At 36.4% G+C, this 72089-nt stretch overlaps 2 long non-coding RNA genes across 2 annotated transcripts; both read right to left on the bottom strand.

Annotated features, from left to right (window-relative positions):
- Positions 1–48279: 48279 nt before the first annotated feature.
- Positions 48280–56406, bottom strand: LOC147823569 (uncharacterized). The gene is made up of 3 exons (XR_015443525.1): positions 54519–56406; positions 53614–54353; positions 48280–50174 (listed from the first exon to the last, which is right to left on the bottom strand). It is a non-coding gene; the product is annotated as an uncharacterized LOC147823569 (long non-coding RNA).
- A 5462-nt stretch (positions 56407–61868) lies between these two features.
- On the bottom strand, positions 61869–66025 carry LOC147823568 (uncharacterized). The gene is made up of 3 exons (XR_015443524.1): positions 65731–66025; positions 64082–64214; positions 61869–62380 (listed from the first exon to the last, which is right to left on the bottom strand). It is a non-coding gene; the product is annotated as an uncharacterized LOC147823568 (long non-coding RNA).
- Positions 66026–72089: the final 6064 nt, after the last annotated feature.

Below are 72089 nucleotides of genomic sequence, written 5' to 3'. Positions count from 1 at the left end.
TGTTAGGCACTGCTGACTATTTTTAGCCTAACACAAAAACACTAGGTGTGGAAGCGCGGGTAGACTGGAGAATGAAAGTCACTATAGTAAAAGCAAACAGTTGAATGCGTTTTGGATGTCACGGAATGTTTGACATTTTCTCTTAAATTCTTCGTACGCTGTTACCGCTGTTACATTAGCATGTGTTTTTTGTAAATAGAAAAACTTAGAGGTGCGTCTCCGAGTTCTGAATTAGTAAAGGAGGCAGGAAGTCTAAGAAATAGTATTCTCTTTTTATCCCAAAGCAGAGCGTGATATGTGTAGTCATTTCGCAAACACAAGTAAGTGCCAGTTGTCATATAGAGAATATTATGGTGCTTTTCCCAGGGGATTTTAGTAGATTTTTCATCTTGAGTTAATAGAAAATTGCAATGGTTTGATCACCATGAATTATAGCCATAAACTCATCTTTCCCTCTTGCCCTTTAAATATGAATATAATTGTACAACGTGTATAAGCATGATATGTAGCAATTAAAATCATAAATATTTCATGTGCTTTATGCGTTGAGAAGAAGCATGTTTTTGGAGTATGTTCTTTCATTTAAGCTATTACTCAGCAGGCACAAGAAGTATTTTTCCCAAATGCAGTTCAAGTGAAAGGGCATTAAAACACACAATTTATTAATTATCCAATATTTCCAGGAAATTAAAGTTGCCAAATGGGAAAAAAAAAGGAAAAACAGACCTGAAATTTTTTTTATCCTCAACAATCTAAAGGGGGGGGGGAGTAAAAGTTAACCTGAACCAAAATTTTATAACTCAAAGCAATTTTATTGGCTGGAAGGGAGAGCTTTTCCTGAGAAGAAAAAAAAAAAAAATCTATGTCTAGATTTTAAAAATAACTTTAAATTGTAGGTTTTACCAATATATGTTATTTAAGCTTGGGACTACAAACTGTTTTGTTATTGTTTGTTAATTTTAAGAAAAATTCCTGTTTTGTTTTTGTTACAAGCCGGGGAGGTGTTTACAGGAAATTCCGATGATGGACATGCTGCAAAAGCTGGGAAACTTCAAGAAGAAACTGTCCAAGAGCCCATCCTGAGACTGCAAAAGTGGTTTGCTGTGGCTTCTGTGAGCAACACTGATGGAGAACACCAAGGAATTTAGGAAAAGTTCTTCCAGAGTGGGAGGAACAAAAAGAAGTTTGGGGAGGACATGTTCCTGCCTTAAGCAATCCAGAATGCAGTACTGTATTTAGGAGAAATGTCCCCTGAGATTCCTTTGAACAACTGAAACAAAACACTTGGGGGAAGAGCTATCTTTTTCTGGCCAACATCAATTTGTTGTATAGTGGGACAGATTTTAAGCAGTTATGTAATAGCTCCCAGGAGTTTAACTAGGGTTAGCTAGAAAACCAGCTGCTAACTATGTAATAGTAAATTTTTTAAAAAAATCTGATAAATCGTGACCCTTCATGATTCTTGTTTGTTCCAGAATAGCAGAAGAAATTAATCCATTGCTCATTGCCATTTTCCTATTGAAGACCAACATTTTATTTTCTCACTTGACTATGCCAAGTGCTTTTGCTCCTCCTGACTGAGCAATTCTGATTAAAAAATAAATAGACAATAATAATAGAATTGTAGAATCTGTTTCAGGTACTCTCTATAAAGTCCTTGAAGGCAAACATCAATAAAGGGATCCACTACTCCTTTTGTCTCTTAACCTCTCTACCTAGCACTTGCTTAATCTTGAACCACCATAGCACACAATGTGTTTCTGAGGGAGCTGGGACTCTTTTGGGAGGAGAAACATGAAAAAAGTGTGTTTGGCTGCATCTCCAGAAAAGAGGAAAAGTGCTCACAGGTCCCTGACAGATAAAGACTCTAAGTGACCACAAACACGAACATTTACATTGATTTATTCTCTTAAAAATTTACCTACAAACTATCTTGTTCCCTGCTATAGTAGTTAGGAAAAACAACATGTTTACTAGTTAATAGATAATTGTTATAATTGAGAAATAGTGAAATGGCTGGAATAACTGGACATCAGCACTCATACCTACAAATGCTTAGAGCCAGTGAATCAAACAAAATCATAACACGTCAAATTATAGTTTGCTCTTGATGAAGTAGATATTTTCCTAGAAGTCACAGCTTCCTGTGTGGTTGGCAGAACTATGGAGGAAGGCAGTCCTGTAATGAACACAGCAGGGGGCACCTGCTCTTTCACCTCAGGGGCGCCACGTTTCCTGTTTGGTTTCAGTGTTCCCTCTCACCTCAGGCCAAGCGCTCCCGTCTTCACAAATTGTACTTAGGAGTATATTTATGGGACCTTCTTTCTTTCTTTAAATTGAAAACATGGTAGCTTTTCTTTTTAAATTATTTATTCTCTCTCAGAGGTGGGTGCGTGTGTGTGCGCGTGCACATGTGTGTTGTGTGTGTGTGTCTTACTGTAACTTAGAACATACTTATTTCAGAGTGCCTTAACATGCCACAGAATACAGCCATTGTGTTCGTGGGTTGTATCTTTTCAATCTGATTAATTTGTGGTCCCATAGAAAAATTCCTATGTGTACTATATTATCTTTGTTGAGTCCATTGTACAAAAAGGCAGACAGTGTAAATATTCCTCCATGCTTAGCAGTTTCAAAAGCTTCATAACTGCATATCTCTTGTCCCTTGGTGTGCTTTTATCTCATGAATGGTTCACTGTGGGGCAGCCCATTTGTGCAATATAAATATGCAAACCTTAAAACATAGAAGAAAATTAGAATCGTGCATAATTTACTGGATTAAATGAATAAAAAATGTATGTTTCTAAAGTTCTTAGAAGGCATTGTAGAAAATAAAAATCTTTAATGAAGTGGGCATATCATAAATTGATATAAGGGGAAGAAATTTGAAGAAGTTTTAAGTTATAAAGTGACTTTGTGCAATATCAGTCATTACTGATATTGGTGAGTTGTAATATATAGAACACAATGAAACCTACAAATTGAAAAAACAATTTTTAAAAAAAAATCTAAGTTACATTTTATCTAAGATAGGGTAAATATTTTGAGAAATAAAGATTCTATTTTGACAAGAAATTAAAGACCAAGTAGAAGTCTGCAATTTTTATAATTATGAAACAAATTTAAAAATAGTTAATCATAAAAGCAAAGGGAATAGGCAGATTAAACTACTGACAATGAGTGTCATCATTATGTATTTCAAACACGTACAGTAGTAATAAAAAAGAATATGTAATTGGAAGTTATATTGCCTTAATTCTTCTGGACTTTATAAATAGATAAAAACAATATTATGTGCTTCTAACAGCTACTCTGTAATATATGTATTTCCCAAATGAGAAAATAATGGTGCTTATGTTATATGGTAAGGTTGTACTCAGTGACGTTTTTGAGAGTAAATACTAAAATTTGTAATAATAGGGTTCGAAGAGTAGAACAAAATTCAAATATTTCTTGTATTTTTAATAAAACACCAGAACTGGGCTGGGGGTTTAGCTCCGTGGTTTCGCCACCTCCTACGCAAATGCAAGGATCCGAGTTCAATCCCCAGAACCAAAAAAATAAAAAAATAAAACACCAGAACTTATTATTGGGGCTTTTACATTAAGAAAAAATACTAAAACAATACATGTAAAGCAGATGAGGAAAAGTGAGTGGCGCAAAAACTCATACCATTTTAAAACTAGTTACATAAACATTATTTTAGCAAATTGTTAGAATCTTTAATGATAGCTAAACATTCTCACTCACTGGCATTCAAAATGATTAATCAGACCGAGGTCCTGAGTCACAGAGAAGACGACTTATCAGCCCACTGCAGACAGGCAGGTCTGTGCACACCCTACCAAGGTCCTGAGTCACGCTGAAGATGCCAAATCACCCCACTGCAGACAGGCAGGTCTGTCCATGCCCTACCGAGGTCCTGAGTTGCACAGAACACACTGAATCAGCCCGCTGCACACAGGAAGGTCTGTGCATGCCCTACGGAGGTCCTGAGACACATGGTAGACACCGAATCACCCCGCTGCAGACAGGCAGCCATCTGGTTCCACACTACAAAGACGCAGAGGACACCAGACCACCAGACCAAGGTACTGAGTCCCGCTGCTCCCAGCCCAGAGGAAAGGGCTTTTGGGCCACTGTCTGTCCCACTGCTCCTGGCCCAGAGGAAGGGGCTTCCGGGACACCATCCCTCCCACCACTCCCGGCCCAGAGGGAGGGGCTTCTGAGTCACCATCCCACTGCTCCTGGTCCAGAGGAAGGGGTTTCCAGGCCACCATCCCTCTGGCTGCTCCCAGCCCACAGGAAAGGGTTTTTGGGTCACCATTCCTACCGGTGCTCACGGCCCCTGGCCCACCTCACCCAGCTCAGAGGAGATAATCCATGCAGGCTCTAACAGCCCCCTGGCCCAGTCGAAATGAGAAAACACATAAATAAGCCTCAAAACCAGGCTTCCAGATCACCTACAGCAACCCCAAAGGGAAATGAGATGGAACAGTCTGATACTGAACCACCTGGATCCACTGAACTGGCAACAAAAGGGGATCTGGAAAAAATGAAATCAGAAATAATTTCTCAGATAACAGGAGAAGTTGTGCCCCTAGTGCAAGACATGATTAATAAATCTAGAGAGGAGCTCAGGAACATGATGGAATCCCAACAAAAGAAACAAATGGAATCCATAAAACAGATGCAAATAGATATCCAAGACATGAAAAACTCCAATGAAAGTCTACACAGCAGAATGAGCCAATGTGAGGACAGAATTTCAGATACAGAAGATAAGATTGCAATTAGTGACCAGGAAAAGAAAAATTGCTTCAAAATTATAAGGGAACATGAGAAATCAATCCAGCAGCTGCTAGATGATGCAAAGAAGAATAACATAAGACTGATTGGGCTCAATGAAGAAACAGGAGAGAATGGAGATGACATAAAAAATCTCTTCACAGAAATAATGGCAGAAAACTTCCCAAGCAGGGGAAAAGAGCTTGACATACAGATAAGTGAGGCATATAGGACTCCAAATAGCCTTGATCAAAAAAAAATCTACACATAGGCATATAATTGTTAAGATTCCAGAAACTCAACACAAGAACAAAGTTCTCCAAGCAGTCAGAGAAGAGAAACAAATCACATACAAAGGAAAGCCCATCAGAATCACAGCAGACTTCTCAACACAAACCATCAAGGCAAAAAGAGCTTGCAGTGACATATTCCAAGCCCTAAAAGAAAACAGCCTCCAACCCAGATTGATGTACCCTGCAAAACTATCTTTCAACATTGATGGAGAAATAAGATACTTTCATGACAAAGAGCACCTTAGGAACTTCGTGAATACCAAACCAGCACTCCAAAGAATTTTACACAATATCCTAGGAACAGACATTGAGGATCACAACCCCAGGAAGCAAAGCAGAATGAACCCATCTGGCATGACAAGAAATTAAATGTCAAGGGGGAGAACGCAACAAAAAGAAAAAGACATGGCAATGACAAGTCAATACGTTTCAGTTATAACCATCAAAGTTAATGGTCTCAATTCACCAATCAAAAGAAATAGACTGGTAGAATGGGTCAAGAAGCAAAATCCAACAATATGTTGCATACAAGAAACACACTTAATTCAAAAGGAAGCTCATAGACTGAAAGTTAAAGGGTGGAAAACAATACTCCATGAGACAGGAATCTGAAAAAAAAGCAGGAGTAGCTATCCTCTTTGCAGATCAAGTAGATTTCAAACCAACACTGATTAAGAGAGATGAAGAAGGACAATACATCTTGTAAAGGCAAGAAGCCAAGAGGAAGAGATGACAATCATAAATATCTATGCACCAAACACTAAGTGCACCCAACTACATAAAACAAATACTAACGGACATGAAAAGTCATATATGCACTAATACAATTGTAGTGGGGGACCTCAACACCCCACTGTCACAAAGAGATAGATCAACTAGACTAAAAATAAGTAATGAAATACTAGAACTCAATTGAACTCTTGAACAAATGAACTTAACAGATGTTTACAGAGTCTTCCACCCCACAAAATCAGAATACACATTCTTCTGTGCTGCACATGGGTCATTCTCCAAAAGAGACCACATACTCACACATAGAACATGTTTATTAAAGGAATTGAAGTTATCCCCTGTATATTATCAGACCATAGCATGATGAAATTGGAGATCCATAGCAAAAGAAACTCAAAAAATTTCATAAACATGTGGAAATTGAACAACACATTTCTGAATAACCAATGGGTCACAGAAGAAACTAAAGAAGAAATCAGACAGTTCCTTCAATTAAATGACAATGACAATACAACATATCAGAATCTATGGGACACAATGAAAGCAGTCTTATGAGGGAAATACATAGCAGTGAATATGGATATTAGGAAAACAGAACGACCCCAATTAAACAACCTCATGCTGAACCTCAAGCTTCTAGAAAAAGAAGAGCAGGACAACCCCAGAGCTCATACAAGGGAGGAAATTATACAGATCAGAGGAGAAATCAATGCAATGGAGACTAAGAGAACGATACAAAAAAATCAATGAAGCCAAGAGTTGGTTCTTCTAAAGAATCAACAAAATTGACAAACCTTTAGCCAACCTTGTCAGAAAAAGGAAAGAAAAGGCCCAAATCCATGCAATTAGGAATGAAAAGGGTGAAATTACAACAGACCCAGCAGAAATCTAGAGGATCATCAATACCTACTTCCAGAACCTATACACCAATAAGATGGACAACACAGAAGAAATGGACAGATTCCTGGATACATATGAATTATTAAAGTTGAACGAAGAAGACCTAAAAATTCTCAACAACCCAATATCAACCAATGAAATTGAAGACATAATTAAAAACTTATCAACTAAGAAAAGCCCAGGCCCTGATGGCTTCACTGCTGAATTCTACAAGACATTTAGAGAGGAACTGCTGTCACTACTGTTTAAACTCTTCAATGAAATTGAAAGGGAAGCAATACTCCCAAATTCATTCCTGGAAGCAAGCATCACCTTGATCCCCAAAGCCGAGAAAGACCCAACCAAAAAAGAGAACTATAGGCCAATCTCACTAATGAACATAGGTTCAAAAATCCTTAATAAGATAATGGCAAACAGAATGCAGAAGATCATCAAGAAGATCATACACCCTGATCAAGTTTGATTCATCCCAGGGATGCAGGGATGCTTCAATATATGCAAATCAATCAATGTAATACACTATATCAATAGAGCCAAGGACAAAACCCATATGATTATCTCCATAGATGCAGAAAAAGCATTTGGCAAAATCCAACATGCATTTATGATAAAAACCCTACAAAAAATTGGAATAGATGGTCTCTACCTCAAACTGATAGAAGCCATCTATGAAAAACCAACAGCCAATATCATACTAAATGGTCAAAAACTGAAATCCTTCACACTGACATCAGGAACAAGACAAGGATGTCCACTATCACCACTCTTGTTCAATATAGTTCTGGAAACATTAGCCATGGCAGTTAGTCAAGAGAAAGAAATAAAAGGAATAGAGATAGGAAATGAAGAAGTCAAATTGTCATTATTTGCAGATGACATGATACTCTATATAGAAGACCCAAGAACTCCACCAAAAGTCTTCTAGAGTTAATAACCAAATTCAGTCAAGTAGCTGGTTACAAGGTCAACACAAAAAAATCAATAGCTTTCCTCTACACCAATGACAGACTCACTGATAGAGAAATAGGGCAAATAATTCCTTTCACAATAGCATCCAAAAAACTGAAATACCTAGGAATCATCCTAACGAAAGAAATCAAAGACCTCTTCTCTGAAAACTATGGCACTCTGAAAAGAGATTGAAGATGATATCAGCAAATGGACAGACATCCCCTGGTCCTGGGTAGGAAGGATTAATATAGTGAAAATGGCCATACTTCTAAAACTGCTATATAGATTTAATGCAATTTCAATTGAGATCCCAGCAGCATACTTCATAGACCTTGAGAAAACAATCCAAAAATTCATTTGGAGCAAGCGGAGACCCAGAATAGCAAAAGCAATTCTAGGTAACAGAGACATGGCAGGGGGTATCACAATCCCCAACCTGCAACTATACTACAAAGCTACTGTGAAGAAAACAGCATGGTACTGGCAAAGAAACAGACCTGAGGACCAGTGGAACAGATTAGAAGATGCAGAAACAACGCCAGACACACTCAGCCATCTCATCTTCCATAAAGGAGCCAAACACCCTCACTGGAAGAAAGATAGCCTCTTTAAGAAATGGTGCTGGAAAAATTGGGCTTCAACTTGCCAAAGATTAAAACTACACCTATATCTCTCACCATGCACTAAACTAAAATCAAAATGGATTAAAGATCTAAATATTAAAATAGAAACTCTGAACCAGTTGGAACAGAGGTTAGGTAGAACCCTTGAAGACATTGGTGTAGGAAAAGATTTTATGAACAAAACCTCAGTTGCCCGTGAACTAGCACAACAATCAACAAATGGGATCTCTTCTTATTAAAAAGCTTCTACACAGCAAGAGAAATCACCAGCAGTGTGAAGGGATAACCCACAATGTGGGAAAAAAATCTTCACCTGCTCTTCCTCAGACAAAGGTGTACTATCTTGAATCTATAAAGAACTTAAAAAGATCAGACCTCCCAAATTTAAAGACCCAATCCAAAAATGGGCATGTGAAATGAACAGACATTTCTCAGACAAAGAACTAGAAATAGCAAATAAATACATGAAAAAATGTTTCAGCATCACTGGTCATTTGAGAGATGCAAATGAAAACAATGCTGAGATTCCACTTCACTCCAGAAAGAATGGCTGCTATCATTAAATTGACCAATAACCAATGCTGGTGGGGCTGTGGGGAAAGAGGAACCCTGCTCCACTGCTGGTGGGAGTGTAGACTGGTGCAAGCACTGTGGAAATCAGTATGGAGATACCTCAAAGAACTAGGACTGGAAGTTCCATTTGACCCCGCTATTCCACTGCTGGGGATCTTCCCCAAAGAATTAAAAGAATCATAGCACAGTGATATATGTGCACCCATGTTCATAGCAGCGCAGTTTGTGATAGCTAAAACTTGGAAACAGCCCAAATGCCCATCAACTGGAGACTGGAAAAAGAACATGTGATTTTTTTATAAAATGGAGTACTACTCAGCCATAAAAAATGAGAAATTAGAGACATTTATAGCTAAGTGGATGCACATTGAGGCAATACTCTTAAGTGAAATAAATAGGACACACATGTGTAAATACCAAATAGTTTCTCTGATGTGAGAAACTGAAAGTGTAAATAAGGACTAAAATGTATAATAGGTAATGTGAAATAGGAAGAAAAGGGGCAAAGGGGAAGGAAGTGGGAGGGCTAGGGGAAAGGAAAGAAGGGAATGGGATTAATATGAGAAAATGGAAAAATAGGAACAAAATCTTTGTAAATAGGGAGGAATGGAGGGGTTGAAGGGAGGGCTGGGCAAGGGTGAAAAATAAGAACCAAGAGAGATTATGTAAAGGTGCAAATTTCCAATGATGAATGTCATTATATTGTATCCCTAAAATGTACCAATGATTAGAATGAATAATCGATAATGTAAAATAGGAAGGGAAGGTCCAAAGAGGTAGGGGTAGTGGGAGGCACAGGGGAAAGGAAAGAAGGGAAAGGACAAATGATGAGAAATGGAAAAAATGGAAATAAAGTCTTTTTAAATAGGGAAGGGTGGAGGGCGTGAAGGGAGGGCTAGGAATGGGGAAAAAATAAGAACCAAGATGCATTATGTAAAGGTACAATTCCCAATGAGAAATGTAATTGTGTTGTATACCTACAATGTACCAATGAAAGAATTTAATACAAAAAAAAATGATTAATCACGTAATAAGTCATCGTATAACTAAATGTCTAACAATTTAGAAGGGGATGACGCTGCATGTCAGTCACATAACTATGAATTTTTGAAACACAAAAGATTCTAGAGCTCTTCACTAATGTGCGCGTTATAAGGGAACAGAAAGCAACAGCGCGAAATGGCACTGTTAATAGGCCTCATCCTAGCACCTGCCTAAGGGGGCTCATTTATAGCTGACCCTTCCAATGGAAAACCCTTCTCCTCTCTTGCATCTTGAAAGCCTCTGTAATTCTGAAGTGTGGATGATTTGTTGGTCACTACTGACAGAACTACAAAAGAATGCTTTTAAACATCCATTTGAAACACAAGATAGAAAAATGCAGTGAAAAATCCCTTAACCTTTTTTGGGAGGAGGTGGGGGTTTTTGGGGTGGGCAGCTGGATCACCTCTAGGCTTGCGTGGTGTCTTTAAAAGTAGAGCAACTACCGCGCATCTGGACACAGAATGACATAGGTTTGCTTTGGAAAGGACCTTTGTTAATCACTCTCTTCTGCAGTTGGCTGTGAGTACTCATGCCCCTGGGAGGGTCAAGCTTTGTTCTTTCTTTACACACTGAAATGTCAGTGCTATGCCTCCTTTAATTAAAATAATAAAGTCAGTGATTGAATATTTTATGGGACTCATCAGCCGATGACCACAGCTTGTAGTGCCACTGTGCATCCGTCAGAAGAGCATATGTGCTGTTCAGCACATTGTCCCTGGAAAGAGGCATCTGGCAGGCTGCTCTAAAACCTCACAGCTGTGGTGCCCAGATGTTGGCTGACATGTGCTGCCAGGGTCAGCGTGGGAAAACGAGTCATGATGCTTTGTGGAGGACTCCATATTAAATGTCATGTCACTAGCAAAGTGCAGCCCAAATTGATGATGGATGCAGTGGCCTGAAAGCTGCAGTATTACTTTGTCACCATTGAAAAGCACTACTCTCCACACAATGGACAACCTCATTAACCTCTGGGACTACATCTCCATAAAATTCATCCCTGACTTTCTACACACTTTGCTGTAATTGTAGTCATTGGTATCAAAAGGCAACATGACAACATGGAAACTGGACATAGAAGCATCTTCTGACAGAAAATACATGCAAAGCCTGGACATTCTAAATGTTAAAGGCTGAGGTGTGTAAGCCATTTGTGTTGATGTCCAGTCTTTCACCCTGTGTTGGAATTTTTTAGAACAAAAACAGAGATAAGAGTTCTGGAAGATAAGCAAAATAACACCACCACCGATCCATTGTATTGTAGAATGGCCCTCTTCCCCTTCTGCTATCTGGATGTAGTACTATTTCCCAGAATTATCATGAATATACAGCATTTCACAAATCAGATTTCAATTCAGGACTCACACTCCCACTGTCCAGTATATTCACACTGAGAAATCCACTCATCCTGAAGACCAAAAGGAGCCTGCTCAGAGAAGTAATCAGCAACACTTGGACTTTTTTTTTCTTTTGATTACTGGTAAGAAGAATAAAAGGTGGGATCCACTAGTGCACTAGAAAGGGTGTATCTTTTTGCATAAGAGATGTGAGTATGCAGACATTTCTAAATAAAGTGCTGTGGTATTTGTGTTGTTCTGTCTTGGTTTAGGCACCTGGACTGAAAGGCAGATTTAGAAAACACTCAGAATTGAATAATTAAAAAAAAACTATTTCCGACTTAGCTGAGGTCATTGTAGGCATATTCGTATAGTCATTTACTCATTTAACATTGAGATATCATGTACGTATAAAAAGGTTTGCTATCCTGGAGAGTTACTTATGGTGAAAATAGAGACTAATGCAGTGGTGTTTACAAAAGGAGGCAAATGCTTTATTGAACATATATTTTTTGTATAATAGGAGTGCTAGGGAAGGATAGCTGAGTCAGAGAAGACATTATTAAGCTTAAAGCTAAGACCTTAGTGGTAAGTAAACATCTAACAAGGGAAGAATAAGTTTGAGTGGGGTTGGAGAAGAAAGAATGAGTGTCAAGGCACAGAAGAGAAATATCAGGCAAAATAATTAATTATAGTCAACGACAGGGAGTGGAAATAGCATAAAATAAAACTAGTTAGTAAGATGGGACTAGGTCACCCAAAGCCTCCGATGTGATGCTATAAATAAGTGGTCATATTATAGTTTGAAGAGAGTACTTTTGAGAGAGATCGAGATCTTTTTAATTATTACCCTGACAAAGGTGTGAGCTAGGAATGCCTTGTCAAACTGAGACATACTGTTGCCCTAGTAACAGGCAAAGGGTAGCACTGAAGAATTTTGAAAGGTGGTGATACAATATGTTAATGTTAGGCATCATTTTTCACCTTGATGGTAGCATGAAGGCTAGTTTTTCAGACACTAGGAACCAGAGTTTGAAAAGAGTTTTTCATTACTGACAACTTCAGAGCCCAGATTTTCCTGGATGGTGGAAAATAAACTCAGTTGGGTCAGCAAACCTTTGACAAGGTGTTTTTAATCCTGTCATATTTCCTTTGAAGGTGCTATCATAAATATATCACAAATGGAGTAGGTTATGAATAACAGAAATTTACATCTTCCAATTCTGGAAGCTGGATAGTCCAATATCAAGATACTGATGGATGTGGTGTTTGGTGGGGTTCTCCTTCCTGGCTCATGAATGGCTGTTTTCCTGTCTTTACAAAGTAGAGGGGATAAGGGTTGTTTCTGGGATCTCATGCCTGAGGGAATAAATCCCATCCATGAGTGGTCCATTATTTTGCACCTTGGAGGTGAAGATTTCAATGTATGAATTTGTGGACAACCTGTGATGAATTCTTCAATGCTCAGGAGAGATGATATTTTGCTCTTTGGAGTTGGAAACAAGGTATTGGTGAGCTAGCTAGTAAAACAGGGCTTGCTACACAATTGTCTTGCCATTTCATGAAAGTCAAAGAGAAATACTGAAAAAAAGGACTAAGGAGCTTGTGAGTCACGATCTCTCCATCTCTCTCTCCCCATCTCTCTCTCTCCCCCCTCCCTTCACTGGTCCCAATGCACTAATATTTGTGTAATTGCAGCTGAGTAAGTGATGTGCAACCTCAGGGATGGGTTGAAGGGATCATGAGATACAGGTTGAGAAGGACACTTGGCAGCTTCGGGGCACATTAAAGCATCAGGAAAATCATTCTTGTAAAGCAACCAAGCCTGAAGGGAGTACAGCTATTTCTGCCCTTGCACAACATTTCAACCTCATTGCCACAGCATTTTTCAGTTTTATTTCTTCTGTCTTCTTAACTCTGGTTTGTGATTTCAAGTTTTAATAGAAGAAATAACAGGTCTTGGAGGCTCCTCTATTTTATATTTGCTTTTCAGCAGCTCCCTTCTGTGTTCATTAGATAATAACCAGTTTTCCTAATATCTCATTTTCACATCTTATTATACATTCTCTTTTACAGCTATACATTTTAGGACAGTTCTCTGAGGCAAAATAACCCTAGCCAAAGTTTGTATAAAATGGTTTTGGGAATATATATATATATATATATATATCGAATCAGTATAAACAACATTATGGTTTTAGACACTTACCCCTTTCTAAATGAGTACAGACTCTTTTGTTTATGTATTTCAAATTAGCCTTGGTACAACAAAATCTTTGAAAGCATACTCTCATTCTAAAACTATATGCTTTCTGTGTAAATAGGTTCCATCTTTGTTCATTCATATATCACATGATTATGTTACATGATTATTTGTGGAATCTCTATCATGTTCCTGGCACTGTACAAAATGCTAGGTGCACATTGACTGAAAGGTGAAATCCTTGCTCTTAAAGAGTTTGCAATATATTGGTGGCAAGCTAGGGGAGGTTAATAGACGTAGATAGACTATCAATAGAGATGGTTCTCAAAGGGTGATCCTAGCACATGGAGTTTGCAGGGGAATTTGTTAACAATGAAAATTCTTGAGCCCACCTCAAATCCATTGAGGCAGAAACTCTGGAATTTGACCCAGCCTTGTTTTGTTTAACTAGCCCTCTGCTTGCCCCTCTTGTCTGTTCATGTTTTAGAACCACCGAACTGCAATACAATGGGGAAATTCATGTTGAGGAGTAGTAGTGGAGGATTTATGAAAAGGCCTCACTGAGTCCTGTGTGGTCAGAGAAGATTTTTCAAAAATGTTAATTCTAAGCACAAGATTGAAGAATTGGTCAGAATTTTTCAGGCAAAGGGAAGTTGGAGGAGGCCATGATCTAGACAGGTAGAGGAGAAATTGCAGAGCTACTTCAGAATTCAAGAGGAGTTCTGAGCCACTAGATTGAGCTTGGACTTCTAGCTTTGAGAACTGTGAGAAAACAAATTTTTCTGTTATTGGAGACACTAATACTGTAATACTCTAATAATACAGTCCGTAGTATTATGTTATGGCATCTATAGCAAACAAAGATACCATCTTCCAGAGGAGTCTGAGTTTGGATTCACACATGTATTCTGGCCAATAATTCCTGTTGAGTGCCTGCCTGTCAGCTGAGATGGATCTTCGCAGTTGGCCTTACTTTCTGCTCTCCACTGCTCATGTATCTCTGCCCTATTTATTCCATTCTGCCTTGCTAGTCTTCTAGACACTGGAAACCTGCCAGTCCCCTGACAGTTGTTGTTGCTGTCACCATCCTGTGGTCCTCACGTGGGATTGATAGTGAGCTTGGGCTGCTCCCTGGAAGAGTCCTAATAGTCCCCATGCTGCACCATTGAAGGTCCAGTCTTATCTAGCTTGCTGATGCCCTATTTTTGCCAAGTCATATTCTCATGGGATGGGATATTTCAGGAAGAAATCCCAGAGATTTTGAAGGATGAGAAAATAAATCAACTCTGGACATTGTTTTATGTCAATGAAAAACAAATATGTTTAAAAATCTCTTCTATCAGATTCCTTGATTTCATTTAAGCAAAGCCTTGAGGTTTTGCCACAGGTTATTCAAAATAGGAGGACTCACGTACTGTTAGACGTGAGCGAGGGTAAAACATGGTCTTTTGAACTCAAAGCCACTGGGGTGGCTACTACTGTTGAGCAAGGACAATGACAGCTTCACAGAGCAGTCAACACCTGGGCTGGGTTATGGTGTTAAATAGGAAGGATTTGTGTAAATAAGGCAAGAAACAACATTTCAGGAAGAATCTGAGCTGTTCAATGTGGAGGTCAAAGACACTTGGGCAGAGCTAGATCTTCATGCAGGTTAATCATCTCCTGTCCCTCACATCCCTCTACATTTTCCTCTATGCCCCCAGGAGACAAGGGAATAGCACTGTCTTTCCCTTTCCTCTTCTCTCTGGAGTCCATCATCAGAGATGTGAGGCACCAGCAACCCACTGGAAACATATTGGAAATTAAGACCAGGATTCAGTGCTGACTTGCTCCCCACGAGGTAAGCAGGTAGGTTCTGTCTTCTGACTAAGGCCACACTCTCACTGGGCAAATTACTTAGGTCCCAGTAATGTCTCTTTCTCCTTCTCCTTTAGGCCAATACTGGCCTCCAGGACTCCAGCATCAATTTTTAGGTTCTTTTCCCTTTGTCTGTATTTAAATAGAGGGTTTTTATTAAATTTTCCTCAACTACCCCACGTAAGTATAAGATCTGCACTCTTGAAGGACTCTGACTTGTACATTTACACACAACACAACTGAGGAAACATTAGAAGTTCATTGTGTCAGGTGCCATGGCAACCTTCAAAAAGTAGGGTTTTTTTATTTAATATTTTTCTCTAGTCCCTCATCCTCTTTTTCCTATTGAGATGCATGTAGATTTAATATTGTCAAGGATAGAAAGAATGGTTCAGAAGTTGCCTACAAAGACATAACAGCCATCTTCAAAGTGAGAAATTTTTTTCACATTAAAATTTTCCATTATCATACAATAGAACATATCCATAAATTTGTAAAAGTCCTCCAAAATCATCTGACATTGTTCAGTTGTGCCAAAACTAGCTCATGGACAAAATAATCTAGACAGCTCTCTCTATACACACACTTCTCTCTCTAGTATCTCTTAAATAAAAATCTCTGGGGACAGCATCTAGATTTTATTTTTTAATTATTATTTTTACATTCCTTGGTCTACAATTCTCAGGTAGCACAACAAAGAGCTACAGAAGTTGTGTAACTTTTCCAAGCTTAGATAGGACAGTGAACAACCAGAATAATATTCACTTCCCTGACTCTCTGTTGGTGAGAGTGATGAATACAGACCTTAAGAAAGATGGTTAATGTTCTCATTTGGAAAAGTATAACATCATAAAAAATTAAATAAAACAATGTTGTTTTACTCAAACTCCAAACTTTTATGTTCATCAAATGATCACTAGTACATCCTTAAATGTTAAGACTCCTATCATTTTGGTAAAGGTATTTTGGTTCAGTTGTTTCCAACAGTGATAACCAGTAATTTCCCAATGTTATTTACATGCTCAGATTGCAATTCCACAGGAAGGTCTCAGTGTTCTGATAAGTGATGCAAATAGTCATTTCATAAATCAAATGATAAACTCAAGCCATTGCTTTGAAGTTTCACTGATGTTTTCCAACTCATTTCCTAAGGAGAGAAAACTTGCCAAAGCCCTCTTAAAAGATAAATAATATTTGGCCAGTAGAAATACAGAATCTGAAGGCAATTAACTGATCAAATATGTCCTACCATAAAATCATATAAATCATATAGTTTATAAAAGAATTTCTTTTCCTGCTATCCTTCTGAAAATAAGGAATTAATTACTATATTCTCTCTTCACTACCAAAGTAAGAATAGATTAACACAAAAGAGGTAACCCATCCACTTTAGCTTGGATGAGTCTCTTTGATCTTTGGTAACTGAAAGCAGACTTGTTTTGTCATCCTCACCTATCTAAAATGAAAACAAGAAGATTCTCCAACTCCAGAATCTGAGTTAGTGTTAAAAAATGTGACAATTTAGATTGTCTGAGTACGACTAAGTGCGAAGAGGTAGGACTAGGGTTCTACAGGGCCAACATAGACACGGTGCCCTTCCTTTGCCCAGGGTTCTAAAGTCCCAAGTACCCTTTGTTAGCACTGATCAATTTGTTATGAGGAGTTGGGATGAGAGTTATTCTTTATCCTTGTCTTTTCCCATCTCTTCCACTACTCTCTTCTCAGTTCTTACATGGAGTTATCCTTGATATGATTTCCTGTTCCTTACTGATTTTAACACAGACTTCTGTTTCTAAATTTGTGAAATGAATATAATGATGAATCTTATAAAAACACTAGTTTCAATTTAATGTTGCTTTGCTTAAGAGAAAGTAAAGAAATATGACATAAATTTTGGGCAATATTGACCATAGTTTAGTTGTAGGGTGATATTTAAAAACATACTTTCACCTAACAAGAAAATATCACAGAAACTGGAAATCATGCAATTTGATATATTAAGACCTTGATTCCTCTCATTTTATTATCTCATTCTTCACAGGTTTGAAGTCCCATGCTCTCTGAGATACTCTTAGTTAGTCTTAAAGACTTTAGATGGTTTCCTAGACAATATGTGATTTTAGTTCTATAATAAAAAGAAGATTTTTGAGCTTTAAATTTTTTACAGTATAACAATGAAGGTTAACACATTATGAAAGCCACCCACTCTCTAAAAAGTGAAATATCTATGTATATTGGATCTCTGTGACTTGTATTCCCAAGTTTCGACTAAAAATTGCCTCACTGGCCACTTGATGTCACCATTGTTCTCTTTAAATTTGAGAAAAGGAGGATTAAAAGCTTGGAGAATGGGGGAGGTAGAAAGACAGCCAATATTTTTCCCTAAGATTATTATGTTTAATAACATTAGAAAAATGAATGGACAATTTCATATTGAAAATCTTCCTTCTATGCTATTTTTTTAAGGGCTTTTTTTTTTTTTTGGTCTTTTCTTTCTGTTTTCTTTTTTGGTACCAGGAATCAAACTCAGGGCCTAGTGCTTGCCAAGGAGGCACTGCTATGCTACATCCCCAGCCCCTTTCATGCTACTGATCATCTGACATAAATGCAAAAGAAATGCTTTGGACATTTAAAAATCCCATTCATATTCTTTTACAATTTGTCCAATTTCAAATGACAACAATAGGTCCAAGTTGTTTTAAAACTCCACATTTTAGGTACTTTTCCTTTTGTATAGCAACTAAATATTTATTTTCTTCCTCAATTTTTTCAAAACTAAATTTAATTATTTATTCTCTCATCTCTCCAGCATCATAGATTGTATTTCCTAAGAAAAGAGCCTGTGGACAGAGGTGGAACTGCTTTGTGGAAGAACAGCCTTCAAGAGAAAAGAGTGAAGACAGTTACTAAGCAAAGACCTCAGCTGTGGGTTCTCAGCTGGAGAAGCGCTTTGGCCCCATCCCTTGAGGAGCAGAGACCTGAAGCATAAGCTGTAACTCCCAGTGTGCCCTGCGCTGAGGTCAGCACAGCCATATTTACTCCTGCTGGGTCAATCCTTAGCTGTGGGCTCTAGAAGGATGAGTAGGGTGGACATAAGTGCTCAGGTTAGGCAGGTCTGGCTCAAAGAAGGAAATTCTCCAGACAAGGACGTAGCTGTCAGCTTTGAAGAACTTCATCTCAAAAACTGGGAGCTTGAGCTGTAGCCTGCAATTTGGATGAGGTTGGGGCAGCACCATGCTTCACCCGGATAAGCAGAACACTTAGTGATCGACTTCTGAGTTGAATACAAAGTGATCACTTTGAAAGCACCAGACAAATATGAGAGTAAAGTTTCAGGTAAATATTCAGAGCCTACAGTGCTGCTGGTCAACGGTTATGCATTCATCAGCCCAAATCCTGCTAATGTTTTAGCAATTCTAGTTTTCTTTGTAAAAGACCGTACAACATTGCCCTGCAAAAAAAAAAAAAAAAAAAAAAAAAAATCATGCTTCCAAGTACTTAAGAGAAGCAATTTCTATTCCTTTTATTATCTTCCTTCCAGGAATCTTGTCTCTTTAGTACTATGTCCATGGGATTCTCCAATTGGTTGATGACCTCTTGACTTTTTTCTGGATCAGTGTCAAGGGCTAAAATGAGACTAGGTTTCTCTTAATGCATGTGCCCAGCATGAGTTAAAAGAAAGTCTCATTTCATGGGTGCAATAGCCTAAAGAGAATTATGTTTTAATGCTATATGTTACCGCCATTTGCTTATGATTTATTAGGAATACCAAGTCTATTATTTTCCATATTTCATTGCCAATTTTCTCCTATTGGTTTTCTGTGGTGTATGAATTTTTCAATGCCTATCTTTTTGCCTCTTGCTTTCCCTGTACCTTTTAAATTACTCCCCCTGGGATTCTGCTGATAGAGACTAAGGGAGAAGCTTGGGGTTATGTCTGTGGTAGCACAGAGGGCTTGACTATCTTCTTGTGTCCTGTGAGAAGTATCTGGCTCCGATCATTGTGAAAACTTGACTGACGCCTCATTTGAATGTGGGATGCAGAATGTGGTTACCTCTTTGGCCCTCAGCTATTAGTCTTAGCAACCAATTCCAGGATAAGAGAAAATATCACACGCAAGGTTGTATTATAAAGATATGATTTTATTTTGCTCCCTTCAATATTCTTTTTCATTTGGAGAAATTAAACTCAGAAAGTTGAGGCAACTTATTCAAAGACATACTGAGTTTGGGTGTAGAATTGGGAAATCAGAGTTAGGCTTGCCTGGATCCATGCATTTTCCATGTTCAGAAACTGTGACTCCACAGGGGTATAAGTTTTCCTGGGGAGTGTCTTGGGAAACTGTTCTATAGATTTTGGTTTAAATATAGGAGTGCAAAATACACAGAGACATCCAGGCTTGTCCTTGGATGTTTTGAGATGCAAGCTCAAGAGATCAGATAGGGGCTCCTGTTCTAGGCATATCCTGCCTCTCTTTTCATCCCACAGGTGGCTTTGTCCTGCACCAGGAGGAATCCCTTGCTGTCTCCTGGGCTTGAGGTGACTTCAGTACAATGGATCTAGGGAAGAAACCTCTGGAGACCTCAGCATCAAGGATTTTGCCTGGGAACTTCAGGGACTTGAGTGCCTGAAGAGACATCTAGAAATGCGGGAAATGGTTACAGATGGTTGTGTACCCTGACCCCAAGGATGCGTCATCTGAAGGGAAAGCTGCAGCTGGCAGGGAGGGATGCAGTTCAGGCCAGGACAGAAGCCCCAGTAGCAAGGACTAAGGAAGCACTGAACATGGCCCTAACTGTGCCTGCTTCTGGAAACTAACACAGGTTTCTAATTAGTGAGCTAACAGTACAACCGTTCCATGTGAGCCGACTCTAATTTGCTGTTATGAATCACACCTGTCTGTATGAAACATCATTCCTTTATTTGCTAATGCAAATATGTGAACAAGGATAGCCAGGTCAGTGGGTTGTGCTAAAAAGGGTAAGTAGTTGGTTAAAAGGGAATAAAAAGCACAGCCAGAACATTCTTCTCAGCTGCTGGTTCCTAAATATCTTTATGTAATTAAATATTTAGTGAGCCATTTTGTGCCAGGCCCTGAAGTTATGTGGAAAATAACAATAAAGAGGGTGATACTGATAGCAATAATATAGACAACCTACTGTATGTTAAACACTGGCCAGAGCCAGATGTTGAGTTTACCTCTTTAACCAGAATTGGGTTCTACCCTTATAGAAATGGACAACCTTTAGGCACATATTAGGCATTAAATTGTGCATATTAATAATTATAGTTATGGTGAGTGGTATTGAGAAATTTGGGAATGCTATGGGCTGAATAAGTCCTAATGTGTAGTGTCTCAGAATGTGACTATATTTGGAGACAAGGTGTTTAAAGGAATAATTAAGATGAGGTCATTAGGGTAGGCTCTGAACTAATATGCCTGGTGTTCCTCTAAGAAGAGGAGGTGAGGACAGAGATATGGACAGAGAAAAGATGATTTGTAAATACAGTGTCAAGACAGGCATTCACAAGCCAAGGAAAGAGCCCTAAGAGGCCTCTGTCTAAGCAACACCGACAGCATCCTGCCCCAACCTTGCTCCTGAACTTCTAGCCTCCAGATCTGTGAAAAGATAAATTTCTGTTGTTTAATCCATCTTTGTGCTATTTTGTTCTGACAGCCCAAGCGAGTTCATATAGTATGTGACAGGGAGTCCATATCTAGAAAGAAGTAGGTAAAATAAGACGGTTTTGATACACGAAGAAATTTCTTTCTAACCAAGGAATTAAATGAAATGGGTGTGGGATGGATCAAATTCATGGTAAAAGGTATGGGCAAAGCTACTGCAATGAAAGAAATCTGCATATGATTGAACTGGGATTGGGGGGAAGTAAGTTGAAGTGTCATGGCAAAGTGGTTACATGGCTGTGGAGAGTTATTTTGGCTGGTGGAGGCTGGCAGGGGGCGGGATGCTGGACCACAGTGGAAAGGTCTCCTTCCTTGCTCAGCCTTTCATATGAGCTTAGTCTCCTTGTTACCCTGTATCCGCACCTTATGAAGTTACTGTGAGAATTCAAGCAGAGGCTTTGTTCTTTGTTCCCTAGTATTAAAAAGAAAAAAGAAGAGGGGAAAAAAAGAAAATTAAATAGTGTCAAAATTTGATTGACCTAGTAGATAAAGTTTTAAATAAATAAGTACAGTATTTATTTGCTTGCTTTAAATACTTGCAGTGCCCTAAAATTACATGAAAATTTAACATAGACTCAGCATCCAGGAAGCCCAATCTTGTTTTTGTAGTGTATATTTGTCGACACCTAGTGGTGGAATTCTGTATTGTTCCAACATTCTCGAAATAAATTTAGTTAACAATACAAATTGAAGTCACTCTCAGAAACATTTGTTCCCTTGTTTATTCTGTAGCTCTTTGTTCAGACGTTCACATGTTTATTCTGCAGCAATGAAGCACTGTTTTGTGTATGCAACTCGTCTACATTAAATGCCTCTATATGTTTTGATTTAACCTATATAATATGCAAGTTCAGTCATGCCAACGGCTACCACGAAGTATTTACCACATAGTACTCACTAGCTAGTCAGTTTTTACAACATATTTCATTTGACTTTGACATCCAAGTTCAAAGTTGTTATCTCCTTCAGTTGAGGAAACGGAGGTTCAGAGAGGCAAGAAAATTTTTCCAAATTCAAACAGTTAGTGAATTGAGAAACTGCAGTTAGGTCCTAATATGTCTGACTGTGAAATTCATGTTCATTGCACTCTCCTGCGTGAAGCATTAAGTACTTAATTCATAAGTGTGTATATTTAACATATTAACCTGTTGAATACATACATCTCCCATTATATGCCAGGGTCAGTATTAGATTAGGATTTATATTTAAAAGCACCTACATTTACCATGCATGAATTGTGCTCAGTGCTTGGGCAGAAGATCTGCTCCCTGCCTGCAGTGTGATCGGAAGGAAATAGAACAGAGGGACATTAACTAAACGATCACAATAAATTGTAAAATATGTATAATTACAAGTGGGGATATACTTTGTAGAATTAACAGTTCAAGGACAGATACACAAATTGGTTTTATTATTTTGGGAGTTTAAAAGTGTTTGCCTGAGGACATATTGGTTTAGCTGAGCTCAGAAGGATGAACATAACCCGAGCACATGTGCATTTAGAGACAGGAGTGGCAGGGCAAGGGAGCAGGAGAGAGGAGTGTGCAGACAGCTGGCCTACATCTGCACATGCCCCATGGCAGCAGAAGGAAATGCACAGTGAAGGGAGAGAGAAAAGAGGTAGTGTGGACTCAAAAGGGACTGAAGACTTAGGCAGATAAGACAGACCACTATGCTGGGTTACCTGTCATGCAATCCGAGTGTTTTCACCACTGTCATGGTACAAGGAGCTCTTTATCTGCACCTGGCTACTGCAAAGGAAGTCTTCTCTGAATACTGGGGGAAAAGAAAGCTACTCTAGGCCAAGCTTAATTTGTATCACATAATCCTAAGCAAACTGATCCCCGAACAAGGTATCTACATATTTTTTTTTTATTCTTTCATCTACCTTTAAAGAGAGATCAGCACAAAACAAGTAAAAAATGTGTGAAAAATCTAGTGGCATTATTCCTGGTGTCATTCTTGGAGCACAGTAGGAGAGCAAGGCTCCAAGGGAGAAGGGTCCACAAGTTTAGCACAATTTGCTTTTAAAAGTTGTATTTTTCCATCATCAAAAGTTCCCAGCTCTCTGGGTCCAAGGATTCAATATGTGTGGACAACTAACTCCAGGGGTTTATTGCAATGAACAGATCCCAGGGCGGGTACAAATTCTGAGAGCAGCATCTATTGGTTGTGAAGGCATGAATCTTGCATTTGGAACTGGTTGATAGCTTCTCCCATTTTGAACCAAAAATCTCAGTACAGATTTATCCTAAAGCACCTTCTGAGAGGTACTGTCCAAGGTCATTTGGTGGCAGGGTGCTATGTACTGGTCTACGTCAGTGAAAGTCTTCAATGCAGGAAGGCCTTGATACATCTGTATCTTGTTATCGTTCTTATAGGCTGCCATGATGGCAGATGCTTGAGGCTACTGAAGGAGAAATGGGCCAGTTATCTAGTACCCTTTTATTAGGATCTCATAAGCTCTCAGTTTTGAGCCATGTGATATTTCAGTTCTAGTTTTAAACAGGGAAAGTTATGTTCTTATCTATTCTATCGGTCAGAGCAAGTTACAAAACTAATTTAGATTTAAGGGAATGGAAAAGTAGCTTCACGATGGGAGGACATCTGAACTGCACTGCAAACCACATGAAATGGGGTTGGGATAATGAACCACTGCTGTGCTGCCTGCAGTCAGTGGATCTGCCATGGTGCCGCAGCACAAAGTGCCATGGGGGCCGACAGAGGACACACACATTTCAGTACTGGGAGTCAGGAGATCTCTCCAGAGGATGAGATGTCTGGGCATAATCTCGAGTGACAGCTGTCACTGAAAACTGAAGATGTGAGAGGGGGGGACAGGATGGTTCTTCAAGGCAGGAGGAGGAACCTAAACAGGCACAGAGTCAGGGCACAGTGCCTTTGAGAATATTTTAGTATTAGTGGTGGGCAAGTGATGGAGAAGTTTAACACACATTCTTAAAATACAGCCAGCATTTTATGCATGTTGGAAATGTTCTACTCCCTTCAACAAGGGAAGTTGCTTGCTTTCTTTTACAAAGCAACTTGTTACCTTGTTATTTGCCTAAAAAGCTTAAAGTTTTCCGTTCTGCACCAGCAGAGCCACTGAAACATGTTCTGGAAGGATGTAGTTTTGTATTTATTGTGCATGAAAATGGCTTTTTGACAGAGTCATCCTTAATACTTTGTTTTGAAGGACTAATGAACACTCCCTTCTCCTGAGATCATCCAGAATGGAGTCATTCAGAGTGAATGATGTGTGGATAAATGGTGATCAGTCATTCTGTCGCAAAAGCAATTGTGTGAATGCCAGATGACGGTGGGGAAAACGAGAAGGTATTTGAAAAGAGAAAGTCTGACTCTAGGCCATTAGGCTTTTTTCCAATGACAGATATAAGGAGAAGATGACAGAAGAAAACCCCAACAGTTGCTAACACATGGAACTAAAGGTCAGGTGTGTGATATAGAAAGCAACAGAAACCTCGCTTTAGACAAGCTAGCATGAAACCATTTGGTTCTCATCACTTTTTGTCTGCTCTGGCTTATATGACAGTCCACGGTGGCTCTCAACTGCAGGGGCAGCTTTGAATGAGGCAACATTGTTTTCATACCATAGCTTAATGCAAATATATACTAACTTACATTTAATAATGTTGTTTATAAATAATTTGTTGTTTATAAAGCCCTTTCGCTTTACACTCTGTCATTCAATTCATATTTACAACTGCCATTCAAGCCCTATTTTAAAAATAGGAGCTCTCAAATTTATGGAAAGTTGCCTATCTACAGGAAAACCCACGTAGCCGGGAGTCACACCCTACATGGCACATTGTTGAGGAAAAGAGCAACTAAACGGAACAGTAATTGTGCTGCTAGCACCCTGTAACAGAAAGATGAGCTCATTTTTTCCTTTGGTTTCATTTTTCCTGTGTATAAATAGAGGAGGTACGCAAAGTTACCCCCGACTTTCTTTCAATCTAACCTAATAAAAGCCCGCTCGCGCAACTTCTTCCAAACTGCATCAAGACGCTGCATCATCTGACCACTAGATGGCGATGAAGTTTAACTCACTAGCAGGGCCTGAAACCCCAGCCCCTAAGGAACGCTGGGCCACAGGTAATTTTCCCGCAGTCATCCACATAGACCTTCCATCATAGTTGTGGATTTATCACCTCCCTTTCCCAATGTGATTTCTTGAACTTATTTATAGACAAAACGTAAGTAACCAAGATTAGTTAACTTAAGGCTACAGCTAGAAGACAAATCGAGAAAGACGCTCATTTAAATGACTAAAATAATGTCCGTGCCACGACAAGATTACCGACTGTGAAAGTACAAAATTAGACACTTCTAACACCGGTAGGCCCTAAGTGTCACTCCTGTAAATACTGATTGAACCCCTATAAATATTTAGAGTAAATAAACACAAAGAACATCTACTGAGAGCAAATTAAAGTGACAGGAGCTGGAGAAGAGGCAGTCGTGGTTTTTCAGGAGCTCAAAATCAGAATCATGTATTTGATACACACTTAATGAACACTTATTAAGCACCAGGCTCAGGTGTTAGGTTCCAGGGAGATCCAGGAATGGTAGCTACCATCATATATTGGTTACTAATAACAAGGGACTGTGTTCAGCACTCTAATTACTTAGCTCGTTAATTCTTCATGAAAATATCACATATTAAGGGTAATTTCATTTCTGTTATGATAATGAGAGGAAAGCTCAGAGAGGTTATGACAGTCTGCTATGATTGCCACTGAGGTTCTTTACTCCTACTTTTAAATTAGTAGAAAGACAAGTACTCTGATAAAAGAAGAGAAGCACATGCTGACAGGTATGACATGTATTTTGCAGAGAGTGACTACAACTACAGGAAGGGACAATTTGAGAGCACAATACTTATGATGGCCATGGGCCTTGAAATTCATTTCCATTGTCTTTAATTTTGGAGGCAGAGTTCGGGGGTCTAATCCTAGTCCTCTTGCTTATTTTATGCGTAGATCTTGGAAAATGTACTGAACCTTTCTATACATCTGTGTTATCATTCACAAAATGACCATGACCATGATTCATGTGCACATGCAACAAGAGTTATAAATTATCTGCAAGATGCTGTACAAGACTCAGGTAGAAATCACCAAACAAAGGAGACAAAATATCTTGACTCTTGTGGAATTTATATTTTACTAGGATGCATGTGAGAAACTCAATAGGAATTAATAAATAAGTTGTATAATTAGAAGCCAATATATCACATTAAACTGAGTAGAATCTACCAACCATTTTCTGTGCAGTCTTAATTCTATTTCTATTCTTACAATAGCTCAACTGAGTTTATATTTAAGAATTTCTGTTGCTATAAAATATAATTGCATTTTCATTTAATGAATTCTCATAAAATTCCTATCTTATGAGACAAATGTTATAATTTCACACATGAAAGGCCTGAAGTTCAGAGAGGTGAAAAAAAATTCTTCAGAATCTGTTATCTTGTTTGCTAACATCAATTTTATTGACTATCCCAAAGCTACCCACTGACTATATCTATAAGATACAAATCTGAGCCATGATGTTTTAATTATTAAATCATTTGATTTAATGATGAACTAGGGATCATGGACTGTGATGACACAACTAGCTCCTATATTGCTGGATGTCTTCTGAACATTTTATTTGTGTCCTTCTGGCACCCAACATTACATATTAAGACTTGTTATAGAGTTTTCAAAGGACAGAGAAAGACTGCATTGTTAACAACCTCCAACAGAGTGGAACATGTGCTGCAAACAATGAACCTACATTGGCACATCATAATCTCCTGAAATCCATTTCACATTGAGGGTCACTCTTGATGTAATGCTGTGAGTTAGGCAAATTTAGACTAACATGTACTTGTCACTGAAGATTCATGCGGAATATTTTCATTGACCTAAAATTTCCTCTCTGCTCTCCCTGTTCATCTGCCTCCTTTCCTTCTCCCTGACAGCCACTGATCTTTTCTACTCTTTCTATGGTTTTACCTAGTCCAGAATGTCATGTAGTTGGAATCATACCATATTAGCCTTTTCAGCTTGTTTTTTTTCTCTCGGTAATATGCACTAAAGTTTCCTCCTTGTCTTTTCATGTCTTGATGTGCCATTTCTTTGGAGAACTTAATAATGTTTCATTGTCTGGATGTCTTATATTTTATCCATTCACATTCTGATGGATATCTTGGATGCTTGCATGATTTTGGTGATTATTAATAAAGAGACTATGACTATCTGTGTGGATATAACTTTTAGTTTCCCTGAGTAAATATCAAGGAGTCTGATTGCTGAACTGTATCTGAACGGTATGATATGAATATATGTAGTTTTATAATAAATTGGCAAGCTGTTTTCCAACGTGACTATGCCATTTTGCATTCCCACCAGCAGTAAAGAAGAGTTCTTGTGGTGCACATCTCCGACAGAATTTGGTGTTGTTTATGTTGTGGCTTTTGGCCATTCTAGTAAGTATGTAATGGCACTTCATTATTGTTCTAATTTGCATTTTTCTGATGATATATTATTATGGTTTGAGTGATCATTTTCCCTCAAAATTCATAGGATGTAATCGCAACCACTAAGGCCATGTGATTATGAAGTGGGGCCCTGTGGTAGTTGATTATATCATGAAAGTGAAGCCCTCATGATGGAATTTATGCCCTTATAAAATGGAACCAAGGGAGCATTCCATGATTCATATAAGAATGTAGAGAGAAGTCTGCAACCTAGAAAAGGGCCCTCACCAGAATCCAACCATGCTGGGCCCTCACCAGAATCCAATCATTCTGTCAGCCGGACCTTGGATTTCTCAGTCTTCAAAATTGTGAGAAATAAATTATGGTTATTTATACACTACTCAGTTTAAGGTATTTTGTTGGAGTAGCCTGTCTGGACTGACAGGCAGTATGAGAAGCATCTCTTCATATGCTTCTTTGACATCAGTACATCTTTGGTGAGGCATCTGTTCAGATCTTTGTTTTATTCTTAATCAGGTTGTTTGCTTTCTTATTATTGTCAGAATTATTTATATATTTGGAATAATAGTCCTTTCATATGTATCCTTCTCAAAAACTTTTCCCACTGGTGTTTATGGCGTCATTCTTGTGACACTGTCTTTGGCAGAACATGTTCCAGCACCATTTGTTGAGAAGACTATTTTGTCGACATCATCCTGACTTAGCTGCTTTGTCAAAATCAGTTGACTAGAATCACGTTGGTCATGAATAATAATCTTGATTATTGAAGCTTTATTCCATAAGCTTGTATCATATGGTTACTATTGTTCTAATAGATGTTTATAATTTCATTTTGATTTTATTTTTTTAAAACCTAATAGTCATTGATAAAATATTATAAAAAAACTATATGTACATATATTTTAGAAGATTTAGCTCAATTTTTTACTTCCTATTTGTTTCAGATTTTGTTGAAATTTCCTTTACCACTTACTTTGTGGTCAGTTCTGGTAGGTCTTTAATGAATAAAAATAATCTGTCACATTTCAGTAAAAAAATTATTCTATTAGAAGGTTATTTTTCCTAACTATGCCTGATAGTCCTTTATGAATTCCTTTGGTTTTATTTCCAATTCTACTTCCTCAGTGGCAGTGTCTCAATGTATATTGAATGTCTGTCTCTCTCAGGTATTTATTCAAATATAAATATTGATGTATAATCCATTTCCATACTCTCTTATTCAGAAAAGTAATTGATTTAAGGAAATGTCCAAAGACACGAGAGTGAAAGTTTGCTGAGGTCATTGGTTCAAGGTTTCCTTTCTTTTACAGCAGCCCAGAAATTACCCTTCTTGGTCACTGAATAGGATCTTGTCCATGTTAAATCTATGTAATTGAGGAACAATTTTATAATAACTAGGGAAAAAATTGGTGAGACAGGAAGAACAGAGCTTGGGTCCTAGAACTACCCTTCAACTACTTTATTTTTCTTAGACCTTGCTAGTCACACAACACATGGCAAATGAGGGATCAGTTTCCCTTTACTGTCATAGGATTTTTATGAGGACTTTCTGTTACTGTCAACCTTTATTTCTCTCTTTGGAAACCTATGGTCACTATGATTTTCAGGAGAAAATAGTAATTTCTTGCAACTTTCTGGGTTTTTTTCCCTAGAAGTTGAGTTGCCAGATATACAAAATAACAGCACAGGGCACTCAATTTAATTTGAATTTTAATTAAAAAGAGTAACAACTACTTTTTTTAGTATGTGTATATTCCATACACAGGACATTCTTATACTAAAAGGTTTTTTCCCCTTAAATTTCAAGTTTATCTGGAAATTCTGTATTTTTTTTCTGGCAACCCAAATTAGAAGATATCAGCCTAAACTGAAGGAAGGACATCTGAAAGCACAGAGAGATGAAACCAAAGAGAGATGCTTTTGCTGGTGCCTTATAATATAAAATCAATGAAGAGTAAATAATAGAAGCATTCAAGAACAGAAGGTGAAAAAAAAAATTGAGAACAAAATAAAATAATGAGAAGCATAAATCTGATTAAATGACCTAAATCCAAAAAAGAATGGCACTTACTATAGACATAAAGTAGCGGAAATTATTTCTCATTGTTGTGCCACTGTCTTTAAGGCTAATTTTACAAGTTACTTCCAAGTGGAGGATATCAAACTGGAGACAAGAGATTTTGTTAAAGCACGTAGGCCAGAGTCTAGGAAAAAAAATAACTCTCAAAAATTATAATTTTTCCATTTAACTTTGCTTGTTGGATTTGAACCTACTGTGGAAGATTTCTTCTTCTGTTATTCCTCTTAGCAATAAAAACCCTTAATTTTAAATGCAGCCTTGTGACTTCCTTCCTCCCCTCCCATGGAATGCACATGCAAGTCACCTGCCAACTTCCACATCACCTTCTTTCCTTGGATGCGAAGACTGAAAACAAATATTGACAGCAGCTATCTCCAACTCCTGACAACCACCTCTCATCATGAGAGTGACTGATTCACTACTGTCTTAGAACATCTACTACATTTGAAAATTATTTCTGTTACACTAGCTAATACAGAAATTAGTGCCTAGTCATTAATCACTGTGTAACAGAAATGATGTGGCAACTGATTAGCAGTGAAAATCAGTGAATGGAAAACAGAGAGAGATACTGCCACTTGACCTGTTGACTTTTGATGTTCGGGAGCAAGCACTTGGCAAAAGTAGTACCTATGAGAGCTTGTGGCAGAGGTTTTGCCTACTATGTGCATAGCTAACTATAAGGAACGTTTCAAAAAAAAAAAAAGAAGTGATTTGCCCAAATTTACCAAGTTGGACTACAACATAAGTCTTCATGCTATTGTTCATTTAATTAAAATTCAAATGAAATGCTCTCCCTCCCCAACCACAAAAAATATCTATAATGTGTATCCTTGTAACAGACATTCAATCTCACTTCTATTAAACTAAAATGTATCGTTTGACGGTGCACCAATACTATATCATTGTCTATCACATGAATATCTTCTACTTTCATCAACTATGTAAACATAAATATACATATCTTTTGCAGGATGTTAAAACTCTTTTTGATCGTAGTATAATAGGACTCTTCTCAACTCAGGGTAATTTCTTTTGTTTAGTTTTTTTATTAGTATATGTTTGTAGTACCTAATAATTCCATTCACCTTGGGGAATTGATACACATACATACTATGTCTTAGTCACCTAAGTCTGGCTTGTGATCTTACTTTGTCATTGTCCAATTTTAGCAAAAAACCCAAAAACCAAAAAACAAAAAACCTCCTAAGACAGTTGAGCCACAATTCTCTACCCTGAATACCTGATCATCTGCATATCTGATGGCGTTTCCCCCCTCTCCTATCCTCTTATATTGGTTTAATCAGATTCCCACCCTCCCAAGTTTTCTTTTAGGAATTTTCTATTCATTGATAATTTACTCCCAACCTTGGTGAGTATAAATTCTCATTTTTTCTCATTTGGAGAGTTGAGCTCAATCTCTCTCCCCTATTGCAAAATTCACTCCAGTGACCCCTATGGGTTCGTGATGGTCCAAAATAAAGTTTTCCCTACTATTCTTTAACAAGTGTCACGGATATTTTTTTTCTTTAATAATGTTCATAGGTAAAATTATACTTAACAACTTAGTTGTAATCTTCCTATTACATATCAACAAGTGATGTAAAACTAAGCATGTAGAAAATAAGCATTTAATTTTTCTGCTCCTGCATCCTGTACGAAGCTTTCCCCCTCTAGTTCTCACAAGCAGCCAGCAACCTGGCTGTTTGATCTCACAGACTTCATCATGTACTCCTGTCTTTCTCAACTCGTCTCTAGATGGCGCTACATAATAAGAGCATTAGCATAGGATAGGGGAGATGAAACTTACTAGGCTCACAAGGAGTCCAGCGATGTTTATATTTAAAAGGACACTTTTAAGACACAAATAACTGTTAAAGTGAAATTCTCTAGTATGCAGATGTGAAAGCAGTGACATTCTATTGTGTTCACAAGGCTGCAGGTTTCTAACTCTTCCCACTAAAAATGACAATTCTAGGTTTGGTTTCCTCCAAGTGCTATCTATTGAATTCCAAGGGCCTGGGATTTCACAATAATTTCCTGGAACTAGAATACTCTTTCATTTTAGCAGCTAACAGCAGTTTGAATTGGTGAATAATGAGATTTGAGACTAAATCATCATCAAGATTAACTATAATTTAGGATTTTGTAATTGTTCCTCTTTGCAAACGTTACATGTAGTGAAGTACAGGAGTCTCCCAGTGTAACTCTCTTTCAATATTTATTCCCAGCAAAGCTGGATAACTCATCTTTGAACAATGAAAAATCATCATCATTCTTTGCATTTTAGCATTCACCTTGGAATTTCTTCCCACTTTCTTGTTATTCCAGTTTTTCACTGTGACTGTAAATGGGCTGTTGTTTTCTTTAATATATTTCAAAGGAAGGAATGTTCTATTCCTTTTCAGGGAAGAGTAATTTACTTCACTTTACAACTAGTATTTTACAGCACATGCCAAGTTCTGGTTTTTTTCTTTTCATTTTAAATTGGAAGACTTCAAGTCAGTATTTCAAAATCGTTTGTGTTTAAGATTATGATGGGACCAACCTTGTCAAAATTATTTCAATAACTAATCAGGAAATTATCTTTTTACTCTAAATAAGTCAAAATATTTATTTTCCTGAGAACAAATTTAAATCAGGGAATATGTAAAGATCACCAAAGGTAAAATAATGTAGCTTGAAAAAGTGTTTTAAAAAACTACTGATTAATTAAGTATCTAGTTGAATTTAAGTATTGGATAGAGTATTTTAAACACAATTTTTTATTATACTCATATGTAGTCTGAGAAATAGGTAAGAAAATGTTAAATAGGACTCAGTTTAATGGGTTAGCTTTATTTCAAGAATTATAAATATACACATATACATTACAAATATACACATATACATTACAAATATGCATATTTTATGCCACCTTACATAAAAATTAAATGTGGATTGCAACCTTCTGAAATTGATATGATGGGCTTTTATAGCACTCAGAAATCTAGACAAAAGGCACCAGAAGACTGTACTTTCTCTCAATGTGTGCAGGCCCAGGTGCCACCAGGACTTTTATGAGATCCGTAACTATTTCGTAGTCCAGACTTTCATCATAACACGGTGCAAAAATGAAGAAAGTTGGGTTATTCCAGTGGTGTGAGAGGGATTCAGAGAAGAGAGCCAAGAGCATTGGATTCTGACAGACAAAGGTTAAAATTTCAGCTCTGCCTCCTTTTCTACGTGGTACTTTTATCTTTAGTTTTTTGAGAAAAGCATCCCGAAACTGTGAGAATGAAACCAGCTAACGGTGGTAAAGTCCTGAGCACAAGGAGGAGTAGTGGCAGCTCTCAGAACTGCGGGTGGACTTCTGCACATATCTCCATGCGTGCCGTCTCTCCATTCCGTTTCATCCTCATTGCATGCCTAATACTCCACTCCAGGGCTAGGTGAGACCAGGAGCTGCAGAAAAGTAGAAATTATAAACAAAACAACAACCATTGAGGAGTACTTGTATGATGGAACAGAATGAGATCTACTTTTGTGCAAAGCACTTCCTGTTCTCCTTTCTCAACTGGATCTATAGCAGTAATGTGGCCCATTCATTGTTCCATTCCATTAGCATTGGTTAAGCTTTAACCATGCACCAAGTTGTGTCCTGGTTCTTCAGCTTACCTCCTTTCTACACCAGTGATGTAGGAGATTAAGGCTGGGGCAAAACCAGCTAAACGACTGGGCAAAATCTGTCAAAATCGTGGAGACCCAGGCTCATTCACAGAACACAGAATCCAGGGTAATTCTGCAGGTCCTAAACACTGTACCAGAACCAATTGGGAAAGTGAGATCTTCAATTCTTCATTTATATCTGACATGGAACCAAGAAAATCTTTGATAGGACTGTAAATCTGGAGCCAGGCCGATTATCCTGTGTCTGCTATAAGTCTGTTCACTGGTTTGGTCTCACTTTTCCACCTTCAATAAATGTACATCACCTCTACCCTTTTTGTATGTCTTGTCCAGTTGTTTGTTTTGGGATACCAAGAATCTGGAAGGAATTTTCCCTGTAACCATCATTCTGCAATACCAGAAATGGCTAAAAATTTGTTTTTTGAGTTAAAATGGTAAATATTTTGCTGCCAATTGTTATATAATTATGATTTTTCTCATTTCCAAACAGCAAGGCGGCTTTTCCTTATTTACCTCTGGAGTACTTCGTGGCATATGGTTTGTTTTGGATATTTTCTTCACACTTCACTAATTATGTCAACTTTTTCTTCTAACTCCCTCTTTAGAATATTTAAAAATTTTTTTTCTGGTTATTTGTATTTTTAAACTTAATCAGAAATCTTCTAGAGTTTCAATGGACTTTCCTGCACAGGCCAAATCTTATCCCTTTATACATTTCTTTTAAAAAATGCTGAAATATAATAGGAGCCCACAGGTCCACTATGGGAGGAAATTGCTCTTTGAAACAGAGAGGATCTATGACCTTATCATAGATCATTTATCCTGTCATATTCATAAAGTAATATTTAGAAGAGAGTTAAAGAAAGGACACAAATTCACCAGTGATGAATTGTGAAAAGAAATGTTGTAGACCTGGCCCTCAATTTCCACACCTTAAATGCTGGGAAATAAAAATTAGATAGATGTATGATTAAATTTTGTCAATTTACAACAATATCACCACTTATCACATCCTGGTTGAGCCACAAAAACTGGTCTAGATTTGAGCACTGGAGAGAATGATGACTCGGAATAGATTTAGTTTTCCGCTGAGTCAGCAAACAATGCATAGGCTTAAACCCCTGGTCAAAGGTCCTGACGGTGGACCTCATCACTGTCCCTTCATTCTCCCTCACAGAGGACTGCCCTGAGCCCACATAGAATGGGGAACCCAACAGACAGGGGACCCCAGAATCACTGGATTCCTGCCTCTCATGCCTTTCTTCAGAGAAGGCTGAGGATGGAAGCTCACACACCTCAGCAGTCAATGGTCTGCCTCGCTTCCACACAAGAGAATTCCGGCCACCACCGTGTGCCCTGGCGTACCATTTCTTCTGTGTTACAGGCCCTCAAGGTTCATTCGTCTGAACACCGTGTGTCTGCTCGCAAGGCTCTGAGAAAATAGGAAGACTCTAGCTTTGACTTCAATCTCCCAAAGTCACTGAGTGTAATCAGTGGGGAAGGCAAGGTATGCAGCAGCCACCCAGGAAGCAGAAGACAGGAGAGAAACACAGAGACATCAAACCGAGTCCGATTCTGAGATAAACTGTTGCCCAGCTGTCGTTGCTGCTGTATCTATTGCTCCCCATGGGTCCCTCCAAGTTTTAGTCATGCTGCGCTCGGTCAACACCTCTGCACGCCAGTGTTCTGGTCTGCCCCGAGGGAAGCACACCACTCCAGCTAAGTAACTGTTTCCTCATTAATAAAGCAGGCATGGTGAAAAATAGTTGAGACAGTGGGTGAGCACGACAGGTAATTTTAACATGATGTGTACACAGAAGCTTGTCCACAAATTGGGATTTGCCCATTTGCTCCAGTCTGCAAAGTTGACAATTTCAGAAACAAGAGTGGGAATATTTTCCATCTCAGAAACGTGACTTGGCCAAGAATGCCTGTTCAGTAGTCCCCCATTAACTGCAGCGGACATGTTCCAGGATTCCCACTGAAAGAATGCCTAAAAGAAGCACCGGGAAATGAAACGACTAAACCCCACAGTTCCATGCATTTTCCATCTACACTAAGCCCTTAACGCACTGCAGCTATAACTTGTGCCGTTTCAGGTGCATCAGCAAAACTTGTACAAAGTTCTTTTACTTTCTTAATTTTACAAATTTTATTGTATTTTTGGCTGCTCCTTGTCTCAGCAATTTCATTTTTATACAAATCCTGCTCCAGAAGAATCAAGATATATTATATAAAGGTTCAGATTCACTATGATGAATGTGATCATTACGTTATCTAAAATGTACCAATAAAATTAATCTTAAAAGCGTTTTATCCATACCCTAAGACATATTAGATGAAGGTAAAATATCTCATATTTTTCAGACACTGTTTGGTAAAACAGTTCAGTTGATAATCATATTATAATATTTCGTACAAATTATACCTCAAATGTATTCAGAATTTGCCTCTACTTAGGCAGAAAGTGGACGATACTTTTTAATTGTAAAATAATTTTATGTATAGCAGTTTTATGCTATTCTAACTTCTTTAATTTGTATTACATCTCTACTAGGTATGTTTCTAAGTGCATGTATGTGGAAGTATGTTCATGATATTAAAAACATTAAGGTGAAATATAATTTTGCTTCTTTTTTAACATTTCTGTTTAATACTTCACATCAGTCTTTCTATTGGTCTTTTGTCAACACTAAGCATGATTTATAGTTGCAAATATCTCTTTTCCAGAAATCTGAGAGTTTCTCTGAGTTTTGAATATGTATGTGTGTTCTTTAAGATAATAGAAGCAAAAAACACCTTGAATGAACAAATTCTCTTCTGGAACCCTAAAATTTAGAAACATAACCCTTACCGAGATTATCTTGCAACTTACAACTCCATGGGGAAATATGTCTACTTCTGGGAAAGGCATGGCATTTTTTAGGATTTCATGGCACTTAAGGGGAAAAATGGCTCTGCAAAAACCGTTTAGGATTCATTATGACCTATTTTTCCTAGGTTTATTACTGTGCACCATTGTCTTCACGGTGTTCACCAATTAAATTAATTAAATGAAGAATTTGTTGAAAATATTTTATATTAAAATATTTAGCTCAGATTTTTAATATATTCCAGCTCTCAAAACAATCTGAAGAGCTGGTAAGAGCCTAACAAGGCACAGGGGACTGCTGCACTAGGAAATGACCAGAAATGGAGTAAAAATGGCGCATGTGAAGTAGAGTGGTGATATATACATTTAATATGAGTCTAGAAAAACAATAAGAAAAAGAAAACATGGCAAGAAACTATTGATACTTTTGTTACAAACAAAAATTAATTGTAAACTTCGGCATTATTATATCATCCATTTTATGATAAAGACCCTGATATGACATGGAAAAATAATCTTTGGGTAAATCATTTTTTAAACAAAAAGAGAAGAAAAGAAATATTTTCCAATTATTCTACCACCAGCAAATGATGATTAAAGTTCTTACCAATTCTGTTAAATATCAGTATTTTGACAAAAGTTCAATCTTTTGTGACTTTTACCAATTAAATTTTAGAAAGTTTTAAAGTATCTACCAAATATTTCCATCTTCAGTTTTTGTTGGCTTATTATAAAATGGATACATATGCAGAAATGGACATCTAGTTACATTTAGTAATAGGAATATTCTATATTATGGAAAAAATGCCTTATGTTTTTGATCCATGAATTTCCTGGAAACTTGAACTATTTGCAATTAAAAACAGAGAAAACTTGGGTTCATGTATATTAAGGAATAACTTGATTTAAGAAGGAAATATATATCATTTGATACTCTGGGGTCAAGAAGACAACATAGTTCCAGCTATGCTTTGTTTCTTAGTCAGAAAGATAAATTCTAACTGAATTGTTTATTTAGAGATCATGTTGACATGATTTGTTTAATTTTGTAGTCTAAGTTATAAGCCCCCGTGCCCTAAGCTACATCTTCTAAGCATACATAATGCAAAAATTCTCTCTTGCTTAAGAGAATGTTAAATACTGATTTGACATGAAGGACAGAAAATTAGTAGTATCACTAATGTGACTATTTAGGGTCCTTTCAATTCTATAAATACTCCATGGATGTTTTGGAAACTAGGCTCCTCTACGAATCTGTGTGGTCTGTCTTAACCTCACCCCGGTATTAATCTCTATTCCTGGGATCAGTAATTGTCAGTGTTTTCTGAATGTACTTTCAGTGCATTTAGTCAACTATTTGTTATTGTTAGTCATTGTTTGTTATTGTTAGTCAGTTGTTTGTTATTATGAGTATCTAAATTTAAAAACTTGTCAAGAAATAAATGTGCTTCCTGGTGAATACCCAGCAACCTAAGTGATTCTATCAACCCCTTTATTTTGCTGGCTTTGCCTCAGAACAGATTTTTTCCTTGATTTTCCTAACTTCTTACTCTTCTTGAATTCTCCTCACATAAAGTTCATGGTCAAGTGGAAAGAAGTGTCATTCTTCTGCTTTTGGAAGAGGAGATAGGTCCATAATACTTATCATAAAATTGGGCTAAATTAAATTTGAAGCATAATGCTAAAGATAAAGATAAGAAATCATGTTAAGTTGAAGCCCATGCTTGACTCATGACTCATGAAATGACAGAGGAAGTGCAGAAAAAACTTAATTTTTTTAAAAAATCTAGTTTTATGAAAATAATGTTTATAGACTGTTGCATCATCTTAGTGGGTGTTGATTACTTTTCATAAGGAAACATCTGTTGAGCTTAGTCAATATAAATAATTGGAGGTGTGTTTTATTTTTTCTTTTCTTTGAGAAAACATTGAGGAAAAATTTAACTGTTATAAATGGGAAAAAGCTAAAAGTATAATTTAGAGGACAATTATGTAATAAGAAAATCCTCAATGTTATTTCTTACCACTTAGGTTCTACAGTAAATTATCAGAAGTGTACAGAGTCCGCTGTTGAATTTGTTCTTTCAATGACAAGTATTTCTGATCATTCTAAATTGGTTTCCAGAAAACTTTCCAAATATACAGCTTTTATCTGTCTTCCTGTTGTTAAAACAGCCGGTTCCTTTTTTCATTTTTACATCTGAGTGGGTGATTGGAAGGCGAAATATAAGCCCATTTGAAATATTATATATTGAATTTGAAAAGAACAAGGCTCAGTTCTATAAGCTATAACTGCTATTGACTTTTCCAGATGGACATAGTCACACTGACATTTAAAAGAAAAAAACTGCAGCAATTACAAAATAAATTTTCCTGTGGTATTAAATGTACTCAAAAATTAGAGACATATTGTAACTCACCAAGTATATGTGAAAAGAAGCTGATGACAAGTACTGAGGGGAATCAGAAGTTAAAATAAGTGATTTTTCCAAGGAGGTTGTTGAATTTGAAGGGAGGTGAAATATATTTGATGTAAGATGAAAACTCAAAGGGTCCTCATTACATAAATCTGACTCTTAGTGTGCTCCACCAGCTGTCTGGCTGTTTCTTGTATATGGCCCATCAGATAAATACTTTGGTTTTCTGTTTTTGCTGTCCTCCATTCCTGGAACATTCTTCTTTCAGATATTTACAATTGAAAATAGAAATTCCGTTTGAGCCAGCTATACCAATTCTGAATATCTTCGTGAAAGATTAAAGACTTTGTATTAGAGTGATACATACATGCCCATGTTTATAGCAGCACAAATTATAAAAGCTGAGTCTTGAAAGTATCCCACATGCTCATCAGCAAATGAATGGATAAATAAAACTTGATGCACATGAAATTGATTACTACCCAGACATAAATCAGGATAAATTTGAAACGTTTTTAGAAAATCCATGCACCATAATAACATAATGCTAAGTAAAATTAATCAAATACAAGAGGTTAAATAATCCATAATTTCTCCTATAGAGGCTTACAGTGTAAATAATTTAGAGGGCGAAATAAAGGACAAAAAGATGCAAGGTATTTCTGCGACAAAGAGAGCCTTAGGAAATTGAGAACCACCAAACAAGCACTGCAAAATATTCTCAGGGATAACCTAGAGACAATTATGCCAACAATGCCAAAAAGTCTAATAGAACAAATGCACCAGGTAGGGTGAGTAGTTAAGCAGAAAGGGAAAAAAGGGAATCAGCAAAGTAATAAAATGTTAAAAATAATTCAATAAATTTCAGTAATAACTCTCAATGTGAATGTCCTCAATTCTCTAGTCAAAAGACAAACATAGATTGGTAGAATAGATTAACAAACAAAATTCAACAGTATGCTGTATACAAGAAATAGATTTATCTAAAGATAGTCATAGATTAAAAAATCAAAGAAAGGGAAAATTATTCCATGTAATAGGAGCCTGAAATTGAGCAGGTATACCTAATTGTATTTTCAGATATGCGGACTTCAAGCCAAAGCTGATCAGAAGAGGCAAAGAATATCACTACATACTAAGAGAATAATTCAAACAGGAGGAATTAACAATTATAAACATATATGCACCAAATTCCACTGCAGCCAACTTCATAAAACAAATACTTCACAAAACAAACACATAAAAAATCATATAAACAACAATGCAATTATAATGGAAGACTACAGTACTCTACTGTCACAAATAGATCAACTAAACAATGCAATATATCAACAAATAAATATCAAATTTGAACCAAAACTTTGAAGGAATGGACTTAATAGATATCTACAGAATGTTCATTCAATAATAGAATATGTATTTTTCTAAGCAGCATATGGAACTTTCTCCAAAATAGACCACAAATTAGCCCATGAAGCATGTTTAAGTAAATGCAGAAGCTTGAAATTACCCCACACATATTATCAGACCACAGTGCAATGAAACTAGAAACCAATGCCAAAAGAAATCAGAGAAATAATTCCTATACATGGAAATTAAATAATATACTCTTGAATAATCAATGGTCAGAGAAGAAATCAAGGAAAAAATTAGATATTTCATAGAATCGAATGAAAAACCAGTACAATATACCAGGTTCCTGTGGTACACAATGAAGATGGTCCTAAGAAGGATCTTTATAGCTCTGAATACCCACATCAGAAAAACAGAGCAAACTCAAGTAAATAACCTAACACAGTCAGTTCCCAACGTATGAAGGAGTTCTGTTCTGGAAGAATGTCTGTAAGATGGACGCCTTCCTAAGTTCGACAAAGTGAGTCTTGGACAACTTTGACACAAATATACAATGTAAAACATAAAAAAACCCAAACACACACAAATATTGCAAATAAACTAACTTCACTTTTTCAGTTACCTTAAAGTGGTGGTACAGTGCAATGTAACAACTGTAAATGAAGTATCTTCATTATTGTTTCCATGGTTATTGCTTTGTGTTTCCTAGCAGTCCCCTCACATCACCACTGCCTTCCACTTGCTTCGGAAAATCCCGGGCTCTGAGTGAGCACTGTACCACTGTGTGCTTTCTCACTGGACAGCAGGAACACAGCAGCACAACTGGGACAATGTCTGGCAGACACATAAACTACTTTTGCAATTTGTTCCCAACTGTGAATGTTCATAATGTGAGGTCCATTTGTATCTGTGAAAGTTTGGACCTTGAATGTTCAGAAATTGGGGACTTACAGTAACACACATCAAGGTCCTGGAAAAACAAGTACAATACAAGTCCAAATCCAGTACAAGGAAAGAAATTATAAATGTCAGAGCACAAATCAATGAAATGGGGACTAGAAAAACAATACAAAGAATGAATGAATTGAAGAGCTGGTATTTTGAAAGAATAAACAAATCCTCCAAAAAAAAAAAAAAGAAAGAAAAAGAAAGACCCAGATTAATGCAATTAAAATGAAAAAGGGAAATCACAGCAGACACTGATGAAATGCAGCTTAGTGATACCTACTTCAAAAACTTATACTCCAATAAACTGAGGAATCTGGAAGAAATGGATATATTCCTAGATGAATATGTATTACCTATACTGAATCAAGAAGATATAAATACCCTGAATAATCCAATACTGAGAAACAAAATTGAAGCAGTAATATAAAATACCTATAAACTAAGAAAAGCTCAGGAACCAATGGATACACTGCTGAATACTACAAGAATTTGAGGGAAGATCTAATGACAATATTCCCCAAATTCTTTACTGAAATTGAAAGGGAAGAAGTATTCCCAAAACCTCTCCTGGAAGCTAACAGTATACCAATTCTAAAACCAGAGAAGAGCCCAACTAAAAAATGGAACTGCAGTCCAATCTCCGTAATGAACACTGAACATAGATATAAAAATCCTCAACAAGGATTGCAAACAGAATGCAACTAATCATTAGAAAGATCATACATTATAACCAAGTAGGCTTCATCTCAGCGATACAGGAATGGTACAATATATGCGAATCCATAAATGTGACATAGCATATAAGCAAAAGTAAGGATAAAAAATTCATGATTATCTCAATAGATGCAGAAAAAGCCTTTGACAAAATACAACATCCATTCATGATAAAAATTCTGAGGAAAATAAGTATAGAAGTACTTTTCCTCAATGTGACAAAAGTCATTTATGACAAACTTAATGCCAGCATTATATTAAATTGGAAAAAGCTGAGAGAATGTCCACTATCACCATTCTTATTCAATATAGTACTCAAAACATTAACCAGAGCAGTCAGGTAAGAGAAAGAAATAAAAAGGGATATGTACAAAAAGAAAGAGGTCAAATTATCACTATTCACAGATGATGTGAGCTTCTACATAGAACACCCAAAAAATGCCACCAAAAGACTCCTAGAATTAATAAGCAAATTCACTAATGCAGCAAGATATAAATTTTTCTACCTATTCCTTGGACAAAGGACTAATATCTAGAACATATAGAGAACTCAAAAACTCCCCCCCAAATAAAGCCACAATAAAAAAATGAGCAACTGAAATAAACAGACAGAAGTACAAATGACCAATAAATACACAAAAAATGCTCAACAACTCTTGTCATTAGAGAAAGACAGATTTAAACAACACTGAGATTCCATGTTACTCCAGAAAGAATGGCGATCACCAAAAGAAAATCAAATAAAAATAAATTTTCATGAGGTTACTGTGAAAAAGGAACCTTTCTTTATTGTTGGTGGGAATGTAAACTAGTACAACCAAATAGAAGTCAGTATGGAGGGTCCTCCAAAAACTAAAATTAGGGCCAGGGATTTATCTCAATGGTTCCGCCGACTCCCTCCCAAAATCAAGGACCCAACTTTGATCCCTGGTACCAACTGCCCCCCCAAAAAACTAAAACTAGAAATTCATAGCACAATTCATAGTAGCTAAATTCATAGTAGCTAAATCAAGTGGCCTATATGTCCATCAGCAGATGAATGGATAAAGAAAATGTGGTGTTTATGCACAGTGGAGTACTACTCTTCAGTGAAGAATGACAAACATGAGCCATTTCTAGGAAAATGGATGCACTTTGAGATCACAATGTCAAGTGAAATAAATCAGGAGCTTATGTCTAACATGATTTCTCTTATATAAGAGACATAAAATATAAATGAAGTATAGAGCAAATTTGAAAGATAAAGGAAAACAGGGAAATAGATATTTTGCAAATTGGAATGAGACCTAGATGGAGAGAGAAGTAGGGAGAGGGAACAGAGAATGAGACATAGAATTAAGATGATTTATGTGCATGTTCCCACTCCCTAAGATGACATTAGTGCTACAAATATGTACTAGTAAAATGGAATAAAGAGAAATGAAAATATATTGTTCATGAAATTTGTATATTAATTTTCATATCAGCTGTACTTTTAATAGCTAAAAATGGAAACAATCCAAATGTCTATCAGCAGATCAATGGATCAATTGTTTTACATTCATAAACTAGGACACTAATTTACAAGGAGAAATTTATGTTACAACATTGTTGTAATTGTCAGTAAAATATCTTAACTAAGCAATTTAAAATAAGGCACAGTGTCTATCCATGCAAATTCCTAGGAAAGTAAACTTAACACATAGTGGTAGGATCAATGATCATCTTCTATGCAAGGAATGTGGAAAGGCGCAAAGGAGGATTGTAAAGGCATGAAGAATGTTCAGAAGTGACAGATTCATTTAATGTCTTAATTGTGACAATGACGTGATAGGTATGGAGGCCCATATTTTTGTACATTTTATGTACATGTCAAAAGTTATCAAAAGTTACATGGTAAATGCACAAAATTTTTTATGTGTAAAAAAAGCCTGTCTCAGTAATTTTGTTTAAAAACAAATCAAAGCAAACCAAAAACCAAAAACCAAAAACCAAAACACACAGAAAAACCCTCCACCATAAGCACCGACATCCATGTATCTAGGTCTTTCGCTCCTGGTCAAACCTCACAGATACGACTGGTTGGGTGAATTGATTGATGCTGGGTCAAAGGTCCAGCTGGACTTACCAGCTGTGGGTAGAGTATGGTGAGGTACTCATTTGTTTCTATCCTGAAAACTTCTATTTATGGAATTGCCCAAGATTGATGGGAAGTTGACTTGCAGCCAGTCTGAAGCTGGGCTGATTTTGAACACAAAATATGAGATAAAATGTAAGATGTTTCCGAAATCAGAGGAGAAAACAATGATGCAGATGTGAAATATTCCTTGTCCCTCAGTCTAGTTTATATGTCGAGTTCAACTGTGACCTCTTTAAAATTCTCCAATACTCATAATACCCTTGACGCGTCAAGTTTCAAGATCCACATTCCAAAAAAATTAGACATTGGTGAGACTTTGGATTTTGGTTTGAAAAATGATGCTCGACTTTAACAACCACCTTATTTTTATACAAACCTTTGACAGCTGTTTTAGGCTATTAGTGAATGTTCAAAGATGTTTAAATTGCTCACTAGGAGCACAACAAATCTAAGTTAACCACAAATTTCCTTAGCATTGGCCAGTGGGGAGATGCCCAAGTCTCATAATACTCAGAATTTAGTTCTCTGCCTCACACAATTTAGTTCTCTGTCTCACACAATTTAGTTTTTCTTTCTTAAAAATGTTACTGTGTCAGAATAATTACATATTCATGATACTTGGATGGTTTAACAGACATATTTTAAGATGATATTAAGATGACTAGAAAGGAGGAGATTAAGGGTTAAATCATTTAAATCAATATTATACATTACTCCTTTATATATTTTTATCAAACATTTTCTGTGCGCTACCCATTATACTAGAACTTGAATACTGGTGAACTACAATCAATTGTCTTGCCTTCATATAGCTCAGAACAGGATATGAATTCAATTAAGTATGCCATTCATCCCAAATTCCAATGCTTTCTTCTTTTTTCTCATACATTGTATATGTACTCAATAAGTTCATATTTGCATTCCTAATATTATGGAATATCTGGAAATGAGAGGTTGAAGTATAAGATCTTTTGTGAAGATAGCTTTCACCTCCTTTTCTTTCTTTTACTCTTATTAAACCCTCCTTCGTCTTTTAGCATTTTCCACTTTTATGTTTGAAATAATTTCAGAGGTCCAAAAATTGCAATGTAGTAAAAGGTTTCCATATATTCTCAATAAAGTCCTGAAATGCTACATTTTTATCACTCATGTATGCTTCATCATTCTTTCTTTTTCTCTTCCTTCTTTTCCTCTCCTTCCCTGCCACCTTCTTCTTAGATGTGACTATAAATATAAATATAGATTCAAATATAACATAATTATAGTATATTTTTCTGATTTGAGAGTAAATTGCGGACATGATGCCCTTTCATTTTAAAGCATTAGTGTACATTTTTTATTTAATCACAATGAACAAAGCAAGCTAACATTAATAACACTGCAATGTAATTTAGAGGCTACATTAAAATTCAATCATTTATATCAGTAATACTCTTAACCAATCCAGAGACATGTTGCATATAGTTGTATTGTCTTTTCTTTCTCTTTAGTCTGAAATAGATCTTCAAATTTTCTTTGTTAACCATGATGCAGATATTTTTGAGAAGTATGAACCAGTTAATTCCTACAATGTCCTTCAATTTGGGGTTGTCTGATATTTTCTCATATTTAAATTCAAGCTGCATATTTTTGGCAAGAACACAACTGTTATGATATGTCTCTCTTATTGTAGAATGATGTAACCTTGTGAGAGAATAGTTTAACATTTTCTTCTTGGTAAAAGTAGTGTCTGCACATTATTGGCAAAGTCACATCAATAGTTTCTTCATCCAATTAATAACAATAATGTTGAGAGCTACTTTAAGCTTATATAACAACCTTGTTTCTCACTCTTTTTCACCCTCCTGTCTTGATAATTTTTGCTTAAAACAATTCTTACTAGAGTGAGTTCTAAATAGTATTTTTTCCAATTTCTACCATCTTTTCTGTCTTAATTAGTTGGTATTCTATTGTAACAGACAGTTTTACTTTATCCTTCAGGAAAATTCTTTTCTAAGTTCTCTCCATTCATTTGCCCATCAATCCATACAATCAATCCAATCAATCCATATGTCCATTTATTTACCTGTTTATCCATCCTTTCTTTACTAAACATTCTGGGGTAAAAATTTATTTAACATTTTTATTACTTATAGTTCTTTAGAAGACTCCTAGTGGCTGATGGGCCTCTTCACAATATCTCTTTAGGTGCCACTAAGGATACATGAGGTTTTCCTTAAATATTCTAATTTTGAAAAATTATGCCTTCCTAAGTCACATCAGAAAATGGGATGAAAGTTTATTCACTAGAATCTGTTGGAGACTTATCTATAAAGGACAGATTCAGCTTTCAAAAGTGATTCACAGTCACACGAATCCTCATGTATTGATGAACATATGTTTGAATGGTCTATGCACCTCCCTTGGCCTCCTTGTTAAAATCATCACTGCCTGGGTTAGAGACTGAAACTCTAAGGCACACCTACCATAGATTGTATTTCTATCAGTATTAATTGGGTGTTTACCTCAAGTGTCATTCTTTATATGTACTTCAAAGTAAGATTTGTCCTATCTTTCTATGATCTCCTGACATCTGTGCAAGGTCTGATCTTAATTTGACTCTGAACATCTGAGATTTTAATGACAGCATCACACCAAATTGCCCAGAGTAAAGAAGAACTCTAAAAGGACACAAAAGAAATCAACTCAGTCAGTTTAGCCTGAATGCACTGCAAAATCAGAAATTTTAATTAACATTAACTTGGAAATGTACAAAAGGCCTAGGTGTTGAATATTTTTTTCTATGTAAAATTATTGAATAAATAGAGAACATAATTACAAATTCCCTTCTCCAGTGTTTATTGTACATCCCATGTGCTTTACATATACTATTTCAAAGTCTCTGTAAAAATCCTACAAGGTCTCTGTGGGTATTTCAATTTTAGAAATCTGCAGGCTGGGCTTCAGAGAAGGTAAATAATTGGACTGTGGTCAAACCTAACAACTGAAAGAGCTGGAATTCAAATCTAAGTTTGAAAAAAATATGTTCTCTCTATGCATTCCATTGATAATGTCCTTGTTATAAAAACTATGCAGAGGAATAAATATGTATAATTTATGATATAAATAAAAGCTACAAGGACTCTGTGACAGAAAGAAATGGGGCTTTTTTGTTATATTAGTCAGCTTTCAGTCACTGTTACAAAATACCAGAGAAAGTCAACTTAAAAAGAAGAAAGAGCTGAGCAGAAAGATTCCAAGTTCAAGCCCTGCCTGAACAATTTAGTAACTAACTTAGACCCCGTTTCAAAATGAAAATGTGAAAAAAGGCTGCAGAATGCAGCTCAATGCAACAGCTCTCAGTTCAATCACTAGTATTCAAAACATAAAAAAATAAAGAAAGATTTGTTTTGGCTCAAGTTTTCAGAGGTTTCCGTGACCTCTTGGTCTCATCACTTATTTTATTTTGTTTCTATTAGTACATGTTTGTACTACATAATGATTGCATTCATCATGAGGGGTTGGTGCATGGACATGACACATCTTCGTTCTTTTGACTTTTCCTTCTCTCCTTCCCCCTTTTGGCATTTCTTGATCACCCTCCTACTTGCAAAAGATCTGTCACCTTGTCTATTACTCTCTTGCATTTATTTTGCTCCTTAAAGTATTCTTTGGGTTTCTCATGTAAAAGATACCAGGTCTCATCACTTTTGTACTGAGGTAAAGCAAGGCTTCGTGGTGGGAGAGTGTGGTGAAACAAAGCTGCTCACCTCATGGTGTGCAGAAAGTGAAGAGAAAGGGAAAAACGGACTGGGGATGTGATCTACCCTTCACGGACGTACCCTTGGTGATCTATTTCCTCCAAGTAGGTTCCACCTCCTAAAGTTTCCACATCCTCCCCATGGCCATTCAGCTATGAACCCATCACCACTGTTCATGGCGTCATTATGGACTTAGCCTTCAACACATGAGCCTTTCGGGGGACATTTCTTCTCTAGACCACACTGCTCATTTTCAAAGGACAGCGGAATATTCAAGTTGAAAGTGTTTATTTGACTCGGTTTTACTTTTTTTTTTGGTCTACTTATCTCTTTCCTCCTTCTTAAGAACAATATATTTAAAAGTCTGCACCTACACTCCAAAAATGATTTATTTAAAAGCCTTAAAAACTGTGAGATGGTATTGACAGTGGTGCTTTATCCCCATGACAGTTATAATTACCACCAGGCTTTGAGCTCTCCTTTCGCTCACTGCAAATTGAGGACACTAAATCAAATCTTCCCTTTCAAACAGCAGGTGGTGGTGCTGGGTTTTACTCTCAATTCTGAACATTTAGAGGTAGATCTTGCTGTGTTGTTGAAAGTAATATATAATATATATTTTTATTTCAGAACCATTTTTATTTCCCTGTTACAATTTACTTTATACAGTAGTACAGATGATAACATCTTATATTATTTGAAAAACATTATATATTCATAAATCCCCTAGAAAAAGATAATGATCATACATATAAATAAAATGCATACAGTTTAAATCATTTAGTTTATTACTTTATATATTTATTTAAATGATTTTAATATGTATTTTCATATAATATGAGTTAATATTTGGAATTAATTCTTTACATCCAATTATTCAAAATTTATAATTTTTATAAAATAATTGCTAAATGATAATGAGTAAAGAAATTTTTGTTACTTAAAAAAAAAGGGCAAAAATACAGCTTTTTTTCACTCCTCCAATTAATTTTTAATGAATACAGTGATTATCTTCAATCACTTTCTACTAACCCTAGAATGCTCTACATAGTTTCTGTTATTCATCTATCTACATTTCGGTTCCACTATTTTCAATGTAACTGAATAATTTGTTTTGAGGCTCAACTATATTTCTGCTCTTAATTGGGGCCTAGTACACCTTAAAAGGAGTTAAATCTTCAGAGCTTTGGATCCCTGGCTAAATTTGGCTGGATGGTAGAATGTGATAAGGAAAAAAGATATTGGAAGTCATTGACCTTCTTGGTGATACAATGTTTAAACATTGTAGTCTTCTAGGCCATGATGACAATTGTGATACTAAATATTTGAGGCAGCTTCTCATAGGTCCCAGACCATACAATGCATAGGTAATATTTATAGTCTTGAATGATTCACAGACAGTAGTAGGCAGCAGCTGGCATCTCTAATGATTTTAATGACTATTTTTCAGTGACGGCTTTACAGCAGGTGGAATACAGGAAAGGAGGAGACAGGTGGTTGGAAACTGTTGGGATGAGGAAAAGTCATGTGCTTGGCAGGAATGAGGGGTCTTATGGAAGGAATGGAAGCTAAAATTGAAGCAGGAGTTCAAAGGACACAGGCATCAGAATTTAAAAAGTAGTGTATATCAGGCTCTATGAAGTAGAGGTTTAGGGATCATTTACACTTCATTTGGGGCCTGATCTATATGATTTCAACATTTTCATGGTAGCTTTTATGAAACTGGAACTGAAGTTAATGACAAGTTTATTGACCATTATTCCGGAAGGTCAGTTGAGTCCATGGCAAGGTTGATAGATAGCATCAAAGTCTTCAGATGTCTTCTCTGAGGACCACTTAATTCTAAAGAGGGGGCATAACCCAAATAAATCTTTTATCTTCTCTCTAGCCACCTGGCAGTTGTCATTATTCAGAATAGGCCACCACAACAGAGCAGCAAAACTTCAGCTTGCCTTAAAGATAAGGGTGTTACTAGTAGATAAATTGAAAGGCTCTTACCAGTTTCAGAATTCTTATCTTTTATTTTATATTCAATATGGGATACACAGACTCAGCTGGGAGTCAGATATACAGGTAGGGGTGTGTGTGTGTGTGTGTGTGCGTGTGTGTTTGTGTGTGTGTGTTCATAAGATTGCACATTAGACACTGAAACAGAAGCTTTTCAGTGTGGATATTTAGGAATTACATTTCTTAAAATCTCTCTAGAAAGCTTTTCAATGCAGTATGGTTGAGAACCACTAGTTTGGATATTTTAAAGACTCACTGGAAGCAATAGCTTTATAACACAGTGCAAGTAATAAACAAACAAAGCAAAAAAAATGGAAAGACGCAGCTCAGATCTGGTGAGGTCAAACCAAAAAAGCCTATAAATATTGTGGTCCTCTTCACATAATAAAATGAAAAATTACAGTACAAAATGGATACACTTCTTTCAGATTAATTCTGTTTTTTTTTTTTAAATCAGTGTCAGGGATGAACCCAGGCTCCCCAGCATAGTAAGCAAGCTGTCCACCACTGCATTAATCCTGAGCTGTGGCAATTTGCAAGGAATTTCAATATGAGGGCCTCAGAACCTGCCCTGGTGATTGGTGGAGCCCACTTCTGGGTGTGTCTGTTGGTCCTGGGGGCTTGGCACTATACCTGAGCCAATGTCCTTCCCTCTCTGGGACTCTTCCTCTGTTCTGCTTCCTGCCACCATGAAGTACGTGGCTTTGGTCGGCCACATCCTTCTGCCATCACATCTCTGCCTTGGAGCCAGCTGCACATGGACTGAAACAGTGAGAAAATGAAGTCTCCCCTCCTTTAAGTTGTGGGTGTGGGGTATGTTGTTCTAGCAATGGGAAAGCTCACTAATACAGTAGCAGCGGTATAAATATCCTTCTGTAGCATGAACACTGAGGCCAGTTTCACCTCTTACTGTACATGTTTCTAGATCTCTCTGACTGGAGAATAATGACCTCACAGATTTTCCAGGAACAAATGAGATAAGGGCCCCTCGTAAACAGTTAAACCCCTTACAACTATGGGAAATATCACTTTCTCCATTTCAATTACTCAGAACTGTGCAGTAGTGCAAAGTGAATGCAGAAAACTGGTCATGATTTTGAGATTTTTTAAAGAACAATTATACACACTTGCATCCTCTACTCCGCTCCAGCTTTTCCAGAAAAATCCCACAGTCCTCCACACTCAAACCTCAATAAGCATTTCTTCAGTAAGTGACTAACTGAATTAATGAATAAATGACCAAGTGAATGAATGAGTAAATGGATGAATGAAAGGAAAGGAAGGCTTGTATTCTACCATTTTCTGTGATGATGACATACTTCGGCTAAGCAGGGCCTTGGAAGAGATTTGTTGTTTGGACAACTTTAAATTGATAAGTGAGTCTTTTAGTTACTTTCTTATTGCTGAGACCCAATACCCTACACCCATAGCTCCATGGAGGAAAGGTTTATTTTGGTTTATAGTTTGTAGATGCAAAAGTCTGCATAGACAAAGAACTCTTGCATTTTATCAGTTTCTCCTTAGAGAATATAAAGATTTTAAACTATATACATTTGTTTATAATATTTTTAATGGAATCCAAAAAGGCTACCCATTTCCTACTAATGGCAAAATAATTCGTATGGTTTATATCTAAATTTTACCCTTTGCACACAGTGTGGCAACATATGCAGACCCCAGATCATCACAAATACAAACACATCATGTACATATATAAGAATGCATACATGTATATGTATATGTGCATGTATCTAGTCCCTTGCAAAAACAGCAAGAAACTTAAAAATGTTAAACATCATGTTTAGAGGCTTGCTTCCTCCCAGAAAACATGTGAGCTAAAGTACATAACCGTTAGCCAAAATACGGACCAGTTTGTAAAGAGCTGAAAATAATCAGCAGTATTCTGGATACCTAAGTTCACTGTGCAAAGCATGCTTATAGTTTTTTGCCATTCTCTCGATGAATTTTAACTAAATATACATCTGAAGAAACAAGGATTTGGCAGAAGCTACAGGTCAAATAAAATAAATTTACTAAATAATTACAAGTAGTTTTTTTTAATTTTTTTACAAAGCATCATCCTAATCATGCAGTCCTGAAGGACCCCGTGTTAGGGTCTATTTCCTGATTTGAACAAATATGCTTCATAGGGGTGTGTGTGTGTGTGTATGTGTGTGTAAAGGTGTAGATAGAGAGGTGACTTTTAAGATTCATCTCTTTTCTTGAGTTGAAAAGAGTGAGTTTAAGCCAGCCTGATCTTATTCTGTAAATATTTAAATTTTCTTTTTTTCCCCAAATATTTCCAATAATTTATCCTTTTCATATTGATAGTGGGGTAGAATCAGACAACATATGTTTTAGATGCATCGGTATGGGGATTGTTTGTGATGCAACTTAAATGCACAGGAGCAACTTCAAATGAAATAGGTGTGTGGATCACATAGTTGAGATTCTATCCATCCATAGGAATAGACTTGATAAAGGGATTCTAATTAAGAAAAAAATACAACCTTTTCTCTGGGCTCCTGGAAGTTCACTGAAAATGTTAAATTACTTATAGTTTCTTCATACTTAATTTTTGTTTAAAGTTCCAAATTATTTCTGCAAAATTCATTTTTAAGTGATACCTTTAAAAGATCTACCCTCAACTTAATTTTCATTGCTCAAGGATTGTGGATTTTATGTTATTGATTTGATTTCCAAATTCTGGTAGATGCCTCAGAAAGAAAAAAAAAAGCATAAAACTCCATTCCCAAAAGTGCCCATTAGTCAGCTCTGAGAATGCCGAGCTGTCAAGTGATATTACAGTTATGATCTTTGAAGCATTTTTTAAAAGCTGGATAACTTTGTGTAAAAAGCTGAATTTTATGGCTTTTGTCTGTGCCAAAGGAATTGTCCAACAGAAAATATCCTAGCAAGCCTAGTTATTACTCCACATACGATACGTGGCATTATAAGTATTCTGAGGTTTGGGGAAAGCATAAGCTATGAGTGACAACCACAGCAGGGCATGCTGGAGAATGTTAAATTCAACTCTGTCATCTGCATATTGGCAGAGCATGAAACACACAGTGCTCCTTTACTGGTCCTTGTCTTACAAATGCACTTTAAGGACAAATGGCTTTGTGAATATTTACAAGGTGGAGTGGAGAAGGGCTTGAAGTAAAAGTCAATACAGTGCACTTGTAGTCGGTGATGATTGTTCTTCATAATATCATCGCAGTTATTTATAAGGAGAGGTTTTATTTTCTAGTTTAAAATCATAGGAGCTTGTATGGCACCATCAAGAACAATGATGGATCTCATTTGTGGTGTAGTTTAAGGCATTAAAAAGCTTTAATTCCTGTACATGTAAGTGGTAGCACAAATAAAAATGTTGAGTGGATGAACTCAGAAACATGGAAGAGATCAGTCACTTCCTGGATTTGTCTCTATGCTTTTAGACCATTATGTTTGAATGGTACTTCACAGACAGAATAGAACTCACAGACATTCAGAGAGTTTTTATGATTATGACTTCTATACATCAACTCAGTAAGAATTATGTCTAAGTCATATCTATAGATATCTCAGTATAGCCTAAAATCAAATTCAAACTTCTCCCCATCCAGGTTTCCAAAGCTTTTTACAGGACAATGCTGTTTATTACCTAGCTGTAGATTTTTTCTCATAAATTCTTAATGCCTTAGAGGTGTTTGTGCATATTATTCAGCAACTTTGCTTAAGCGCTCTACTAAGGTTTGTAAGATTTCAAAAGGCTTTGACTTTACTTTCCAAGTTAAAAACCTATAGCATACTCACAGTACCACTATTTTCATGGTTCAGAGTAAAATAAGTAAGAATTTTCTTTTTAGGCAAAGTAAAAGAATTTGCCTCTCTGTTTTCCCATTCTAAATTCTGTTAACTCTATTTGAAGTTAAGGATTATCTTAACTAGCATAGAGTAAGTGGAAGTAAATACTTCATATTACAAGCAGATCTGTGGTCAAGACAAAAGCTAAAACAAAGCCATGACAAAAGGATATGGGGTAGCATTTTATTATTTCAGATTAGCTATTTTGAAACAGAATCATATAATATTTATCATCGTTTAAAAATCAGGAAAACCAAATCCAAATTTAAATTTGTCCTGTCTTATCATTTTAAGCAGAATTATTTATAACTTTGCATGTTATGCAATTTTTAGCTGTATGAAATTTTACCTGTATTTCACATTTCACTTTTTGCTTGGAGAGTGAAATAGAGTTGGCAGTCTTTAAATAAGGCTTCTTTGCTGCTATTTCTATTTTTCCCAGAAGGTGGCGCTGGTGCAATCTTCGTCTTCATCAGGGTGAACAGCACCAGGGGAGCCAGGCGGACCAGAGAGAATTTTCAGAATTACTCTTCTTCAACAGACTCCAGGAGGCCACGTCACGAATCTACATTTCTACCACTGCAGCTCCTTTATGTGCAAAGAAACTTTCAAATAAAAATTGATTTGATTTTGTGAAAGAAAACCATGCTTTCTGTTTTAGTTCGGTTTAAACTTTGGAGCTCTTTATCCCAAGTTTACTTTACAATGCTCTTCTTCCCTCTGATCTCCAACTAATCTTCCAAGTCTGTTTTTTAGGCAACTTCGACCCATTTCGAGCTCCCCTCTTAGTTAGAATGCATAAGAAACACAGCAATATGTCTGGATTCTGTCTAAACAAACCTTCAGGATAGCACAAACCCAGGAGGATAAACCTATCAGGCAGGAGAACTCTTTTGAGCTATGAACAGATGAGAGAAGAGCAGAGGTACAGAGAAAACAGACAACATGCTGGAGAGATTCTGCTGATGAGACAGGATTTTATATATGAGATTTACCATCCTACAGGTATGTTCTTCCCAGCAGCCCATTCAAACTTGCTCCTAATCTCTGCAGCTGGAAGAGAAATGAAGTCCAAACACTTCATTTTACCTCTAAGGAGACAGAATCACAGAAAGATGAAAGACTGTTAAGTGCAATGCAACTGAATTCCGTTTTCAGTTCTGGTGAAAGGACACACAAAGACATCGAAAAGGTATGTTAAATTCCAAGTCATGGGAAATAAAAACTCAATATTAAAAATTACAGTCTCTCTACCTATGATTCCTTTTTGCAGGCGTATATTATTTTGGGTCACTATGCTGTCTTAGAAACCATCCTCTGCTCCAGTCCAATGATGAATATGGCCATTCACTGTAGATCTGTGCTGTTGAATACAGTAGTCATTAATCAAGTGTAAGTAGTTGATTTTAAATTAATTAAAATTAAGTAAAATTAAAAATTAGTTCTCCCACCCAATTCGCCACATTTCAAGCTTCAACAGCTTCATGTAGCAATGGCTAAAATACCGAACAGGGCACATGCAGAATTTTCCATCTTTGTTGAAAGTTGCTTTGAACAGCCCTGGTACCAGTCATTAACTGTGGAGATCAAGAAGGGAGTACAACACAAGGTCAGCTAATCCAATGTGCAGTAGCTAAAAGTATTTGTTTCATAATTTACTTATCTTCATAAGCAAATTTGCAACCTCCTGTGGAATACTATGAGGATAATGTCTTTTAATGCCCTCCTTCCCTTTAGCTGTTTAATTTTCAGTATTTTTTCGCTTGGAGGGGTTCAGCAAATCTTTGTGAGTACCTCACTTAGTTCCTTTTCTTGCATTATTCAATTGTATTTCAAAATTTGTGTTGAATTACTACTGTGCATCAGCCCTTGCATTTAGGCAGCTATGAGTCTCAGATACAGTGTGATAGGGAATCTAATGGGCAGGGGAAACACATATTTCCACAGCCTGATCAAGGCAGGGAATGAACTCTTCAGACCATTTTAAGTATAATTAATATAATTGCCTAGATTAGGAAGAAGAAGTTTAGTCCAGAGGTTAAAGTTGCTTAAAAGAATACAGGTGATTAAAAAAAATTGTGTCCTCAGACTGGAATCCATGGGCTAACTCTCAGCACAGCTCATTTTCCAATCCCTCTGTTACCAGTCTCAGAGTAGAGATCTTCTCATGTCTTTCTGTATTTCAGTGTGTCTTATGTAGGGACACCTAAATTCAGATGTTATTCTAATTCTAGGTCATGTAGGTTTTCTTCTTATAGCAGCCCATGCTTGGAAATTTGGTGGCATCGCAGAATCCATGAAGTGGTTTTCATGGAGCTAGTTACTGTCTCCCTAACACGCTATCTGCAAAGCCTGTGTTACTCATTTGAGGCTCTTAAGGCCAATATAGTAGAGAATGTCCCTCACACATATAAATTATCAGAAAAATGTCAAAAGTTTTGATGGATTTAAGATACCATGTCTAATTGCAATTCTGTCAGTCATAAGTTATATTAAAATGAAAAAGTACTGCATTTACTGTAATAAAAATAATCCTAACTAAAATGACCCTCAGTCTTCAGTAGAAATTCCCTATAATGCTGCCATGCTTTCTGATTCCAAATATCAGATTTACCATCCAGAATTTAATCTACTGAGACTTTTATCTGGCTATTTTGGAGTACTTCTTGATGTTGTCATGCTTTTCACTGTGTCATATTCTTTGTCATATCCCAAACTATACAACATAGCATTAAAAAGTACCACAGCATTCTTAATAGTCCTCACCTGGAATTGGGTGCATATTTGAAATGGTATTTGTATTCATTTCAACTGAAATTTTTTTGTATTTGTTTTGTTGCTTGGGCATCTCTCTATGGAGTGAAGGAATACAGAACACTCTTTCTCCATACCAACCTTCTACCTCACGCCTACCTCTCTCTCATAGCCACAACACATATTAACTAGCCAGCTCTGAATATTTTAAAATGTATGAAACTTGTTCCCATTGAGATACGTGGCTTTTAGTATTCAGAGAAAATTTTGCATGTAGTAGTCAAAATTTAAACCTGAGTTATTTATTTTAGAAGCCAAACTAAGCAGACCTTTACTTTTAGAGATGTTTCTTCCAAATAAAATTTATTTATATGATCTATACACTGGCTAATTCTATCCAATCTCAATTACTTTATGAAGATTAACTCAGTATGTGTGCTCACATTACTCTATGGATTCTTACAGCGCATCTTGGCTGTTCTCATAGCATCTTTTCTCTCATTACTTATCTCTTTAATATGCCTGCACTTTTTATAGAGAAAATGTGACATACATAAGTGAGTGACATTTATTATATGTCTTTGATGCCAGCAAACCACCAAACAGAGTATAATAATTCTCAGTATTTAAAGTTAATCAAATTATTTTGGACAGAAATTACTTTGCGTTAAGGGCAAAAAAATTGAACATATCAAGACAAACTATTTTCATTTGTTAATTTGACCAGTTGCCTTTGTGCATAGTTTATAGTTAACTATAGTTAACTGTTCTTTTTTTTGGTACCAGGGATTGAACTCAGGACATTAAGCTTGGGAGGCAGGCGGGGAACCACTGAGCTAAATCCCTGGCCCAATAATTAAGTATTCTTGGTAATGCATCGATATAGGTCTGTTCTTTCTGATTCTATATTTGGTAGAGTGCAATTTATAGTCATCATCCCTTTCATAATGGTAGAATTCCACGAAAACAAAAAGATCAGGGGATCCTAATTTACAGTTAGATGGGAGCAAGAAGCTCCAGCGTGCTATAATGCCCAGTAGGGTGACCATCGATGGCAATAATGTACTGTACATTGAGAAGACCATAAGAGATGGTGAGGAAAGTTTTCATCACAAAAAAAGATAAATGTCTGAGGAGACAGATACATCTAACCTAATATAATCATTATATAATGAATCATACATGCATTGAAACATCAAATGATACTTTTAATGCACAAAATTTTTATGTTTTTATATACCAGTCAAAGATTAATTGAAGAGCTGGGTATATAGCTCAGTAGTAGGCACTTGAATAGCTTGAATGAGGTCCTGGGTTTGATACCAGTGTATTAAAAAAAAGTAACGCAAAAATTTTAATTTAAAAAACTTACCATGTAATCATCAATCTCATTTGAAATTGACAAAATAGTGTATATTAGCTTATTACATAAAAGCAATTTTTCCCATGCTTTTAAAAAGTGACTTTAACTGAAAACAGAGTGATTTTTTTATATTTATGGTTACATTTTGTTAATCTCAGACTTGTGACTAAGGGAGCAAAGTACTCTTCTGACTTATTTAAATAAAAATGTTTCTAAGCTGTCTTGTCTCAAATTTAGAGTTACAGAGTCAGTATTTTCTGAAGTTCTTTTTCAACAAAAAATATTGAAAATTAAAGGGAGATTGGGAAACTATAATTTTACTTGAATTTGTCCAGATTAAAGGAGGGACAACGTTCTGAACAAACTATCCCCTGGCTAATCTCTAGTAGTACTCTATGCCAAATGCCCTGTTTTAGTCAGTAAAATAAGAAAAAAGAGTATTTTATGAGGAATAAATTATTTTCCTTGAAAATAATTTTTATTAATGTTGTTATCACTATGAAAAATTTCACCAATCTCACATTTTCAGGTATCTTGACCTCAAAACCTTTTTTTTTAATTCGTTTTTTAAAAATTTTAATTTAACAAGAATGATGATTAAATAATTTCTCACCACAGCTGTAGACCTATTAAATGCCAAAGGCAAGCAAAGAATGATGGATAAAATGACACTGACAAATTCTCTTATTTACAAATACACTCAACAAAGAGAGACATTGTCTTTTATCTCTGAATATTTATATCCTCAACATAAAATGAAGTCATGGAGATGTGCCCTTCTGTTTATTTTTTAAAATGCATAGTGTCAACAGTTTAGAAGTTTCCAGTAAAAGCCAGGAATGAAGGCATTCTTGTGGGATGTAGTCAAATGAAGAAATTCCATCCAAATCTTGGAAACAAACAAAAGTTTTGGCTTTTTTCAGAAGAGTTTGAATCATGCATTTAATTTCTCTAACTCACAAACACCCTACCAACTGATACATATGCATATATTTAATTATAAGGAGAACTCCAAGGAGACACCACGTGGTCTCTTGCTAATATAAAGCACAACTGAGAAGTTATGGAGCTGACTATGGCTAGGTTACCAGCACCAGAACGAGGGTACTGAAATTGTGAAACACTCTCCTCATCTGAATGTTATTTACTGGATTGGCTATCAACACAACACTAGAGAACATCAAAGCTTGTTTGATCTCTCTGTGGCTCCTTAATCTAAGATTCAGCCTTCTCTGTCCCACCTCCTGAGGCTTAGAAAGCTAATTTCTGCAACCTGTCTTCCCACGGCTCCCATACAGGTCATTTCTCTTTAGAATCACCTGATGATCCTAGCATACTGGTATAGAAAAATAAGTAGAGAGAACATTGTGCGTTTCTTCCCCCTCCCTCCCTTTATTGTCATCTTGTTCCTGTACTCTTCCTTTTCCCACTAGAAAGCCACTTCTTCGCAATTCTAATGTCAGTGGATGTTGTTAGCATCATTTCTTCCTCTGGTCACTTTGGTTGTGGGTAGAAATGAATTTTCACTGCAGCTAGTCTCTGGTTACCACACGATCCATGGCTGACTACTTTTACAATTTCTATGCCTCAGGAAATACTTTTAAGGCTTCTCATTAGAACCATCTGGACTGGATTCTGTGTTCTGTCAAGACTTCAAACAATAAAAATAAGTGTATTATTTAAAAGTAGATATCCATATGCAGAAGAATGAAACCAGACTGTCATCTCATATCATACACAAAAATGAACTCAAAATGGATTAAAGGCTTAAACGTTAGACCTGAAACTACAAAACTACACTCAGAAAACAGTGCGAAAAGCCCACGACTGGTCTGAAGAGCACAGACAAAAAAAGCAATAGACAAGTGGGATTATGTCAAACTAAAAAGCTTCTGCACAGTGAAGGAAACAAAAGAATGAAGAGACAACCCATGGATGGGAAGAAACCATAGTCAATCCTTCATATCTGGGGATACTAAATCCACAGATTCAAGCAATTACAACTAGGAAATATTTTTAAATTACATGTGTACTGAACATGTACAAATATTTTTATTCTCATTCCCTAAGCAAGAGTATAAAACTAAATATAATATTAAAAATCTAGAAAAGATTGGAGACATATGGAATATATGCATAGGTTATATACTATGCCATTTCATGTAAAGGACTTCAGCAGCTACAGATTTTGATACTGAAAGCAAACTCCTGCCAAGATGGAGGAACCCCTATATTTGCAAACCATACATCTGATAAGAGGATAATATTGAAATTATATAAGAAATACAAAAGTTCAACATAAAAAAGTTTAAAAACACAATTTTAAAACACAAGCAAAGGATCTTGGTGTAGATTAACTACCCTCATACCCCTCCTATTGAAAACTAATCACTGATTGGACAGAATTAAAAGGCTGTGCCTTGAGAGGTTATTAAGCTATAAAGGTTCCTCCCAAGTAAATAACATCAAGCTTCTTGCAAAAGAGGCTTCATAGATCACTTGACCCTTTTGCCCTTGCTCCTTCCACCATGGGAGAACGCAGCACTGTCTTGGAAGCACAGATCAGCCCTTGACAAACACGGAACCTGCCAGCACCAGGGTCTTGGATGTCCTAGTATCCAGAACACTGGGAAATATATTTCTAATATTTATAAATTACCCAGTCTGTGGTATTTTACTATAGGACCATAAATGGACAAAGTCAAAGCTTCAAAGTCATTTCTCAAAAAAAGAAAATCATACCAAAGCCAAAATGATAAATGGAAAAAAAGATCTCTAATCATTAAGGAAATACAAATTACAGTCACAATGAGATACCGTCGTACACCTTGAGATCGGCAATAATCAAGATGATAAATGAACCAGGTATTGTGCAGGATGTGGTGAAAAGGGACCTCGAGTACACCCTTGGTAGGAATGCAAACAATACGACCATAATGGAAAACCGTGCAGAGAGTCTTCAACAAACTAAACATATACTTACAATATGATCCAGCAAGGCTACTTCTGGGTAACACACATATAAAAAGTCAACATGAGCAGTTCAAGGAGATATCTGCACTCCTGTATGCATTTCAGCATTATGCTAGAGAATACCTACTGCATAGTGGTATGAAAGCAGGAAATTCTTTCATTTGTGCTGATATGGTTAAACTGGAAGACATTATGCTAAGTGAAATAAGCTAGGCATAGAAAGACACATATTATATGATCACATATAGTCTCTTTCTATATATATTTAATATTACACCATCAGGGAAATGAAAACTAAAACCACAAATGGATTTCACTTCACTCCAATTAAAATGGCTATTAACAGAAAGACAATAGGTAACAAGTGACAGATGGGATTTGTAGAAAAGAGAACCCTTGCATACTGTTGGTAGAACTATATTTTAACACATCCACCATGGAAAAGATATGGGAATTCTGTACAAAATTATAAATGAAGCTATCATCAATCCCTGTGTGGTTATAAATCTAAGGGGAAAAAAATAAATCCATTGAGGAGACAGTTGCACTTCACCTTTGTTGCAGCACTGTTTACTGCAGCCACGAAATGGAGAAATTCTAAGTGTCCATCAACTCATTAATGCACTAAGACAATGTGTTGTATATATAATGAAATACGCTTTAGCTTTTTTCGAAAAGGGAAATCCTATTATTCATGAAAAACTAAATGAACTAGGAGAGCACAATGTTAAATGAAATAAGCAAGGCGCGGAAGACAAATACCAGATGATATTCCTCAGACATTGTGTCTGTTAATCTTAGTTATCAAACTGACTGTCTTCAGAGATGACTGGATCGTGACAGTGGATTAATCCACCGGCTAAATATGGCGTTAGAGGTGGGGTTCAGTTGGAGGGGGTAGGTCCTGGGGGCGTGCCTTTGGAGGGTACAGCTTCCACTGGCGCTCTTCCTCTACGGTTGGTTTCCGGGCCTCCACGAAGTGAGACCCAGCACACTCTTCTGCCATGATATTCCTGCCCTGAAGCCAGACACAGACGGAAACCTCAGAGCCTGAGATCTATTAAACTTCTCGTCCTTTAATTTGTAAATGCTGGATATTTTCCCCCAGGGACAGGAAAGCTGACAGATACATATGTAGAGTCTAGAAAAGTTGATGTCATAGAATATGAAAGTAGAATGGTGGTTAGATTTATGTATAAAAGCTAGAAGCAAGGATCCTAAATGTTTCTACCGTATGGAAATGATAATATTCAAGGAGACAAATGCATGTGTGTGCCTAATCAACACATGGTGCCCATAATTATATTCACTTTTTTTGTATCAGTTAAAGATAAAAAATAAAAATGAAATAAGTACTCAATAAAAAGGAATTTATAATTATTACTGCACATTGTAAAAAGATGTGGAAATAAGAAAGCTTATAGCAATTAAATTTATTGATTAATAGCAATGTGTTAGCTGCACACCTATGAAGTAAATACTAAAGTGTAGAAACCAAGGTACTGAGGGGCTAAACTACTATCTAAAGTCACACAGATATGAAACAGCAGAGGAAGAATTTCAGTTCATCCATACTGACTCCCAAGCCTATATTCATGATCACTAAAAGAAAAAAATGGTTACTGAATTCCTACTGTGTGTCAGGAAGTCCACTAAATGCGTTCACATGGAATATCTCATTTCTTGCCCTTTTGACAGCACTTGACACTGTTGCCCATTTTCTACTTTAAGAAACACTTTCCTTTCTAGGTTTCCATGATACCACATGCACCTTTGGTCTTCTGCTGCATTCCTGGTCATTTATTTTCCCTTGCTGACTCACTCGTGTCTGCTCAACCTCTAAATGTCTATTCTAGATTTCCTTCTTGCTTTCTGGTTAAGCTCATTCAATCAGGTGGCTTTAAAATACCAAGTATAAGCAAGTGATTCTGATTTTTTAAATTTATGACTTGTGCCTTTTCCTAATTGTCATACCTGTATGTTCAGGTGCCTCCTTGAGAGCTCATCATGGGCGTCTGGTAAGTATCTGAAAGGTAACAAGGCCAGGGAATGCTTCATGTTTTCCTCTGTCTGATTTCCTCTCTGTCATTTCTATTTAATTAAATAGCAGTATTACTCCAATGGCCCAAGCTAAAAATTTGAATACTCAGAATATTTAAAATATAGCAATTTTGTTCAAAGCCTAGTAAGTGTTCTATTTCTCCTTGGCTTGTTCCTATCTATTAAGGATCTCTCAGCTATGAAACACACAAGGAAAAACAACATTTACTTTGACGATCTAGAGGGATCTCACTGAAGAAATAAGCTTTTTATCAACATCTTAATTTGTGCTTGTTATGGCTTCTAATTAGGTAATTTAAAATTTAAAATTTTATTGACAAAGAGATGTAATTTATACATGTAGTTATGATGAATACACCTATTACAAGGGAAAATAGTTTCTCAGCAAACAGTTTTGATTCACACTGGGAGGAAAGAACACAAAAATATTGTGTTAATACCTAACAGTGATAGCCTGAATGAGGATTTCATCTTGTTTATGCTGCAAGAAAAACATGTGATTTCCAGTTTGAACAACAAGGTTCAGTGTTGCCAGATTTTAGTTTGCTACACAATTTGTTGCTTCACAATTGTGAGTGCATTAACAGAAGGGTCCAAGTTAATCTTTTGCAGAACTATTTCCTTTTCATGCCCAGAGAAATCACGAAGGGAATACATTATTCTGTTTATCCCGCAAAAATCATGAATCATTTTACTTTCTTTCCTGCCTTGTAAACCTCCTGCCAATAGAAAACACTACTAGTAAGAACCTTGGAAATTCAATTCTTAAATCAACTCTTCATGAAAACTATGTTCAATGTTACATTGCTTTTTATTCCACTACTCTTGAGTAGATTCCTTCACTTACTTTTATGAGAATTATTTTTTCTATGACTTATACATTGACGAAAATTATCAGGAAGAAATTTTTATACGAATGTCTCATTTAATAACTGTATCATCATATAATAACTGGTATGTTGACTGTAATGGAAGATACCGGCTATGGGTATATTTTTTGAAAATTATTTTTACAGATATACTCAATGTTTGATTATTCTGCCTCAAAGACTAAACATGCTAGACATTATACCTCTGTCCTACTTCTTTGCATTTCTCCAAAATTTCTTTAATGGTACACACTAAAACCAATAATGATTCAAATTTTTATTTGCTTTTGGATAAGTTTTCCTCCCTTTCTCTGATAAAGTTGAAATAGATTTGAGAACATTGAGTAATGTCCGATTTGGATATGTACCAGCCCTGATTAGAAATTTAAAAATTATAGCACTTCCTATCACATTGGATTGATCTTCCAGGAAGGATACACAGTAGAAAATACTCTTAAACTAAGGTTATCTCCTAAAGTTAAACTAAAGTATGACCCTCTGAATATGACTTGGTCATTATGACTTGGAAATACGTTACTTCATGTTACCAACATCTTTGTAAGAAATGGACTAAAACTACTTTCATAACTCAAGTTTCCTTGTCAGGTTGCTCATCAGTCACCTTCACCTATCAGGGTCTTTAGAGTTAGGGGAAAAGACAAATGCCTCAGGATTTAGTTGTAAATGATTAAAAAGGAAAAGGTTTTAGAGAAATGGTAAGGGCAAACACTGGAAAAAAACAGTAGGGTTGAAGCAGAATGAGCAGAGTTGAGCATTTGAGAAAGACTCTGTGTTACCCAATTCTGGTCAGAAAGTCCTTTGCTTGACCAGCTCTCATTTTGTGGCATTGTCCTTGGACTTTATCTTCAGGTAGCCATAGCCTTGTCTTGACAAGAATCTTCCAAAGTCACTTAGGAAAAATTCCTCAATCTTGTTGTATGATCATTATATGATGAAAAATAAATAAAAAATGATTGTTATAGGCAATGATTTCTTCGTCAGGCCCCCAAAGCACAGGTAACTTAAGTAAAACTTATAATGAAAACAACAGAGTAAAAAGATAACTTGCAGAGTGGGAGAAACATCTGCAAATTATTTATCCAACAAGAGATTCATATTCATAACTCATTGTCAGTATTGGTGAACCATTTAGAGAAGAGTGCCCAAACTGCAACCCAAACCCAGTTATTTATCACAAAGTGGCAACACTGAAATTATACCTGAATACTGAGGTTTTAGTCTAGAAATAAAAAACTCGTATGTTTGGCTCATGTGCTGACAGGGCTTTGTGTGCTTGCTGTGAGTTGCATATCATAGGTTCACCACCTCTGTCATAGAAATTTAAAAAGCTCAACCAAACAAATTCAATAGGACTGAAGATAAACCAGTGATTTAAATAGTGTTTTTTCCAAACAATATATACAAATAGCCAGCAAGTACATGAAAATATGATCAACACCATTGATTATTGGGGAGATGCAAATCAAAACTACAATGAAATGTCATTTCAGTCTACTTAGAATGGCTATCTTCAAAAACACAAAAATAAATGCTGGGAGGATTTGAAGAAAGAGAAATTCTTATATATTATTGATAGGAATGTAAATTAGTACCAACATTATAGAAAACGGTGGGGGTTCTTCAAAACCTAAAAATGGAGCTACCACATGATCCACTATATATTGAGTATATAGCAAGGGAATTGAAATCAGTGTGTTGAAACAACATCTGGACTTGCATGTTCACTGTAGCATTATTCATAGTAACCAGCACATGAAATGAACCAAAGTGTCCATAGATGGGTGAAGGGTTGAAGAAAATGTTATAAAGAAAAATGGAGATATGAATGGAACTTACTGACAGCCATGTTAAGTGAAATAGCCAGTCACAGAAAAACAAATGTTGCATATGCAGAAGTCAAAAAAATTGATTAATAGAAGTAGAGAGTAGTAGAATAGTGGTAATTAGATGGAAGAAATGGTAGGAGAGAAAGGAGTCAGAGAGGTTGGAAAACATGTACCAAAATACAGTTAAATAGGAACAATAACCTTTAGTGTTCTACAGTCCAATAAGGTGACAATAGTTTACAATAGTTTATAAAGAAGTAGAAGAATTAAATGTTCCCAACACAAAGAAACAATAAATGCTTGAGAAAGAGATGCTAATTAACTGATCATTATGCATTATATCCCCATATCAAAATATCAAAATGTACCCCATAGATTTTTACAATTACTATGTATCAGCCAAACATTTAAAAATAATCTGCAAAAGTACAAATGAATGAATGAATGGATGGATGGATGGATAGATGGATGGACGGGTCAATGAATGAATGAATGAATGAATGAAGAATCAATAAGGAAGGAAAGATCTGCTTCTGCTCACCAGGGCAAGAGGTAGGAAGCTTCCACTAGGTCTGTGGTACAGGGGAGTGGAAACTTACCAAGTTCCCTGGATGAGTGTTGTTCTTATTTTTACTCCCGCACACTTCTTTGCCTCTGCTTAGTTCTCTGCACCGTGTTTTCCAACTGGTTACTCACTGGTCTTTACTATTTACTCTGAAATTTTATTTCACTGTGTTCTTTATTTATGTTATTCTTTCTAGCTTTTGAAAATAATTCCTATTCTTGTGATTCAATCCCTTCCCAACAGTATTTAATAAGGCTTTTAGCATTTACCAAAATTCAAATTGAGGTCATCTTTTTCCTTTTAAATTGTGAGTCATGAAAATAACTCATTTAATTTATAAAGACATTCATTAAATTCTATTTTTCTTTCTTTTTGGAACACTTTCTTCCCTTTTTGCGTTTTGTTGTTGACTTGTGATCTGTTCCTTCTCAGCTCCTACACTGACTTCTCTAGTTACTTCATTTCAATATACACAGATTTTATGAATCCATTTTCCCAGCCTTTCTCTGACTGCTGCTCTGGATTATTCTCCCCACCTCTTCTTTCCTTTCCAGTGGATTCTGATGATCTTTCCTTTTTTGTCTGGTTTCCTCTTCTTTCCTCCAAAAACATGATTCCTAATCACCATGGTGATTGTTTTTCTTTGCCTTTTTATATTTCCACCCTCTGGAAAACATCTTAATTGTTCTTTGCTTTTATGAAGGCTTTCCGTGCTGTGTCCATTTCTCTCACTAGTTTTGGTGCATCCTGACATTGTGCAGGTGTTAGCACTTGGTTCTTAAAGTTCCCCTTTTAGCTCAAGGTCTTAAATCTGATGTAGCTACATCTGTCTCTACCAAAGTTGGTTTGTTTTTGAAAAACTTGCCCAAGTTTATTCTTCTCCCCATGAAGTTTGGACACCACACTCTCTGCCTTGATGTTTTCTTCCTCCCCTTCCTTCCCTCCTCCCTCCCCCCTCCTCCTCTTCCATCTTCATCTTCCTCCTCTTCCTCCTCTTCCTCTTCTTCTTCTTCTTCTTCTTCTTCTTCTTCTTCTTCTTCTTCTTCTTCTTCTTCTTCTTCTTCTTCTTCTTCTTCTTCTTCTTCTTCTTTCTTGAAATAGGTTACTTCTGTGTTCTCTATATTCTAAAATTTTCTCAATGGCAAATTACCCAAAGCCTTTTCAGGTGTATTCTTTTTAATTCTTTATCTTTTGAAGAAAATTATTTTAGGGCTTCCTACCATAGTACTACTTCATTTAATATTGTCCTGTAATTGTCTGAGTATTTGTCTTCCCCAAATTCATATGTTGAACTCCTGACTCCCAAATTCATGGTTTCCACAACTATGCTCTTTGGGAACTAATTAGGTCTTGGGACACGGGTTTTAGGAGTAAGCTGTCATGGGCATCTTAAAAGAGCCCCAGGAGGTCCTCCCACTTTCACCATGTATGAACACAGCTGGAATGCAAGAACTATGAAGCAGAAGAGATCTCATTAGACACCAAATCTGGTGGCGGTTTGGACTTTGACCTTCTGGCCTCCAGAACTAGGAGCAATAAGTTTCTGTTATTTGTAGCTTATCCAGTTTATGGCTTTTTTTAATGGTAGACTAAATAGACTAAGACACTGCCTATCCAAATCCCAAATCAGTCTTTTATTGCAATGTCAGGATGACTGTCCTGATGCTGCTTATCTTCATCTCTCCTTGAATTACAATACAAACCAAACAGAATTCTCTTTGCCACTCAAAGTATGGTCCTTGGCCAGAACCATTAACCTTACCCTGAAGCTTATTAGAAATGCAAATTCTCCGGTCGAACCACAGACCATCTAAATTATAATCTACACTTTAATGAGATCTGTAAGTTTTAGGTATTCACAGTACAGTGTAAGTAGCACTGGTATGCACATGTACTCGAGCTGGAGGATATTTCATAATCACCTGAGTAAGCTAAGTGTTTTGTGATTTGTGGCCAAATCATATTTCCTCCAAGCCTCTCTGTTCTCTTAGAATCAGTATACAGCATAGCTATTCCTCTTCAGATATGTGTATTTGAAGTATTATAATCAGCACACCCTTCTTATTCACATTTACCATATACTTCCCTTCCCAGCATGCACTGTGGTCACATACATGATGAGTAGATGCTCATGAGTAGAAGAAAGCAATTAACTTATCTCTTGTTTTACTAATGGAAATAATGAAAAGAGAAGTGTCATAATTTTCTTAGGGTCAGACAGCTAATCACAAGATTGAAAATACATACTTAAATTTCCTAACCCTTGGTCTAAAATGTGCTACATATCATGCTTCCTTTCACTGACTGAACATATAATGCTATATATTTTTTCTCCATTCATGTCAATATTTTCTAATATTAAAACAATTGTATTCCAGGTTACTAAGACCCATGGGAAATATGGTCAGATCTGTATTTAATCAAATATACCTTGAGAGATATAATTAAGAAATTCAAGCTTTAGAAATCATATGTATGAAAGGGTATTTATTTATAAAGGTAGATAGGATAGTGAGGAAATTTCACAAAATGAAATACATCAAGCTAAATATCTTTGGGGGAACATTACTAGAACTGTTCATTGACATATACTGTTACCATACACCTTTTTTGTTTTATAGTATTGAGTATTAAACCTAAGGCCTTCACTCTGAGCTACATCTCCAGCCCTTTTTGAAATTTTGGGACAGGGTCTTCCTAAATTGTTCAGGCTGGCCTCATACTTGTGATCCTCCTGCCCCTCAGCCTCCCAGAGTGTTAGAACTACAGGCGTAATCCAGGTGTGATCATACCTGGGTTATGCTGACATCTTTAAACTTTTTTTTTTTTTTTGTACCAGGGATTGAACTCGGGTCCTTGCACTTGCGCAGCAGGCTGCAAAACCACTGAGCTAAATCCCTGGCCCTGACATCTTTAAACATTTATTGTTCCTTCATTGTGTTTGTCTTGAAACTCTTCCTTTTAACCCTTCCATTAACTTTTCCTTTTCACTTTAAATCAATGTAAGTGTTATCATTTCTCTGTCATCTCCTTATGCTATAAATATCCTTAAAATTGATCCTGAAAGGGCATTGTTTGGGAGAAGAAATGGAGGCACACTGTGGGACCCTAAAAGCTTTACTGATATTTACAAGCTACTTACTATCACAAGGAAAGGAGTTTGAAAATCCTAACAACTAGTCTCTAATTAAGTACATTTTAAGCCATAGGGGTACGAAAAATAAAACTATTAGTTAACAATTTGGGGGTTATAATTAGAAGATGAATGTCTGTAGCAGAAAGAAGACTATACTACTAACACATAATTTAAAATTCCATTAAAATACCTCCCTAGAATCTTCTCATTTTTCTGTTATTATTGAAGACTTTAAATCTTTGCATAATGGGATGCAAACTATGGAACTACATGTTATGAGTAAATCCAAATTAAAGAAGCACCATGTGGATTGCATATAGAATTTAGAGACATATGTAATACTGAGTTTGACCTTTACATGTGCCACTTATTATATAACGTTGAATAAGTGACAGAATGACCCTTTCCTCCTGATCTGCTCCAGAATTTCATACTTTAAACATGTTAAGTCCTGCCTCTACAGAACCCTTTCCTTTCAAGAAAATTAGGACAGATGTCCACACTACTAAATGACTTATACTTTCTCAGTGTCATATCCTTTACTTGAAATATGAAATGATATTTAAATATTTCTCTCTTTATATTCTACCATAGTACCTGTAGAAGTTAATTCTCTAGGAGGATACAGCGTGAATACAATAGATTAATCTTAGTTAAGGTGAGGCAGAAAATGTGGTTCATTACATGACAAGAAACAGAATTTGCACTTTGAACACAAATTTGCTAGCAAAAGTACTATAGTTTCTCTAAGGACTTCTGGACTAGAATCAAATTTTAAGAGGAAAATAAAATGCAACCATGATTTAGTAATGGTGAAAGGAGTCAAGTGCTTGACATATTTTGTAGTGTGGAAATCAAATTTTCAATGTTTAAGAGTAGACTGTTTTGGCGATGCTATTTAGTCCCCAGTAAGAATGAAGGAGATTGATGTGATTTTCCACTGAACTCAAAAAAGGTTCATGGGAGGATGCTCCTTAAACACAGTAATAGAGACGTCTGCCACATTCATTTCCTGATCCTACTTGGACAAGTTTGAGCAAGAAGCTTTAAGGAATGTTGAGAATCCATGATGATTCCTGAGGAAGACTCCATTTACTGACTTGCTCCTACAGTGCTGAAATAAGCTCACACTGGACTTTTCTGGGCCAGAGAATGAACCTGAGATTGTAGCTATGAATTTATCATTCTTGGCCATGAGAAGTTCATGATTTATGTGGACATTTTAATGGTTAGAATATAATCTGATGGATACATAAATAGAACTCCAATCAGTGAGACACAAATGAGGAACAACCACTACCCAATGGAGTTAGGGAAGCTTTTAGTTTGTGATCTGGAATGGAGTCCTAGACAGTGAAATAGAAACTACCAAGCACAGCAGAATCAGAAAAGAATTCCCACAAAGAGGGTAGTGCAGCCGAGTGCACTGGAAGACTGTCATCATCATGAGAGAGCAAAGCTAGCAGAATATTGGTATCAAGAGCTAATGGAGTAGCAGAAGACTTTCATAACACTATTTGATACAGTGATACTTTTCGTTTTTCTCTTGGAGATGTTAAGGAAATACCACTATTCAATATCAATATTTTAACTTGAGAAGCTTGAGTTTCTTGTTTTTGAAAACAATAACTTGAGCAGATACATGATGGAAGAATTAGCTGGTGAGAAAAGTAGACATACAAAGGTCAGAAAGAAGAGTACTGTACTAATCAGGAGAGATATAAAACAACCAAAGAAAACTAGTGACCATGGACAAAGGAGAGGACAGCAGGGTTCAGACTGGGATTTTTCTATAGAACTCTTCTTACCACTTACTGCCAAGGGAAGAGGCAGTAAGACAGACTTGTTTGGACAACTAGTCAGATTGAGCTTTTTAGGTGAAATTTTGCTTTCTTAAACTATCTTGTGGTATTTGGGGAACCACAAAAGGAATCTTTCAAAGGCAGAAAGATGAGTGATCATAGTGTCTGTGTTCTAATTACATTCCCAGAGAGAAGAAATTCTTCCAGCAAGAACAGAGTTTAGGTTGTCACGGTGAGCTTAGGATACAGAAATCTTAGGGAGACAGAGTACACTGAAGTGGAATGTGTACTTGGAAGTTCAAACAAATGCTTTTAACTTAGAGGTAAGGCTGCTATTTCACATAGTGTCTAATGCTTTCCAGGACCCTAAGCGATCTTCAACATTTATCTTGGGTTAAATCTAGAGTCTTTGTAATTCAGTAAAAGCATTGTCTCTTAGTGAATCAAGCCAGCAAATAGTACTGTACTATGGAAACTGGAATGCATCAAGAGAAAATTGTGCCTTTGGTTGCTGACAAAGCATAAAGAAACAAGGTGAAATGCTTAAGTAGGACAAAACCAGAGCAATGAACTGCAGTAAATTAGTAGATAAAAGTGTCGTAAGTGGAAAGGATTTACCAGAATCCTCTTTTAAACTTGGCCTGCAGACCCATCTCAACACAATGCAAATACAATGTAGGCTGTAAATAACCATTATAATAAAAGGAAACTTGGCATAGCTAAACCAGTTTCAAGGGAAGTTAATGAAAGCAAACAAGAAACAACTATTACGGGGAAATGTATGTGAGTGAAGCCAAAAAGGTGAGAATATATGGAAAACAAAGAAGCTTGCTATAGATTTGATCCGTGAAGAAAATACTTTATCTTTCAAATATTTTAGATGTAAAAATTGCAATTTTTTAATATTTGCTCACTGTAACCCAACAATAAAAAGAGGATACATGCCAGTATGTATAAAAATCTCTCCAACTGATCTACATCTTTCTCCTCTTGATTATTTTTTTCTGAAAATAATAGACTAACAATGTTCTTCATTTGTTTCTGTCTTTGTTTTTATTTACAAACTTATACAGATTTGGTTTGTGTGGAATAAAGTTCGTGTAGAACTCAGATCTGCGCATAATTTTATACAATTTTATTTTTTACTTCTCTTTGCAGTATAAAAGAGTAGACAAAATGTTACTCCATCAATTATGGGTATTCAGATTTCTCTCCATCTTTGCATTGCAAGCAATGGTAGAAACAAACAAAAGTTTGTACATTTATTTATGTATGTGATAATATAGTCAATAAAAGGCCGAATGGAAACCTAATTATAGTAGATATTACCATACTATAGCATATTTCTCCTTTATTTTAGTATTTTAAAAATTTATATCAATAATCCTGTATTTTTCTATGATCATCTTTATTTCATTTTCCTACATATTGGATATTTTAATATTAGCGTGATTT

This window comes from Heterocephalus glaber, unplaced genomic scaffold (genome assembly GCF_053883595.1).
Source record: "Heterocephalus glaber isolate CG9 unplaced genomic scaffold, H.glaber_assembly_v1.0 deba00001572, whole genome shotgun sequence".
Lineage (NCBI taxonomy): Eukaryota > Metazoa > Chordata > Mammalia > Rodentia > Bathyergidae > Heterocephalus > Heterocephalus glaber.
This window is presented reverse-complemented; position numbering and strand designations above follow the sequence as displayed.